This window comes from Hyaena hyaena, unplaced genomic scaffold, assembly GCF_003009895.1.
Source record: "Hyaena hyaena isolate Hyena2069 unplaced genomic scaffold, ASM300989v1 scaffold_4, whole genome shotgun sequence".
Lineage (NCBI taxonomy): Eukaryota > Metazoa > Chordata > Mammalia > Carnivora > Hyaenidae > Hyaena > Hyaena hyaena.
The window spans coordinates 3,226,237-3,296,553 of record NW_024080636.1 but is presented as its reverse complement, the minus strand read 5'-3'; the positions used below and the strand labels follow the sequence as shown (position 1 = coordinate 3,296,553).

Here is a 70,317-nt window from a genome sequence, read left to right as displayed (position 1 = left end):
TCTGCAGCCGACACGAAGGCTCCTGGGGCCATACTCACCCTACGAGTCCCAGCCGGCCTAGGGCACTAAAATCCCTAGAGGGCCCTCCCCCCTCCCTGGGGGGGCCTGACTTGAAAGAAGGCGAGAAAAGAGAGCTGTGAGGGCTGCCACAGCGCACACACCGACCCCTGGTAAGGCTCGCCCAGAAACGCGCCCCTTCTGGGCACCGGGCCCTCGGGGAGTCGGCAGAGCGAGGCCGGTGGCTGCCCCACTGCGGCTCTGCTCTGCCCGGCTCGGGGAGGCAGAGGCCAGTCCTTGTCATCCGCTGGGCCATGGGGCCCCTGCCCCCCCGGTGAGGAGTCGGAGTCCACCAGAGCCGCCCGCCGCCCGGGACAGACACCAGCTTCTGCCTCGCCGGCCCCGGCCGCCGCAGAGACCCGAGGGAGGACAGGGCGGAAGGAAGGGGGCGGAACAGGCTCCTGGTCCCCGCGGCCGGAGTCCTGGGCACACGGAGGGTTCACATCATGACGGCCACAGGGGAGGCTGGAGTCACCTCGCTTTGCAGAAGAGGACACGGAAGGTCTGGAACCTCAAGTTCTGCAACTGGCCTGAGGCCCCACGACAGAACTGCGGGCTTCTCGAGGGCAGGCCCCTCCCCGCTCCCCCCACTGGTGGATAAAGAGCAGGGGTGGGGGGTGGCGAGCCGGAGGAACCCTCAAAAGTCAGGATGAAACCCCCTCTGCTCCGTGAGGCCCTGCTCTCAAGCCTGTCATCTCGGCCCTCCCTGCCCACCTGTCCCCTCCCGTCCTGACCCTCAGGGGATCCCAACTCGCCCCTCAGTTTCCCCGGCAAGAGTGGCCCCCTGCCTTCCAGTCAGAGGGTTAGAGGCAGGCGTGCGAGGCCCCAGGAGACCCAGGAGGTGGTAACGGTTACCATGGCGATGAGCGACACCCCCTCCTCCCGGTCCCCAACCAGAACCTTCTGGCACCCTTGACTGCCCCTCCCACACCCTCCTTGCTGGGCCACCAAGCTCTCTTTGTCCCGCTGTCCTTCTCTCCAAGCCACGGCCTGGGTCCAAGCCGCCTCTTCTCCTCCGGGATCACTGCCCCGCGCGCGCCACCTTCACGGGCCCCTGCGGCCCTCTGCTGCCTGCCCCGTCCCAGCCCCCAGGGAATGCCCAGAGGGCCGGCAAGCTCTGGCTGAGTGACCCTGGCAGGGACCTGGCTCTGTAGCCGCTTGAGCTAAAGCACAGGTTGGCTGAGTTCCCAGACGGAGGACGGAGCAGGCCTCTGTCCTGGGCTTCGCTGCAGGACCCTCACCCCCTAAGCACGTGTCTGGCCTGGTGTTTGCTGGGTGACCTCGGGCACTGGGTGCGGGGGCAGACTTGGAGGGGCCTGCCTACCTTCAGACTAGGGATGGAGGAGGTTGGGAAGGACCCCTGTGGGCCACTTGACCAACCCCCTACTTGTTTATGGGCCAACTGGGGCCAAGTAAGGGGCAGGGGTGACTTGCCCATGGTCAGAAGTGAGTGGTTGGGGGACTGAGTGAGGCCTGACCCCGAGGAGCCCCTCCTGGCAGGGAATCAGCTGGCTCTGTGCCTGGGTCGTGTTCATTCACCAGGCATTTCTTGAGCACCTACTGTATGCAAGGCTAGGTGCTGCCGGGACAGAAATGAAGAAGGACCCAAGTTTGCCTTGGGGGATCCCCAGAAGCTCAGGGAGGGACCGAGTCATTCTGACACCGGAGAGGAGGGGGTGCCTGGTGGATTCTGGAGGCCACCCTAGGACTCTCAGGAAATTAGGACAAACAGGTCCCCCAACCCAGCTCCAAGGCTCTTGGGGGCACAGTACCTTGGGGTCCTCAGGCTGTTGCCCTCACTTCTGGTGGGAAGCACCCCTGCCTGGCAAGAGGTCAGGATGGACTGCGGACTGACCGGGGAGGACCCCCCACCATGTGACCAGAACCCCTAGCAAGTACCTGGACCTCTGAGCCTACTCTCCATGAAGTGGGGATGACCCTGGGCGTGTCCAGAAGCGGGACACCTTGCTGGGCCGGTGCCTTGCCCTCTGCATCCCTTCCCCCGACACCCGCAGGAGGCGTGTGCCCCTCTCTGGACGCTGTTTTCCCTGAGAAGGCCAGGCATCGACTTCCGGGCTGGACCTCTGTGGGGGGAACAGATCCGCCGGGCCCAGGCCACAGCACCCAGGGGACCTGTGGGCCACTGTGGCTGGGGTAACAGCGCTCCACTGCCCCGGGGGGGACAGACCCAGGCCAGACCGAATCTGGCAGGCTTCCTGTTGAGGCACAAAGTCATCCTGCACCAGGTGGAGCCACTGCCAAGCACAGAGGTAGAGGAGCCAGGCAGTTGCTCAGCCCCCTGTTTCCAACCAGCCTTGGACTTAACATTTATCAGCTACATGTCAGGTCCGGTCCTGAGCACCTTCCTCTGCAAAGGGTCATCCAAACCTCCTCATTATGGATGAGCACCATTTTGCAGATGAGGAAACAAACCAGAGAGGTTGAGTGACTTGCATGAGGCCACACAGCAAGTTAGGGGCAGAGCCTAACTCCAAAGAGCAGGTGCTGTTGAATCCCCCCATCCCCCCCAGCTTGCTGGGCCACATTCCAGAGTTTCTGAATCATGTTGGGGGTGAGATCCAGGGTTTGCATATCTAACAAGTCCCAGGTGATGCCGATCCACACTTTGAGAACTACTGGTCCAAACAGCAAATCAGAGCCACCAAGTGGCAGCTATTTCATGTACTCCTGGATTTGTTCATGTGACCAGCAGATGCTCCTAAGCCAGCTCTAGGGCATGGAAGTTGGGCCCTGGGGACCCAGACATTGATAGACCACAGTCTGGCCCAAGGAGGTGGGGAAAATATGTCCAAAGAGAGCCCACGGAGCAAGGGACACAGGCTAATGTGACATCCCACCCCTGGCTATTCCTATGATTCCCGTGCAAGGGGCGGGGAAGGTTAAGTGGCAGCCACCTGGCTGAGGGAGAGATGTCCCACCAGGGTCAGATGGGCACCTCTTGTCACCAAAGAGCTGCATGTCCTCAGGCGAGCTCCTCCCCCTCATCTGGAAAATGGGGAAATGGTTCCTACCTTCTCTTTTTCATAATCATACGAGGTCTAGAGCGTGAACGTGCCTGAAAAAACACAGATCTGGGGAACGTTGTTGTGGAGGTGGTCTAACCCCATGCGTCATCCCAGCTCAAGCCGATGGTGACCCAGGTAAGTGGATCTCAGATGCAGAGTCACATTCCTCCCCGACCAGTCCCTGGGCAGGAGTCTTTCCTCCAAGCCACCAATCACACATATGTAAAACCGCAGGCAACGAGGCTGGGTTTTCCGCACCAAACTCGGAGAAAAGATTTTTTTTTTCTTTTCTGAAACTTAACAACAGTCTCACAAAAGGCATAAAAATGAAGCCGGTGGTTAAAAGCATAGACTGTGAGGGGTGCCTGGTGGCTCAGTCGGTTAAGCGTCTGACTTCGACTCTGGTCCTGATCTCGCGGTTCATGAGTTTAAGCCCCGCGTCGGGCTCTGTGCTGACAGCTCAAAGCCTGGAGTCTGCTTCGGATTCTGTGTCTCCCTCTCTCTGCCCCTTCCCCACACACACACACACACACACACTCTATCTCTCTCACTCTCTCTCTCTCTCTCTCAAAAATTAATAAACGTTAAAATTCTTTTTAAAAAAGCATTGACTATGAGGTCATAGTCCCTGTACTCAGACTTGGCTCCAACCGTGCGTCCTTAATGAGCTACGTGCGCCTGATTGAAATACTTCACCTCTCTAAGCCTTGGTTTGCTCATTGATAAAATGGGAATCACAGTCTTTACCATCTGTATTTCACTCTGCACTAGACCCCGTCCTAAACTCTTCAACGTTTGTTAACTTACTGAATTCTTACAGCAGCCCCACGAACTAGGTGAATGAGATTATTCCTAGTCTTACAGGTAAGGAGCTGGAGGCACAGAGAGCTTAGGTAACTTGCCCAACGTGTCACAGCTGCCACCCAGCCGAACAAGCCTTCAGACTCGGGTGGTGCAGTACCGGCCATGCCCACTAGGCTGTGCTGTTGGGCTGCGAGGGTGAGGAGGGGCCGGTCCCCAGCGCGCTCAGCAAATGACACGTACCAGGACCCAGTTGGGCACTAGAGAGCTGCCAGACCGAAGGGCCCTCCCCTGTGCCCTGGAGCACCTCGTCACGGCCCTCGCCCTGCCTCACTGTCACTGCGGGGAGGCCAGTCTCTCCCACTGAACAGCAAGCTCCTTCGTGCGGGAACTGAGGCTTCATCTCTTCAGCCCACAGCTTCTTTCTAGCTCTTCGCTGCTTGTGGAGCTAACCTGAAAAGAGGAAATGAAATCTGTTCTGGACCATCCGATGAAATTCAGATTCCGTTGTTTTAGACCTCTTCAAATCCTTTGTGGAAAGGACTGGGAAATGAAGGAAGGAAGGAATGTGATTAGTGGGGGGGGAGCAAGCTAAGGGCAAAGTAGAGCTAACAGCACCCCCCACCCCCTGTGGAATATGTGTGATGTTCCTCGGACCCTCCTGGCCTCCCGAGAACAAAAGGAAGGGGTTTAAGTGCTCGCCGTGGTGATGTGGACAAGTCAGGCAAACGAAGCCTTAAATCCCCTTACTGCCTACGGCCCATTGCCAAGTCCTTGAAACCAGCAGAGTGCCCTCCCTCCGGGGGCTCAGCTGCCTCGATGATGACACTTTGCTGGGGGCACAAGGGAATGCTGGCTTAACATTATCCTGACCCCCAGGATCCTGTAAGTCTACCTCCTTTATCTCAGCTGCCCCAGGATACACGCTGGCACCGCTCCTCCAAGCTTATGGCCCCCGGGTCTGAAGGGTCTCATGACTGAGGTTTTACTAAATGGTAATAAGGGGTGTTTCCCTAGCAACAGCTGCCCCTCAAGGCCCTGGAAACCTTGCTTCCAAAATACCTTAGAGGGGCGCCTGGGTAGCTCAGTCGGTTCAGCATCCAACTTTGGCTCAGGTCATGATCTCACAGTTCGTGGGTTCGAGCCCCACGTCGGGCTCTGTGCTGACAGCTCAGAGCCTGGAGCCTGCTTCAGATTCTGTGTCTCCCTCTTCTCTGACCCTCCCCTGCCCATGCTGTCTCTCTCTCTCTTTCTCAGAAATAAATTTTTAAAAAATTAAAAACAAAACAAAACAAAACCCCAAAATACCTTAGAGACTTACTCTATCCCTGCCCCCCTCCCAAGCTGAAGGTACATAATCAGTTACCTGTCATCCTGCCCATGGGTCCTGTCCCAGATTTCTCCTGGGTCCTCTGTAGCCAACCTTTCCTTACGGCCTCAACCCTTGCAACTCCCTAATCTGCTTTCCCCTTGTACAGTCTTGCTTTTCCCAGAATGTCCTAGCAGCTCTTTCTGTCCACGGGTCCTGTTCTCGTGCTTTAATAAAACCACCTTTTTTGGACCAAAGACGTCTCAAGAATTCTTTGTTGGCTGACAGCCCTGACCCCCAACATTTCTACATCAATAGGTAGCCTTTGTCTTATCTTCTTTCACTTCACATAATTAATTTGAGATCCATCCATGTGGTGTCAACTATCAGTTTGTCCCTTCTTACTGTGGGTGGTCTCCATTGAATGGATTCACCATGCTTTGCTAATCCAGGTGAAGGATATTTCTGTTGTTTCCAGGTTTTTTTTGTTTTTTTTTTTTCTAAGAGGGAAAGAGAGCATGAGCAGGGGAGGGGGCAGAGGGAGAGAGAGAGAATCTTTTTTTTTTTAAGGTTTATTTTTGAGAGAGAGACAGAGTGCAAGCAGGGGAGGGGCAGAGAGAGAGGGAGACACAGACTCTGAAGCAGGCTCCATGCTCTGAGCTGTCAGCACTGGGCCCGATGCAGGGCTCAAACTCATGGACCTTGAGATCATGACCTGAGCCGAAGTCGGTTGCTTAACTGACTGAGCCACCCAGGTGCCCTTTGAGAGAGAGAGAATCTTTTTTTTTTTTAATGTTTATTTATTTCTAGGAGACAGAGAGAGAGACAGCGTGAGCAGGGGAGGGTCAGAGAGAGAGGGAGTCACAGACTGAAACAGGCTCCAGGCTCTGAGCTGGCAGTCAGCACAGAGCCCGACGCGGGGCTCGAACCCACGAACCGTGAGATCATGACCTAAGCGAAAGTCGGACGCTTAACCAACTAAGCCACCCAGGCACCCCAGAGAGAGAGAGAATCTTAAGCAAGCTCCACGCAAAGCGTGGAGCCCAATGTGGGATTCGACCCCACAACTCTGGGGTCATGACTTGAGATGAAGTCAATAGTAAGATGCTCAACCGACTGAGCCACCCGGACACCCCCTGCTTTTTGTTTTCGTTTCCAGTTTCGATGATTATAATTTGTTATAAACATTCCGGTACAGGTTTTATATAAACATAGTTTTCATTTCACTTTCCAATTATTTTTGCCAATGGTGCAAATATTACAGCCATGAGAATATTCCAAATCATTTATCCCATTAAAGGAGCTAATGGCATCAGCTTAAATTTCTTTTTAAAACTCAATCAGTGGGGCGCCTGAGTGGCTCAGTCGGTTAAGCATCCATCCAACTTTGGCTCAGGTCATGATCTCACCATGTTCAAGCCCCATGTCAGGCTCTGTGCTGACAGCTCAGAGCCTGGAGCTGCTTTAGATTCTGTGTCTCCCTCTCTCTCTGCCCCTGCCCCACTCACACTGTCTCTCTGTCTCTCTGTCTGTCTCTCTCTCTCAAAAATAAACAAGCATTAACAAAATAATAATAATAAATAAAAATCAATCGGTAACATCAACGCCATAACAAATATCATTATTTACATATTTTACCTTTAAAAGCGGGACATTTGTGGATGGCGTTCGTGGGAATCAGATGCTGCTGCTCGTGATTTCACAAGTTCATTTTCAGATCTATCTGACCTGTACAGAAAGGGTGTAAGAGATAGACAACATTCCTACGTTTTCTCTTCGGCACGAACCAAAGTTCACTGGTGTCCTCCAGTGGCAAGGGACAAGGTCTGTGCCTGTTCTCACTCTGTGACTCATCGTGTGACTGTCGAGGCAAGTCTAGTTCTTCCGGGGAGTGCCACTTGGCTTTCAGCAAGCTCCCATCTAACTGAAGGCACTAAATAAACTAAGTACTATTTCACTTGGCCACAGCCACACCAGGATGTCTGTAAAAGGTAAACATACCAAGGACAGTCGCCAGCAGGCCTTGCGGACCTGCCTGGGGGCTGGCTCCCTTCTGTAGTCTGTTATTCCTAAGCCTGTCGCAGTGAGTTCGTGCCCATCCTCTTGAGGGTTGAGAGGCTCTCTTATCTTCTTTTGGATTTGGTATTACTGAGTGTTGCTTCTATTCTTCTCAAGGCCATCCTGGATCTTATCTGAACCCTGGGGGAGAGGGCTTGTCTGCCGCTTGTTTTCCAGAAGGGATGTGGGTGGGGTCTGGTGCCCATCCCCCAACAGTGGGAAACCTGACTCACCTAAGGGTTTTTCTCAGTTCACTTTGCCTCCATCACCCTTATGGAAAAAGATTTCTGATGGGGGTTTATGGACAGGAGCTTGGGAATGATTGCAAACTCTTTATATCTGAGGCCTCTAGCTATTTCAAACTGACGCGCCAGCCCACACTTGGCCTTTAAGAGTTCATTACCATCGTAACTGATTTCCTCCTGCCCGCTTGTAGGGCGGCCACTTTCTCCTACGCTTTGCCAAAGGTGAAGGAGTTCTTGCCTTCCTTCGATCTTTGGGGACGCTCATTTCTCTTGGGAATTCAGTTCCTTGGTCGCTTTGCAACCTCAGCCACCCGATAGGCGTAAGAAGAGGTATGCTTTTCTTATTATCCAGTCTTTTCTCCTTATTATGTTGGGAGGGGCGCTCTTTGCAGCTTCCGACCACACATCGTTCTTGAATGTACACAAGGTGCCAGGCGTGTCCTAGGTGCTGGGGACAGAGGCAGAGACTAAACAGATCTGATCGCCACAAACTTATATTACGTTGAAGAGAGGCGACCTGTGGTATTACAGACTGTGGTACTAGGCGCTACTAAGTTCTATGACGAACACTTAAGCAGATGAGAAAGAAGACAACGGTGTTTTTCCTCCGGTTAGACCCCTGCCTGTCAGTGTAGACGCCACACTTCACTGCATGTGTTTTTCTTCTCCTCAGGTGTCTCTATGCTGTAGCATCGAGTCCATAATACCCGGGATCTGACATATAACTCGGGAAGATTTCAGCTCCAAAGAGTAAGCATCGTTCCCGTCAGAAAAGATACAATTGTTCCTCAAAAACGGGCCGGGGCTTGTGTAGGGCCAAACAGGTATTGAGACAGAGAAACTGAAGGGACTTTACTGAAAAGAAGAAAAAAAAAGTTTTTTTCCTGCTACTTTTCCCACGGAACCTGACCCCCGCCTCACTCCTGCCTTCACGTACGTCCTCCTCGTGAAGGTCAAGGAGTTAACGATTTCTTCAGAGTCTTCCAGCACGATAGAAACTTCCAGCGAGTGACCGGGCAGGATCGTCAGGTACTTTCTCCAAGACCAGACTCCAGACACCTTGATGCCAAGATCCCTGTGGCTCCAGGACTTCTGGAGGCCCCCGAGCTCGCACTTGACCTCTGAGTCTCCCACACACTCCGCCTGCTGTGTTCTATCACTATGCCACTTGATAAACCTTGCTCTCACTTCCTCTCACTAGCGGAAGTTTGATTCACTAGTTTGATTCCTGTCCTGTGCAAAGCCAAGGGCCCTCCAGGTCCTCTGAAGGGCCAGCCTGCATCAGTATCAAGGGACCCACAGCACAATACATACTTTGACTCAATAGAAGGAAGAACTTTCAAGCTGTCACAGCTCTCTGCAAAAGCAACTTACTCTTCTGGAAGGTACTGTTTTCCTGCCTTGGAAAAGTTCCAGCCCTGGGTGTATCTGAGCCCACGTCCCAGCAAGCTTCCAACTGCCCCTGAGGGCACCCAACCAGACAGCGCTGATCACTCCTCGCTTCTAAAAGTAGAAAGGCACTGCCAAGGGCCTTTCCAGGGATCGCAGCCCCCGCCGGGGTGCGCTGATTCTTCACCTCTAACCCCATTGTACAGGTGAGCAAGCCAGGCTGTAGAGAAATGACTTGGCCAAGGTCATAGAGCTAGGAAATGGCGGGCTGAATCGGGCTTGGAGCTAAGGTAAACCTGTTTTCCCTGCGAGTGTATGCGCCACCCAGCCTCCGGGGACATTTTTCCAGCGGCTCCACACCCCGGCAGCGAAAGAGGCACCTTTCTCCACGAGTTTATTTATATTCCTAAATTTTTTATTTATTTTGAGAGAGCGGGGGAGGGGCAGAGAGAGGGGGAGGGAGGGAGAGCATCCAAGCAGGCTCCCCGCTGTCCGTGCAGAGCCGGATCCGGGGCTCAATCCCATAAACCGTGACATCATGACCGGAGGCGAACCGGATGCTTAACCGGATGCGCCACCCAGGCGACCCTCTCCTCGAGCTTAAACCCTTCTGTGATGTCCGCCAAAGGGTGGGCTGCAGCCCGGGGTGCTGGGCAAAGTCGCGCTGCTTTTCTGGTCTATTCACAAGTTGGAGCTGAGCCTCAAGAGAACCGCCCTCTCTCGCTGACCCGGGACCCAAACAGATACTCTTAAGACCAATTTTAGGGCGATGAAAGCGTCCCCACCCAGGGGTCGGCTTCAGCTTAATGGAAAAAAAATTTTTTTAAAGGAAGGAAGGCGACTAGCGACAACGGGCGTCCGGAGGTGGCGGGTGGGCCCTTTGCCCTCACGTTTCCTCCTCTGCCACCTGGAGGGACTGGCTCTGCGCCCTCACGAGGACCAGGAGAGAAGGCTTCGGCCAAGCACGCAGTCGACCGTCGATGGCGAACCCCAAGGGCGAGCGCGCGGGAGCTGAACCTGCCCCCACCCCTCACCCCGCGCCCCGCTTGCCCTCGCGCAGCCGGGAGCGAACCGCAGCCGGCAGGAAGGCGCCCTTGGCTCCTGCGCACGCGCGGGCAGCGCCGGGGCGGGGCTCGAGTGGGCGGAGCCACGGCGCAGCTGAGCGAGGCCGCGAGAAGAGAGCGTAGCGGGAGCTCCGGTTGTGGGCGGGGCGGGGCCGTAGGGGCGGGGCCTGGCCGTCACGCTCAGCCCCGCCCCTCGGCCGCTGTCTATCTCCGGGAGGCGGCAACCGCCCCTGCTTGGCCCTTCCCGGTTGGCCGGGCCGGCGGCTCCTCGCTTCTGTGGTGACCATGGGGGACCCCAGCAAGCAGGACATCCTGACCATCTTCAAGCGCCTCCGCTCGGTGCCCACCAACAAGGTAACGGCCGCGGGGCGTGTTGAGGCTAGTCGGGCATCGGCGCTGAGCCCCGCGGGCTGCCCCTGCTGCGGCAGTGGCCGCGGCCGCGGGAGGAGGGGCCGGCCCGGCCTGTGACACGTCGCACTTGGGGCCGCGGCGCCTGGGCCTCCCGGCCGCGCGCCACCCCCAGCCTCAGCAGGGGAGGGGGAGGGGGCGCCCACCGGGGCCCCGGGCGGAGCGGGCACCTGGGGGTCCCGGGGCCGGGGACACACACCTGTGGTTCCTGACACCGGGCGGGGGAGCACACGCGGGGGCGGGGGCGGCGGAGTGGACGCCGTGAGTTCCGGAAAGAGCTGGGGGCGAGCTCGGAGCCCCCGAGAGGAGGCCGGGGAGCATACACCAGGGCTCCTGTGAGCCGGGCGGACGGCGCAGGCCACCTGTGACCCAGCTGGGGCGCAGGCACCGGCTCAGAAACTCCAGCTGGCAGCGCTGGACGCTGGGGAAAGCTCGTCTGATCCCCCCCATCCCTCCTCCCCCCCCCACCCCCGCACCCCGGAGCTGACCTCTGAAGCTCCTCTGGGGTGCCTCTTGGCGTCTGCCTGGTTGCCCGTGGTCTTTTGACAGCAGCCTCAGTTTCCCTGTCTGGTAAAGCGGCTTAAGTGGTCTCTGCAATGACTTCCTTTCTCTTGCTAAGAAGGCCTACCACACACCCTTTCTCTTTCTTCCCTTTGGGTCTCTCCAAAATCATTGGAGATTTGGCGATTGGGGTTTTCCTTTTTTTGTCCCCAGAGGTTGCTTTTTCCTCTGACTCTTACAACTTTTCGCAACCGGCAGGAGATGTTATGATGACACATCGGGCTAACGTGACACCCTCCACGGAGGGTCACAGGTCAGAGTGGAACCTGGAGAGTGCAAAGGGCTGTCAGTGTGTCAGCGTGGACTCTCCCCTCCTGTGGCAGCAGCCTGTCCAGTCCCCACTGTCACCTCCAAAGCGAACAGCTGTTACTGATCATGGTCATGAGCCGGGCGTCCCGGCATAGAAAGATCCCGAGTTTTGCAAAATTTAGATGTCTTTGTTTTAAATCTTGGAAGGGAGCCGGAATTTTTGAAGACTAAGAAGAGTGAGAAAGGAAACAGTTTATTGGAGGTGATGGCTGATGAATGTATGGAAGTCAGAGGAGAAAGGCTTCGGGAGTTCTCAAATGCCAATTTCTTGATTTTCAAATTTAGACTCATCTGTTTATATAGTTGCCCTATGGCTAAATCAGATTAGGACCCACAGCAGTGTAGAAGTTGTATTTTGGGTCTGCTTTATTTCTGCAACAGTGTGTATTCTCTTTGAATTCATCAAAGGAGAGGTGACTTCTTTTAAATAAGAACTCATTGTCTTTATGACACTTTTGAGGGATGTGTGTGGGCTTGCTGGTAACTATGTTACCTTGGGCAGGTTCCTCGACCACTTTGTACCTCATTTTCCTCATCTGGAAATGCAGACCTGAGCAGGACCTAACTCAGAGGGTCATTGCCAAGGATTAAATGAGAAAACCCAAGAAAAACACTTGAAATAGTACCTCCGTCTCCACTAGTGTCAGCTAGTGTTACTATTGTTACTGTTTTTGTTACAAGGTGGAAAATTTTATATTCTGTAATAGGATTAATAAAAACGTGGAGCAAAAACATTTTCTGGTAATGTTCTGCAGCATTGTGCTACCTTTCTTGATCAGGAAGTTTTTACTTGATCGTTAGGAAGAAACCATTAACTAAGCAAAGATGAAAATTAGTTTTAATGATGTGGAAGAGTTGGGGAACCGTAAGCATTTAAAAGAAAAAATTTTTAATGTTTATTTTTGAGAGAGAGAGAGAGAGAGAGAGAACATGAGCAAGGGAGGGGCAGAGAGAGAGGGAGAAACGGAATCTGAAACACACTCCAGGCTCTGAGCTGTCAGCACAGAGCTCGGCGCGGGGCTTGAACTCCCGAATTGCAAGATTGTGACCTGAGCCAACATCGGATGCTTAACCGACTGAGCCCCCCACGCTCCCCCCAGTAAGCATTTTTAAGAAGGGGCTGTAATAGAGAGAGCTGTAAGATACACAGATGGAAGAGGCACTTCAAAAGAAACCACTTGGTTTAAGAGTATGTTATCCGAGGTCTTCCTCTCATGTGTGATGAATATTTACTGTGGATCAAGGTTTTAACTCAGAAGGGTCAGTTTTCTAGTTTGAGAAATCCTTCCTGTCTCTGTGTTCCTTATTGCTCGATTGCTTTTTTGCTGGATTTATTGTTCGTTTTATTGCTCGATTGCTTGAGTTCTGTGATCAGCAAGTATCCGCTGAGCAGCTGCCATCCACAGAGTGGTGGACACACTGCTGGATCGACAGACAGGCTCCTGCCCTCAGAAAGCTGCCAGTCTGGCAGGCGGAAGACAGATAAAGGACAGGCTGGCCCGTGAGGAGCAGGGTGTTGAGGGGTGAGGAGCGAGCTCTGGGACAGACCACTGGGGGTATAGTCCCCACCATCCCGCTTCTCAGCTGCGATACTTTGCTTCATGCTTCCTTAGTTTTCTCCAAAATGGGGATGAAAACTGCACGGAGTAATTTGCAGACAAAACAAAATGTGCAAAATGAAAATGCAGGGCCTTTGTTTAAAAAGTGTTGAAAATTTCAGGGCGCCTGGGGTCTCAGTCGGTCGAGCGTCCTGCTCGCTTTCAGCTCGGTCATGATCCCAGGATTGTGAGATCGAGCCCCTGTATCAGGCTCTGTGCTGAATGTGGAGTCTGCTTAAGATTCTTTCTTTCTTTGTTTCTTCCTCCGCCCTCTTGGCTGCTCATGCGCTCTCCCTCTCTTTCTAAAATAAATTTAAAAAAATTTTTTTTAAGTGTTGAGAATTTCAAGATGAGACAGCAGAGCATTAAGCAGCCGTGGGGCCCTGGACAGCTGTATAGGTTGCACATGTCCCCAGAAACTGGCCTCGATGCGAGTAATATTAATGCTTTCTTCTAGGGTTGTTACGATGGTGCAGTTGACCAATAGCAGTGCCTGACATGGAATAAACACTCAGCGTTAGCTGTTACTTCTCTAGTACTTATTCTCATCCGTAGGCAAAGCCAACTGTTAGAGGTCTTGTTTTTCATCACCATGAGAAGTGATATTCTGCTTAGAAAACCGTATCTCAGGGCACCCGGGGGGCTCAGTCGGTTGAGCGTCCAACTCTTGATCTCCGCTCAGGTCATGATCTCACGGTTGGGGTTCGTGAGATCGAGCCCTGAGTTGGGCTCCGTGCTGACAGCGAGGGGCCTGCTTGAGATTCTCTCTCCCTCTCTCTCTCTGCCCTTCCCCCGCTCGTTCTCTCTTTCTCTCTCTCTCCCAAAATAAATAAGTAAACCGTACCTCAGCTGTGGTTTGGGACCGCATATGGAAACAAAGTGCCGTCGGGCTCTCAGAGCAGCTCCCGCCCGGGGATCTGGGAGAAGCCAGACTTGTATTGCTAACTGCCTGCCGCACTTGGACCTCTCAGCTCCCGACCTCAGCCGCCCCTACGGACTGTCCAGCCACCTGTGTTTGCATTTAGCACGTGCCTACTTGGCGCCAGGCTCCGCGCTCCGCTCAGGTGCACAAGATGTGACCCCCACCCTCCCGGGGCTAGTGTTCTGGCAATCCCTTGTCTCAGCGGCTGGGACAGGAGGGTGCTGCGGCCAGCCTGTTAGAAGGTGGTGTGCGCTCCTCGCCCACGTGACCAGACCATCTCAGGAGGGATTCTCCATCTTGCGTGTTTTCAGGGGTACGCACCTCTCCGCCACCACAGGGCCATCTCCTATGCAGGCTTGTGCCGCTTACTCTAAGATTCTGTCCTTGAGCTTCCTCCTGGACCCCGTCTGGAACACTGTTTCCATCCCGTCCTCGCTTACTAAGATTGCACCGTAACTACTGGTCTTGCCTGCTGGACTGTGTGCCCCGTCCTTGCTTGGTAGCAAGAGCACAGCTATTGGGTGAGAAAGTGGGGGACCACAGGCGGCCTCTGGCAGAGGGCCAGCACCGTTGGCAGAGCCGGTCACACCGTTTGGTGTCCTGTGGAAGGGGATTCCTTACTCTGCTGGCTGTGCCCACAGGGCATCTTAATTTCTGGATCCTACCCTCCCACTGCGCCGCGAGCTCCAGAAAGACCAGCACGTGGCCTGCAGGGGGCAGGGACCCAGCCAGGTGTTCATGGAGTCCGTGACACCCGCTATTTCTGAGGACACCTCTGTGCCCGCCACGGAGTCCGACACACAGCAGGCGCCCAGTAAACACCGATGGGAGTGGACGGGCGCCTTCCACGCTGGTTGTTGCTCTAGCCCCAGTGTTCACACATATGTCACGTGAGCCTGTCGTGCTGAAGGGCCTTGGGAAATCTACTCGTGTTTTTGCTCTCGTGTTACCTCCGCAAGGCCAAAAGCCAGATCTTTCTTTCTTTCTTTCTTTTTTTAAAAAAATTTTTAATGTTTATTTTTGAGAGAGAGACAGACAGAATGTGAATGGGGGAGGGATACAGAAAGGGGGAGACACAGAATCCAAAGCAGGCTCCAGGCTCTGCACTGTCAGCACAGAGCCCGACGCGGGGCTTCAACTCAGGAACCACGAGATCATGACCTGAGCCAAAGTCGGATGCTTAACCGACTGAGCCACCCAGGTGCCCCAAGCGCCCGATCTTTCTTGATGCCTCTAGTTGGGGCAAACTTCACATAGGTGTCTCTGTCTATCAAGTGTATTTAAAATATGGGGCTCTTTGCCTGGGGGAAAAAAAGTGTCCTCTTATGAGTGGAATTTTTTGCCATTCTGTTGTTCTGACTTTAATTATACATATTAATTTCCATGACAAACTCTGTATATTTTAAAGTCGTTTTTGTGCTCCTTTTGCCAGACGCTATCAGATGAAGACTATTTGGTCTCAGTCAGCATTGAGAGAGGCCCTGGGTCTCTCATGAGGGGCCGTCAGGCTGTCTGCGCTGGGGCTGTCATCTCTGCAGCCTGGGGTGCGGCCTTGCGCTCAGTCGTGGGGTGCTCAGCCTGCTGGAAGGCCACGAGGCCACGAGGCCACGAGCATCCCCAGCAGGGGACGTCCCTAGTTAGTGCTCATTCACGTGGCTGGTAGGAGCCCTGCTGATGCTTAATTAATATGTAATTATCTGCAATGTAATAATAATCAAAGAAGTTGAAAGTTGAGGTTTATTAATTTATTTTGAGAGAGACAGAGACGGCATGAGTGGGGGAGGGGCAGAGAGAGGGAGAGAGAGAATCCCAAGCAGATTCCTCGCTGCCAGCACAGAGCCCGACTCGAGGCTCGAACTCACGAAACCATGAGATCGTGACCTGAGCCGAAACCAAGAGTTGGACGCTTCACCGACTGAGCTACCCGGGTGCCCCGAGAGTTGAGGTTTTTAAAAAAATAATAAATAAGGTGAGCTGTTTTGTAGTAACCAGTTTCGAATTGTGAAGGTCAGGCCGCCGTCACGCTCAATTGCGTCCTGCTTCCTGTACGAGAGCTCATGCGGCTGCTGGGAAGTAACGATCACCTGGTTCTGAAATTGTCTTTCAGGTGTGTTTTGACTGCGGGGCCAAGAACCCCAGCTGGGCAAGTATCACCTACGGCGTGTTCCTTTGCATCGACTGCTCGGGGTCACACCGGTCACTGGGGGTCCACTTGAGCTTCATCAGGTGAGCAGATCGGTTTTCATCGCGGGCGAGCATGGTTCTTCTCCACCTTTCTGCTTCACGTTTGCTTTGCCGCCAGGTAGAATGAGAGGCTGGCGAGGAGCTGTGGAGGTCGAGATCTTTATAATTAGGTAAACTGGGAACATGACTTCTTTTCTGTTCCGTTACTGCTCCGTGGACTCTGCGTCAGACATCTGAGGCCAGGGTCTTGCAGGTGGAGTCCGAATGGAGGACTTGAGACTCCACTCCCTTCCCTTCATCACCTTCTAATAACCAGCAGCGCGGCGGAGCGCCACTGTGTCCCCACTCGCGGTGGCAGGGGACAAGTGCTGTGGGCCCGCTGGCAGGAGAGCTGACGGAAAGGGCGAGAAGCCTCGTGATGGCACAGGCTTTACAGCTCTGGCTCCCGGGGCTGCTGCCCGCACGACGCCCGAGTGAATGATCGCGGTGGGAATTTGAATGGTAATTTCAAATGCTTGTGAAGAAAAAGTCTTTTTTTTTTTACCTGCAGACTCGGGCTCCCTTCCAGGGTGGCGGGGCGAACGCATCTCCTGCCCCAGACAGTCTGGTTGTAGCGTGGGTGGGGCTTTCGTGTGTGGCCCCCCTTGGACACCGTGGCTCAGACCTCTGTCACTGCTGGCCCTCTCCAGCCAGTTCTCTGATTCCCCTGCCACCTCTTTTTTCCAGGGAAGGACCCAACTAGGCAGGCAGGCTATTTGGAATTGTGGCTAGTGCTTTTATTTTCTATTATGACTTGAGGAATATCGACATAATATGATTACTGGGAAGAGTATTCGTTCCTATAAGATAAAATCACTTATAATTTGTAACGAGACATTTCATATGATGACACAAAAGCTATACAGTAAAAATAATAACATAATTTTCTTTTAAAAATATGCTCACTTAAAAAAAACTTTCCTGGTGCACTTTCGTGAGTTCTTTTTTTCGGAAGTCGGTTTGTAGAGGCATGATGGGCTGGATGTTTATAGGCACGTAATTCCATAGGTGATGACTTAGAAAAGGGAGTTCTTTTGTGTTCTTCCTGGTTTCCGAGTATCTAGCCATCTCTTGTCTTTTTTTTTCCTAAACGCTGGTCCCAGAATATTTTGAACACACCATCCTGTTCTTGTCTCTTTCTTTAAATGTTGAGGGACTTGCTTGCCAAGGCCAAGTTTCTTTCTAATGTGCTTCCCTCCCCCCCACCCCCCGGACTGGTTGTTACCGGTTACCATAAGGTGACCGGCTCTGCCCACAGCCCATGGGCTCGAGGCAGTTTCCAATTGGTCGTCTTCCTTTCTGTCTTCACTGTGATCTGTCCCCCTTCCTCTGTGCCAAGTCCCGCCTGTTGTGACCTGGCCCCCCCTTCGCCTCTCCGGCAAAGCACCCTCCAGTTTAAACCATTCCAGGAAGTCGCGCGGTTTTCTGACGGGGCCCCGGGCGAGGGGAGGGCTGACTGGGTGAAGGGAGCACTCCCGGAGAGCATGATGAGGCTGGACAGCAGGTCCGTTTGGGCTGCTGCAGGTTTAATGACTAGCCTTTTAAAAGTCAGATAAATAGAACTCCGAATCATGATGTTTATCAATGATTCATAAGCAACTGCTAACAACTCCTGTGTAACCGGAGGGCAGCAGTCCAGGAACTGGGCAGGAAGAAGTAAGGACGATGAGCAGGCTCAGGAGGGATTTTGTTTTTAAGAGGCAGAGGCCTGCTCTTTAAACATGCTTTATTGGTGAAAAGAAACGACAAACACTAGGTCATTAGGAGGGAAAAAAAACCAAGCAGTTCCAAAGTTTATAAAGTAAGAAATGAGAAGCCCTTCCTCTAGAATCCCTTGCCCCTCTTCCCCCTCACCCCTGCCAGACACATACAGACACACACACACACACACACACACACACACACTCTCTCTCTCTCTCTCACTCACAGTCCCGCCTCCTGGGCATGAACAGATGAACAGCTTAGCATGGGTGGAATGTTTATTTAAAAGGAGGTTTTTGTGTTGTTGTTATTGTTGTTTTTTGAAAGTAGAATTTCAAGTCAACAATTTTACAAAGGAAAAAAATGTATGAACTTTTGCCAACCAAAAAGGGAAATGCGGGTTAGGCACCCACGGAAATGGCCTTGGAGCTGACTGCAGAGTGGACGTAACTGCACTGGCCCCCGCCTACCGCCTCCGGGGCTTGAACTCTGCGCCTCGGCTCCTGGGGCAGCTGCACCTCCCTGTGCTCCTCTCCCTCCGTCTCGGTTTCTTCTCAAGTTCACCGTTAAGTATGTCATGAGCTTCTGAAAGGTGGGTGGAATCTAGTAGGACGGTAGGGACACAGCATGAATAATAAGACAGACTGTAAAATGCCATGCGGGACACGGACACCTCACTGCGTCTACTTCCATGGGAAAATCAGTCCACGTTTAAAGGAGGCGGTAACATTTGCAATGCACTTCGGAGTTTTGGTGAGACTTTGGTCATGGTAACAAGGCAGGGGAGAGGAGGTCAGCACTCTGGCTTTGAGAAAAGGTACGGGGCGCCTGGGTGGCTCAGCTGGTTGAGCATCTGACTTTTGATTTCGGCTCAGGTCCTGATCTCAGGGTTATGAGATCGAGCCCAGTGTCCCTGCTTGGATTCTGTCTCTTCCTCTCTCTCTTTCTCTGCCCCTCCTCGGCTTACGCACATGTGCATTCTCTCTCTCCCTCAAAAGAAAGAAAGAAAATATAGAGGCTGGAAAAAGTGAAATGTTTAGTAGCTACTTTTTTTTTTTAAGTTTATTTATTTTGAGAGAGAGAGAGAGAGGGAGAGAGAGAATCCCAAGCAGGCTCAGAGCCTGTTGTCAGCCCAGAGCCTGATGCAGGGCTTGAACTCCCGAACCTGGAGATCATGACCTGAGCTGAAACCAAGAGTCGGACATTTGACGGAGCCCCCCCCCCGGCGCCCCGAGGAGCTAATCGGTACATGCATAGGAGAATGAAGGGAAAGAGGGTTCCCAGGGGAAGATCTGGGGGACACTGTGGAGGGTCTTGACTGCCAGGCCAGAGCCTGTACTTAACTGCTGAGGCCTTGAGGGGCGAACCCTGGCAGGCCGACCTGGGCCCGGGGGGCAGAAGGCACCCACAGACATCGGCCAGGCGGGGCAGGGGTGCGAGGAGAATGGGCATGGCGTCTGGCTGCTGGGGGCTGAGGCCCAGCGCCACCCTGACCACCTCTGGGTGTGCTCCCTCCCTCTCTGTGTCTCTGTTTCCTTCCCTTGACCTTGGGGATGAGAAGCCAGGTAGTCACTGAAGCGGCTTCGGGAGGAGAAAGCGGTGAACCCACAGAGAGCCTGGCACATCCTGGGTCCCCGGCAGATGCTGCCCGCGCTCGGGGCTGAGTCATCCGGGGCCCTGCCAGCGGATGCCAGAGGAGGACCGTTTGTGATGTTGGTGCAGGGAGGCAACGCCTTGCGCGGTCTTGTGTTAAGCAGCCGAGCCAGTTACGGACGGGCGGCTCCCTGGAAGCTATTCCCGGGCTTGTCTGTGAACAAAAGCCTAGATTACCGGCGCCAGTGGAGGAGATGCCATTTCAGATTTTTGATGACAAGCTAACTTTGTCATATTTATTTGGGAGATTCCTTCTGATTTCTAAAATCTATCTAAATGTGCTGCTTGTGAACCCTGGCAGCCACTAGTGAGGCTAATTCATGCATTTTTTTAAAAATACTTATTGGGGTGCCTAGGTGGCTCAGTCGGTTAAGCGTCCGACTTTGGCTCATGATCTCGCAGTCCGTGGGTTTGAGCCCCACATCAGGCTCTGTGCTGACAGCTCAGAGCCTGGAGCCTGTTTCAGATTCTGTGTCTCCCTCTCTCTCTGCCGCTCCCCACTTCATGCTCTCTCTCTCTCTCTCTCTCTCTCTCTATTTCAAAAATAAATAAGCGTTAAAAAAATTAAAAAATATATATTTATTTCTGAGACAGACACAGAGTGTGAGTGGGGGAGGGGTGGAGAGAGAGAAAGAGAGAGGGAAACACAGAATCTGAGGCAGGCTCCAGGCTCCAAGCTGTCAGCACAAAGTCCAACGCAGGGCTCGAACCCACGAACAGTGAGATCATGACCTGAGCCGAAGTCGGATGCTTAACCGACTGAGTCCCCCAGGCGCCCCTTCATGCAGTTTTTAGGGAGATTATTCCTGGACTCACGTAAGGATCACAGGGGTTCCTGGAAGCCTGTGTTCTCCTTGACGTGGTTGTTAACAGGAGCCGCTTTGTTAAAGTGACACTAATTCTTCACCTTTGCTTACTGCCTCTGCTTCACTTGCTTCTCAGCTCTGTCCCAAACAATCCCCTTTCACATCTCCCCATCTACATTAGAGGGAAGAAATCACCAACAGTGAGTCACCTCCTCCTGTGGGAATGGGCACTTAATGAGCAATTAGGTTTCCTCTGAAGGTTGATTCGTTTCAGAGTCCACTATCATTAAAACGCTTTATTTCAAAATTCCAGTGTTATGAGAGAGAGTCCCCGGTAACCCAGTTCAGGAACAATTTGTTTTAATCTCCGTTTCTAAGGAATATATGGAGTAATATTTGGAATTTTTTTTCTTCCATAATTTATTGTCAGGTTGGTTTCCCTATAACACCCAGTGCTCATCCCCACAAGTGCCCTCCTCCATGCCCATCTCCCCCTTCCCTTCCCCCCCACCCCCCGTCAGTCTTTAGTTTGTTCTTAACATTCAAGAGTCTCTCATGGTTTGCCTCCCTCCCTCTCCCCAACTATTTTTCTCCTTCTTCTCCTCCATGGTCTTCTGTTAAGTTCCTCCTAATCCACCTATACGTGCAAACATATGGTATCTGTCCTTCTCTGGAATTTTTTTAAATGTCTATTTTTGAGAGAGAGTGAGCACGAGCATGAGCCAGGGAGAGGCCGAGAGAGAGGGAGACAGAGGATCTGAAGTGGGCTCTATGCTGTCAGCACAGAGCCTAATGTGGGGCTCGAACTCATGAACCAAACCATGAGATCATGACCTGAGCAGAAGTTGGACACTTAAAGAACTGAACCATCCAGGCGCCCCTAGCTTTTTTTTTTTTTTTTTTTTTTTTAAGATAGTTTAAGACCAAAAGTTGAGGCTGGTTAGCAGATCCGAGTACTTGCAGCCTCAGTTTTAGGACATAATTAAGTCAGCCCAAATTCAGGTGCCTGTTATGTGCCGATGGTAGGAGTGTGGCAGAAAAATGTGGGACATTCCTGTCCTCGGGAGCTTGTGCTTCTGACCTGACATAGTGTGACAGGGTTTGACGTGGTCATGGTCATGGTCATGGTGAGGATTTTAACCATATGGGATTTACCGTGAGCCAGGCACTTTCCAGATATTAGCTTGTTTGATTTCTACAAGAATGAAATCGGTAATGCTGTAATTATCACTGCTTTGCACATGAGGAAAGTAGGCACAGAGAAGTTAAGTAACTTCTCCGAAGTCACCCAGTAAGCCATGGCAGAGTTGAGGTTTGTCCTGTCTCGGTCTGTCTCCAGAGGCTGTGCTGTTAACAGCCACCCTCTGACAGCGTGGGATGGGAATGGTACCTGACTCCCTCTGACCGAGAGTCCTGGACATGTGACTAAGATCTATCAGAAGAAGGATTTTGGAATAAGATATATAATTTAGTCACATCGCTTGGTCATCAGATTCTAGAAGTTTTATTTTTCTCCTTGGGAAATCTGTTGCTTATAAAGGATAGATTATATTTTACTTTTTACGTATTGCCATCAAGTAGATTTGTCACATGTGCAAGTAATACTAGGTATTCGTATGATTATTAATTTTAAGGTAGCCATTGGCTTCGAAATAACACTAACATTTACAAAGGCTAATAAGCAATGCAAATGGGCATAGTAATTCGCGAGTGGAAGGGCAGTATAAAAGCAAAAGAAGTGTCTTTTCTTTTTACCTTCCTATTTTTACAGGTGCTCTACCTGCACCCATTTAAATATGTCCACATTCCTTTCCAGTTAGTGGGGGACAAGCTGTCCTTGCACGTGCGACAGCCTTGCTTGCTGCTCATACCTGTGGATTTAACGTGAAGACTTCTAACGTTGCTGGACTATCATATCTTGCTTCACAGTGATCACTTGGCGAATTTTTACTGCTGGGAAATATGCTTACTGCCTTTTCCCTGCCTGGATGTGGTCTCAGGTTGCAGAGAGTAGAGCGTGAGGTGTGGTAGGGGAGAGGGCCCTTCCAGCCTCCGGGTCAGGAGCACGGAGTCCTGAGTTTTCTCTCCTCCCTGATGGCGGTGACGTTGCTCGGCTCCCTTCCGCCTGATGATGAGACCGTGAGCCTCCCCGAGGCCCCTGTGAGAGGTCGAACTGGACAAATGGGTAGTCGATCTGAGGCCATCGGAAGAGTACATCTGTTCTGAGCAGGGACGCGTTACGAGTTTTTGGATCACAAGCCGCTGAGAGTGAGAGGCAACCAGCCTCGATTGTTCCGACAGCCCAGGAAGCTCGTCTTGTCCCCGCATCCCAGAAGGGGGGCTGGCTGGAGTCAGTGCGGCTGGCTGAGTGCTGCTGGCCCAGGCGGCCTGCGGGGTGGGGGGTGGGGGTGGGGGGGCAGGAGCTGTTTGCATAACTGTCACACGCTTTGCAGGCCCAGCATCCCCCCGGTCACCGTTTACCCAGACCTGCAGGTCTTCAGGGTCCAGAAAATCAAGGGGACTCTTGTTTCCAGAAGCTTGGCGGCTTCCTTCTGGGGGCAGACCGTGTTCACATTTGAGAACATTCTTTCCGTTTAGATCCACCGAGCTGGATTCGAACTGGTCTTGGTTTCAGCTGCGGTGCATGCAGGTTGGAGGAAACGCTAATGCGGTAAGTTCGTCTCACACTCGCTGTCTTCCTTCTTGCTGTAAGTGCGCGTTACACCGGGAAGGCAGTTGGTACCTGCATGGGAGAGTTTGGGGCCCCAGTGACGGGCGTGGGAGGGGATGGCCCGGGGGACGTGTTTATCCCCAAATCTGTCAGCTGCCTAGTAAACACACAGCTCTGGCCCAGGTACTGGGATACAGAGATGCACAAGACACATGAGATCCCCTTTCTTAGTAGCTTCTGAGTAAAACATAACTTTGTAAGTGTCCGATCAACTTATAGTTTTAAAAGAGCAGGTCTCGGGGTGCCTGGGTGGCTCCATTGGTTAAGCATCTGACTTTGGATCAGGTCATGATCTCATATCCGTGAGTTTGAGCCCCGCGTCGGGCTCTGTGCTGACAGCTCAGAGCCTGGAGCCTGCTTTGGATTCTGTGTTTCCCTCTCTCTCTGCCCCTCCCCTGCTCGCTCTCTGTCTCTCAAAATAAAATAAAGAAATAAAAAAATTTAAAAATAAAATAAAAGAGCAGGTCTCTTCAACCCTCCCCCTTATAAACCTAAATGAGGATCCTTAAATATGTTAAACTTCATTTAAACAATCAGTATATCTGATTAATCCACTTGGGTCAATATGAGGATGGCTCATACAGGTTTTTAGAATACCTACTTTAATTAGATGTGAATTCTGACCCGTACAAGGAGGTTGAAAACAGTTCCCTCGAACTGTTGAAACATCTGTTTTATCTCTGTGCTTATGCTGTGGATTCTGTTCATGAAGAAATAGAGCTGGACAAGGTGGTGGTGAGCATGGCCTCTAACCAATTTGTCAGGAACTCCAAGTTAGTGGAATTCAAACGGAAATGAATTTCTCATGAGCTAAAAGTAGTCCGGAGTGGAAAGTGTCCCCCAAAATAACAGAATAATTCAAAATGACCAAAGGGGTTCGATGGAGAAATGAAGGGCCAGCCATTTCATTTTGTAATGTGAGTCTCCTGTCCATTTAAACCAAAATACTAATGTTGAATGTGTGCAAAGCATTCCCTTTTACAAGGAAAAGTTTACTTCAAATTATGTAGTTCAAATTGTTTTTGTGAATTACATGGTTTCATTACTTTTGTTTTCACTAGTATTTTCCAAAAAATCCTTCGTAACATGAAGCACTGTTTTCGGTCGCAGGTGGGATTTAATGCCGCATTGCCATTAATTCATGCGTTTTCCTCTGTAGTCTTCCTTTTTCCATCAACATGGCTGTACCACCAATGACACCAATGCCAAGTACAACAGTCGCGCGGCTCAGCTCTATCGGGAGAGAATCAAGTCGCTGGCCTCCCAGGCGACACGGAAGCACGGCACTGATGTAAGTCATGGCGGGTTGGACTACCTCCAGCAGGTGAACATCCATTTCGGTAGAAAAAGTGATTTTGGGGGCGCCTGGGGGCTCAGTCAGTTGAGCGTCCGACTTCGGCTTAGGTCATGATCTCACGGTGCGTGGGCTCGAGCCCCGTGTCGGGCTCTGTGCTGACAGCTCAGAGCCTGGAGAGCCTGCTTCAGATTCTGTCTCCTTCTCTCTCTGCCCCTCCCCCATTCATACACTGTCTCTCTCTCTCTCTCCCTCTCTCGTAAATAAATAAAAACAGTAAAAAAAAAATTTTTTTTAAGTGGTGTTAACTGTCCCAAACAGTAAAGCCTTCTAGCTGGATTCTCTTGCAAGGAAACCTTGTATGGTTGATTTTTGAGGTTCATGGAAGTGATGCACAGAATTAGCAAATGCAGAAACATCACTCCTTGGGGAGACAGAGGGCTAGGTTCGTACGTGCTTCTGGTCATAACATTCCCATCAGCTGATCAATACATAACCTTATTTTACATGTGCTTCTATTTAAGGCCACCTTATTGAATATATTATTAACTTTTTAAATTTCAAAAATTTTAACTTTACTTATTTTGAGAGAGAGAGAGAGAGAGTGGGAGGGGCAGAGGGAGAGAGTATCCGAAGCAGTTTCTGTGCTATTAGCCCAAGCTTGACATGGGGCTCGAACCCACGAACCATGAGATCATGACCTGAACCAAAGTCAAGAGTAAGACACTTAAGCGACTGAGCCAGCCAGACTGAATATATTATTAATATGCACTTAAATATATAAGACTTAATAGTATGTTGATATAGTAATAGTTAATATATAACTTATATCATTGATAGGTAATTATTGACTCATTAACATTGAACTCACTGTCCGCTGCACTGTAACCCCTGCCCGAGTGAAGCTTACCTAACACTGGGTTTTCTCTGTAAGGCCCATCACAGCCTTCCTGTGCTTAGGGACACGAGGCAGGACTTCAGCACTAGGCCTGCGGACCAATGAAATCACCAACAAAGCACAATATGAAAAGTGTGTCACTAAATAGACCACAAAAAAAGGACACTTAGTTACAGCTTGAGAGCTGAAACGAGGAGATAGAGTGTCACCTTGTTCGACCTCAACTGGGAACACACACCTTGGGGTCATTCTTTACTGATCCGCACATGTCCGTGAGGGACGTCTCAAGTGCTGATTTGGGGTTGCAAGTAAGTTGTGGCAGGTGTGAATTTGCAAGTCCGGAATGCACTAATAGTGAGGACGGACTGTACTCTGGAGCCTGCACTAAGATAGTAAGGCCTCCATCTTTCCTTTTCAGAAATAGCTTGTGAATCTGGTACTCGACATCCTCAAGGCTTGGAAGCAGAAGTTAGTGGATTAATCCATAACTAAAATGCGCTCCGGGGCCCTGTGTCGGCCTGTTACTGATTGTATAGTAACAGAAAGCACCAAGCTTTGGCAAACAGGCCTCTAGAAAGGGAGCGAGAGTAGTAAAAAAAACCTTTAAAGCAGGAGAAGGGCTCAGCACGCACTTTATGTTTCCGTTCTAGCTGTGGCTTGATAGCTGTGCGGCTCCGCCTTTGTCCTCTCCACCAAAAGAGGAAGATTTCTTTGCCTCTCATGCTTCTCCCGAGGTACGTATTATGCTTTATATAATTTTATTTTATTTTATTTATTTATTTTTAATGTTTATTTCTGAGAGAGAGAGAAAGAGAGAGAGAAAGACAGGGTGAGCAGGGAAGGGTCAGAGAGAGAGGGAGACACAGAATCTGAAACAGGCTCCAGATTCTTGGGGTTCGAACCCACGACCTGCGAGGTCATGACCTGAGCTGAAGTCGGACACCTAACCGACTGAGCCACCCAGGCGCCCCTGCTTTATATAATTTTAAAGTGTGCTTCCTCTGACAGTTATAAAGGGCATATATTTAAATGTTTCAGTCAGGATCCAGGCTAAGCTGCCGTATTAACAACCCTGAAATAAGTCACCTACACAAGGTAGAGTGAATTCCCAGCAGCAGCCTGGAAGTCAGCTGTCCAGGGCTGACCGAGGGAGGTATTTTGCTCTTCCCCACATACTGGCTTCCATCTCACAGTCAGAAATGTCCATGCAGCTCACGACCTTCCGCAGCCATGGGAAGGGGGTGGACATCTGGGAAAGCGTGGGCCCCATCCTTTTACTAGAGCAATCTAGAGGGAGCGCGCATTACCTCTGCTCACATCTTTGTGGCCAGCATTTAGTCACCGGTCCGTACGCAGCCGCCACGGAGGCCGAGCCATGGTTACTGGTAGTGGTCACGGCTATGGAACCGACCAAGAATGAAAACAGTTTTCTTTTTTTTAACCCAGATTTTATAGGAGTTTGAATCTCATTGCCCCTGATTAGTTGCGTCCAGAGAGCACATCTCAAGGCTACTGTAAGAATGAAGTCAGTACAGACTCAAGAAGTCGGAAGCTGCCTCCCTCCAGAGAGAGCCTTCAGGCAGTGCTGTCGGAATCATGCCCTGATTATTATGGTCCGATCAGGGAAGCAGTAACAACCCCCAGATCTCTCCAGGCAGGGATCGTGAGGGCTCCAACGCCTAACATATTTCCTGAGCGCTCTTTTAAGGAAACGTGTGTGGCCCCTGGCTTACAGCTCAGAGGTCTGTTCGCCACCCTGCCTCTGCCCAGTCCCATGGGGGGGGGGGGGGAACATTCTTTGCTTAATTCTGCTTAACCCGTTCTGTAACCAACTTTCAAGTGAAAGTGGGGAAAGCTTTATAAATTGCTAAGCCTTGATTTGTTTTGTTTTTACAATGTGCACATACGCTTCCATTCACATGGTGAACAGTTCATTGACATAGTCAATAGTTACCAGAAATAGTTATCAAAAAAGAAGAGAACAGAAAACAAAGGAAAAGGCCTTCTGTCATGATCGGCGCCTCTCGTTTAGTGTAGAACAAGATCTAGAACATCCGTGACTAGTAGTCGAGACGTGTGAGGGACAGAAACCACAGGCTAGGAGGAGGGGACAGAGGAACAGTTTGGTGACTAGTGTAGGAATTAGGGTGGGACTCGGATTCACGTGAACTCACTATTTCAGCATGTGTCTGTGCACACTCACACACACGCACACACGGGAGAGCGCGACGACAGATGCATGTGTACACAGGGGTCACACACACACTTATGTTGCCCGCCTCTGTCCTCCAAGAGGCCCAGAGACAGGGACGCTTCGGTACCCAGGCACACCCAGCACCCCCCATCTTGGCTTCTGAATGCCAAGGGGAGCCAGTGCTATCTTCGGAAAAGCGGCAGATTCGAGGCCTGGGGTGCTGGGGCCGCTAAGCCTGGAGCGTCCTGTGGTGTCAGAAAGTAAGCAAGTGCTGGGAGGAACGGGGCGGGGCGGGGGGTGGGGGGGAGGCCGTGTCTAAAGGACTCAGGAACCAACCGGAAAGAGCTCCCAATGGTCAAAGCTGGAATAATTCGAGCAGCAAAATAAATAATGACAGTTTGGATTATAATCCGAAGAAAAAAATAAACATCCATGAGTCCACACTAATGTGAAGAGATGATTGGATAAATAAATGGAGCGAAGGGATGATTTTCCTTCAAGAAAAATTCAGTCATGTCTATAGATAGTCTGCCCTTGAGGAGATGGCCCTTCCCCCCTCCCCCCTTGAGTGCAGGCCAGACTTGGTGACTTGCTCCCAAAGCTATGGAATGGAAGGGGAAAACAGTGACTTTATCAGAGGAAAGCCTGGCAGTCAGCACCTTAACCAAGGGATCAAGGTCAGCATCGCCCGTATTCAGTGAAGCCAACGTGCGGCAGTGACAAGGGTACCTCACCTCTGCAGCATCCTTCCCCAAAACTGAGGCTAAACATGAGACAACACTACCCTGGAACAGAGTAGATGCAGGCTGGAACAGAGTCTGGAACAGAAGGGACAGGAGTGGACAAGCAGTGAATCTGAATAAAGTCTGGAGTTTAGCACATAATGGCGGCTAAATCAGTGATACATCGATGATAATTCTTGGTTTTGACAGATGTGCCGTGGCTGGTTTACCATCAGAGGAAGGTGGGTGAAGCGTATCTTTGCAACTTTTTTGCAAGTCTGAAGTTATTGCAAAATAAAAATTTTATGGGGAGAAAAGAAGGAATTTGAGCATTAAAACAGAGATTTAAGAATATACATGTTTCCAACACCATTTTTCAAGGAACTGAAACAAATAATTCTGAAATCTGTGTGGACCCACAAAAGACCCTGAATAGCCAAAGTAATTTGACAAAGAAAAACAGAGCTGGAGGCATCACAATCTGAGATTTCGAGATATACTACAAAGCTGTAGTAATCAAAACAGTATGATACTGGCACAAAAAGAGACACACAGTTCAATGGAAAGAATAGAGCCCAGAAATAGCCCCACACTTACATGGCCAATTAATCTACAACAAAGGAGGTAAGAATATACAATGAGGAAAAAGTCTCTTCAACAAATGGTGTTGGTAAAACTGGACAGCGTCATGCAAAAGAATGAAACTGGGCTACTTTGTTACATCCTACACAAAGAGAAACAACTCAAAATAGATTAAAGACCTAAATGTAAGACCTGAAACTATTAAATTCCAAAAGAAAACATAGGCAGTCATTTCTGTGACATCAGCCCTGGAAATCTTTCTCTAGCTATGCCTCCTCAGGCGAGGGAAGCAGAAGGAAAATTAAACTATTGGGATCACACCAAAATTAAAACTTTTGCACAGTGAAGGAAACCATCAACAAAACGACAAGGCAACCTACCAAATGGGAGAACATATTTGCAAATGATACGTCTGATAATGGGCTAATATCCAAACTACGTAAAGAACGTATACAACTCAACACCAAATCAGTAAATAATCTGATTTAAAAATGAGCAGAGGACCTGAATAGACATTTTCCCAAAGAAGACATCCAGATGGCAAACAGACACATGAAAAGATGCTCAACCTCACTCGTCATCAGGGAGATGCAAACCAAAACCACAGTGAGCAATCACCTTACACCTGTCGGAATGGCTAAAATCAAATCACAAGAAATAACAAGTGTCGGACAGGATGTGAAGAAGAAGGAACCCTCGTGTACTGTGGGTGGGAACGCAAATTGGTGCAGCCACTGTGGGAAACAGAATGGAAGTTCCTCAAAAAATTCAAAATAGAATTACCATATGATCCAGTAATTCCACTGCTGGGTATTTACCCAAGAAAACGAAAACACTCATCCAAAGCGGTACATGCCCTTGTTTATTGCAGCTTTATTTATAACAGCCAAATTGTGGACGCCAAATGTCCATCAGAGATGAATAGATAAAGAAGACACACACACACACACACACACACACACACACACACACACACTGGAATATTACTCAGCCACGAGAAAGAATGAGATCTTGACATTCACAACAACATGGATGGACCTAACGGCTGTAATGCTAAGTGAAATAAATCAGAGAAAGACAAATACCATATAATTTCACTCATATGTGGAATTTAAGAAACCAACCAAAGAGGCACAAAGAAATAGACTCTTAAATAGAACAGACTGGTGTTGTCAGAAGGGAGGGGGCTGGTGGAAGGCTTAAACTAGGTAAAGGGGATAAAGAGCACACTCACCTTGATGAGCTCTGAGTAAGGTGTAGAGTTATTGAACCTTTATATTGTACACCTGAAACTAATAGAATACTGTATGTTAACTATACTTCAAGAAAACAAAGAAAAAGAATAGACATGTTTTAATATTATCTTCCCTTGCCGCTAATCCAGTGACTCAGAAGGTGACCATTAAATTAGTGGCTTTGATTTTTTTTTACTTTTCTCGCTTTGCTTACTGATGAATGTTCTCACCTTCAGGGGAGTGCCCCGGGGTGGACCTCAGCACCACCAGAACCATCTGCTTTGCCATCAAGGAATGTGGAGGCCACTACAGCTAATAATGAAGGTAGAATTTTCAGAACTGTCACGTAATGCTGTCCCCTGGTTCAATGGCATGCTACGAGATTGTCAGAAAATAAGATCCTTAGGGGTCACCCGGCCGGCTCAGTCAGTGGAGCATGTGACTCTTGATCTCAGAGTTGTGAGTTCAAGCCCCACGTTGGGTGTAGAGATTAGTTAAAAATAAAATCTTTAGAGGCGTCTGGGTGGCTCAGCCAACTGAGCGTCTGACTCTGGCTCAGGTCATGATCTCACAGTTTGTGAGTTTGAGTTCCACATCGGGCTCTGTGCTAAACAGTTCAGAGCCTGGAGCCTGCTTCAGATTCTGTGTCTCCCTCTTTCTCTGCCCCTCCCCTGCTTGCTCTCTGTCTTACTCTCAAAAATAAATAAACATTTTTAAAAATTTTAAAAATAAAATAAAATAAAATCTTAAAACAAAAGGAAAGAGAAAATAAGATCCTTGTATTTAATGAAGGAAAGATACCCATGGTAGATTATATAGTGGAGGAAAAATTACCGAACAGGAATTATCTCATTTTTGTAAAAAACTGAAACAACATATACACACAGAAAACATTCTAGAAGGTACATATTAAATTGTTAACCGGAGAATGAAATTACGGAATGAATTACTTTCAACTTAATACAGATGTGAAGTGACTGCGCTTTTGTAATGTATATGTGTTACTTCTACAATTAGAAAACAAGATTTCAGTTTTAAAACCGATTCTACAAATAGTTGATATCTAATGATTTACAATTGATTATAGGATTATATTTGTTGGAAATATACTTATGTCAGTTGCTTACATTTTAAAAAATCACTTATGTGATAGGAATAACAAGGATCAAGACATCAACTTTTCTGTTCTAAGATTGAGCATCGTGGGAGTGGCTGGGCGGCTCCATCAGTTAAGCGTCCGACTTCAGCTCAGGTCATGATCTCATGGTTCGTGGGTTTGAGCCCCGTGTCGGGCTCTGTGCTGACAGCTCAGAGCCTGGAGCCCACTTCGGATTCTATCCCTCTCTCTGCCCCTTCCCTGCTGGCTCTTTCTTTTTTTCTCTCTCTCCCTCTCTCTCTCTCTCTCAAAAATGAATAAACATTTTTAAAAATTTTTAATTAAAAAAAAAAGATTGAGCATCATTTGTTAGCCAGAAAGCAGAAAGTTTGAGCAAATTAACAAGGTGACATTTGACAGCTATGCGGGAACCCTGGAGTGTGGCCAGAGGTGCTGGCTTGTATATACTGAGCCGGCAGCCACTTTGGGGGAACTTCAGGGAACTTGGTGAAATAGGAAAGACCAAACACTTCACCAGCTTTATGACTGAGATTCTTACTGGAGAAGCTTTCTGGCGAGGGTTTTGCTGGAGGTTTGGAGCGAGTAACTGGTATTAATTGAGAAGAGAGTCCTGGAAGAGTGGCCAGTCGGGTCTCTGAGTGGAGTCGGGAGTGTGCTCTGAGGAAAAGTCACTTCATTTGTATTGAATTGTAGGTGCAAGGCTGGGAGTGTCTGAGATTGCATCAAACGACAGATTTTAGGACGCCTGTTTGTCTTTATGGGTCTTAGATGTAGACCCGTCAGCGAACCAGGATGGGAGCCCTTTGCATTCTGGGGGACAGTGAAGACAAGTGTCTAGCATTTTGGAAAAAAAATTAATGTTTATTTGTTATTTTGAGAGAGAGAGAGAGAGAGAGGGCGAGGTTAGGAGCAGAGAGAGAGGGAGACACAGAATCGGAAGCAGGCTCCAGGCTCCAAGCTGTCAACACAGAGCCTGATGCGAGGCTTGAACCCACAAATCATGAGATCATGACCTGAGCCGAAGCGAGACGCTTAACTGATTGAGCCACCCAGGCACCCCAAGCATTTTGGAAAAAATACTAAAATAAAGCAGAATTCCTTCTTTACTCTTTACACCAAACGAAATTCCGGTGGGTCAAAGATTTAAATATAAATCATGAAAATATGAAGGCGCTACAAGAAAATGGGTGAAGCTTTTTTATCCTCCTGGACCAGGGAAGCCCTTCTATGCATATTCATGAATCGCGAAAGGAAGGGATTCATGAATCTTACAAATAGAACATTTCCGTTCTGAAGAGATGCTTTAAAGACAGGTGACAAACATTTGCAATTCATACAAAGACAAAAAGCTTGTTCCCTTAATATGCAAAGGACACTGGCGTGGCTGGGTCTTGTAGGATTTGCAGCCTGTGATCTTTTGGCACGGCTCATTTTTTGTGCCTGTGACCCTAAGTGCCTGGTAAGAAGACACAGACACCCTTCTCAGCGGCGCTTAGCTTTTTGACTTCTTAGACCAAGACCGCGGCTCTTCCCTATCTTTGCTCTGTTTCACTGGCAGTGGGACTCTGTCCTGTGGTTGCCATGTTGCCGCCTTCTTCCTAGAGATTCTACCCGAGGGCCTGTCCCCAGAGAGGCCGTGTCCACCCCACGGACACTCCCAGTCACGACCACGTTTCTGTGTGTGGTCTCTCTTAGCGCAGCACGGCCTCGTGCTGGGAGTTACTGTGTCCACGTGTGTCCTTCACCAGGCCGTGAGCTCCTCCGTGGGGGAGACTGTTTTTTAAGAGAAAGAATCTACCTGAGCCATTGATGGGTGTGTCATTATCCAAAGGGACAGAAGAGACAAAATCATCCCGATGCTCTCCTGACTAACAGACACAAGGCCAGCGTGGTAGCTTCTGCAAGTACCGATGATGATTTGAATATTGTTACTATGACAACCAGTTAGCATAAGAGGCCTTTGGAAGTTGAAGCTTATGGGCACGGGAGGTGTGACCTTTGGAGTCCAGGTGTCTCCGTCTGATTTGCCAGCAGGAAACTAAGATAACTAGATGCCGAACAAGATTTTGTTCTTGTAAATATCGTACACCCTACTCTTAGCTGAAGAGTGTGTCCTAAAGATTTTGTTGCTTAGAATCCCACCTCCCCTTGGGGGTGCCCGGGGGGCTCCATCAGTTAAGCGTCATCTGACCCTTGATTTCCGCTCAGGTCATGATCTCGGGGTTCATGAGCTCGAGCCCTGCGTCAGGCTCTGTGCTGACAGCGTGGAGCCTGCTTGGGATTCTCTCTCTCCCCCTCCCCCCATAAATAAATTTAAAAACTTAGAAAAAGAAAAGAATTCCACCTCCCCTTGCAGCAACACGTCATCCTGCCTCCTGCACCCAGAATCTTCCCTTCCCCTGTTCTCACCCGCTCTTGGCCCTCCTTCGCCTGTCTGCACGGGCTGGCGGCGTGCACCTTGAGTCAAGTTCAGGATTACACAACAGAAGGGGAGAACAAAACAATTCTGACCAATGGAATGTGGGTCCCGAGACCCTCTGCCTAAGTGTCCCTGTCCCCTGCGTCCCTCCAGTGCTGGGCAGCCCCTGCCCCTGGGAGGTCATCAGGAAGTGTGTGGTCAGTTCTTTTTTCCACTAAACACCCTGTCCCCTTCCTCCTCCTGCTTTGCCTGTTTAAATGCCATGACCAGAGTTTACCTTTTAAATATTTATAAAAATAAGACAGACAAGTTTCATTTAAACCTCTGTCGGGCCTGCCATGTTTTAAATAACAGCTTTATTGACTTAAAATGCACACGTCACAAGCTTCGCCCTTTTTTAAACTGTTCAATTCCGTGGTTTTTGTATATTCACGAGGTTGTGCTGCCGTCACCACTGTTTACGTCAGAACATTTCCTGCAGCCCCCGAGATGCCCTGTACCCACTAACGGTCCCCGTTCCGGCATCCCCGATGCCCGGCCCTGGCCACCACGAGTCTGCTTCTGGCTCCGTGGGGCTGCCTGTTCTAGACATTTCGAATCGGGGGAATCACATGACGTGTAGTCTTGTGTGACCAGCTTGTGCTCAGCATAATGTTTTCACGGTTCATCCGTGTTGGACAGATGTCAGTTCCTCATTCCTTTTTATGGCCGAGTAATATTCCATTGCCTGGATATATAGCATTTTGTTTATCCACTAAAACATTTATTTATTTATTTAATTTATTTATTTATTTTTGAGAGATAGAGAAACCAAGCAGGAGAGGGGCAGAGACAGAGGGAGACAGAATCCCAGGCAGGCTCCGTGCTGTCAGCACAGAGTTAGACTCAGGGCTCGATCCCATGAACAGTGAGATCATGACCTGAACCAAAATCCAGAGTCAGACGCTTACCCAAGGGAGCCAGCCAGGGACCCCAGAGCAGTTTATTTTAAAACAGTAGACAGTAAGGTAGGGGCACCTGGGTGGCTCAGTCGGCTAAGCATCCGATTTTGGCTCAGGTCATGATCTCACGGTTCGTGGGTTCAAGCCCCGCATCGGGCTCTGTACTGACAGCTAGCTCAGAGCCTAGAGCCTGTATTGGATTCTGTATCTCCTTCTCTCTCTGACCCTCCCCTGCTCGTACTCTCCCTCAGAAATAAATAAAAACATTTAAAAAAAAATTTAAAACACTAGACAGTAAGGTATAATGTTGAATGATATTAATCAGGGAGGCCACTAACATTTTTATCCTCTAAAGCAACTGGATAAAACATACACTTCTATTTCAGGGTGCCCGGCTAGTTCAGTCAGTAGAGCACGTAGCTCTTGATCTCGGGGTTGTGAGTTCGAACCTCATGTTGGGGGTAAAGATTACTTAAAAACAAAATCTTTTTAAAAATACGCTTCTATTTCAATGGACTTTTAACTTAAAATTCTTGTAATGCGACACTTGGGTCGCTCAGTGGGTTAAGCGTCGACTCTTGGTTTCAGCTCAGGTCACAATCTCACGGATCGTGAGTTCAAGCCCCAAGTCAGGCTCTGCACTGAAAGTGTGGAGTCTGCTTGGGACTCTCTCTCTCTCCAGCTCTTTCGGCCCCTCTCCCACTTTCTTGCGTGCATGCTCTTATTCTCTCTAAATAAACAAATATATTTTTTTAATATTTTTTATTTATTTCTAGGAGAGAGAGAGAGAAACAGCGTGAGCAGGGGAGGGTCAGAGAGAGAGGGAGTCACAGACTGAAACAGGCTCCAGGCTCTGAGCTGGCAGTCAGCACAGAGCCCGACACGGGGCCCGAACCCACGAACCGCGAGATCATGACATAAGTGAAAGTCGGACGCTTAACCGACTAAGCCACCCAGGCGCCCCTAAATAAACAAATATTTTTAAAAATTCTTGTTATGATAGAATAGAATACAGAGCTAAAAAGAAAAACAGTAATTGACAAAATTGGGTCACATACGTGGTACTGAGCAAGTTGAATGTATCGTATATTCAAAAGCACATTTGATGAATATATTTGCTGCATTAATATCAATATATTTACCTTTCAGGTGGACCAGAGCAAGGACCAAGTGTGGAAGGTCAAGGGCCAAGTGTGGAAGGCCTTAACGCACCCACAAAGCCTGCTTTAGGTAATATGCCTATAACTCCATATTCTGGTTCAGAGAGTGAGATTCATTAAAACAAAAACAATGAGTCCTGTCTTTCCATTCTGCCTAGAATGTGTAGAGTAAACTGTCATCGTGACTATTAATCTGTTAATAAGATTTTATTGAGCAAAGAACACTGTCCCCTTCAGCACTGGCCTGAGGCCGTGAGTGGCAGCAGCCCGTGCGCCGTGCCTGGCTGTACTTGCTGCCGAAGCCACTGATTTTTTTTTTTTTTATGTTTTATTTATTTCTGAGAAAGAGAGAGAGAGAGAGAGAGCGTGATCAGGGGAGGGTCAGAGAGAGAGAGAGGGAGACACAGAATCTGAAACAGGCTCCAGGCTCTGAGCTGTCAGCACAGAGCCCAACGCAGGGCTCAAACTCACGAACCATGAGATCATGACCTGAGCCGAAGTCAGACGCTTAACCGACTAAGCCACCCAGGTGCCCCTGAAGCCGCTGGTTTGCCTGTTTGTGTTGAAGCAGCTTATGTTCCCAGCATGAGAGAGGCCAGAGTGGCCCCGTCGTCCATTCCCCTCAACCCGAGAACTCCTAATGTGTTCCCTCTGATTGGACAATGATCTTTAATTTTTCATTATCAGGGAATTATACTCTGAAATGAGTGCCTATTACATGGCATTAATTGGCAAGCAAGTACTTTGGTGGAAAAATAGCTGAACTATTAGAAATGTTATGGATATTTTCATCCTGAGCTAATGGCCTCGTAGGAGGTTGGGAGCAGATTGTGTGACTGCTTTAGCACGGATCCAAGAGAAAGTGATGGAAAGAAAAACTCCCATAGATTTCTTTTTGACACTTGAAACATAATGATGTTCTGCTCTTGTTAGGGCTAAATTTGAGTCTTTAGTTGTTTGCGGGTTTATGCTGTCTTTTCTTATTAAAGCACATTCTCACCTTTGTAAGGAAACGGTTAACATTTTATTCTCACTGGGTCTCTTAAACATAATTTTAGAAACAGGATGTATAATCTATGATTAAAGTTTACCCAGAAAACAATTTTTAAGAAACTTTACCTTAAAGCCTCATCTGTCTTTGTGCAGTTTAGTAAGTACTGCTACTAAAATAATGGAATGCTTTATAATTCCCATTGATTAATGTGATAAATCTGTATATAAGTCAAGGTAAAAAAAAAAAAAGTACATCACAGCTTTCGTTGTGTACATAATGCCTGGCTAACTTTGCATTTTAAAATAATTCTAAAAGTTTCTGAAGAGCAGAGCTTAAAAGAAGAGTTTGTTCTAATATATATATATAACAAACACCCCTAAAGATAGCAATGAATGGGGTGGGGTGGGGTGGGGTGGGCAAGGCCAGGCTTTTATTTCTCTTTAGATGTAGAAAATGTTTTCTGTGAGTTCAGAGACTACGTGAAAATACCGAGAAACTCCATTTTAACAAAACTCTCTTAATCTACAGTACGCTCGTGTGCTTGAGTCTTCTGGGTGAGCAACTAATGTAGAAAATGTTATAGTCTCTTAAATAATACATACAATATCTTAGAACTTTTTTCAAGATACACTAAAATTAGAAAAATTATGTATTTCTATTGGTCTGACTTTCTACTTTTTACTTTTTGACAGAAGTGTCCTCTATCATAAAAAAGAAACCAAATCAAGCTAAACGAGGAGTGAGTATTGCATATAAATATCTGGTAGTTTGGCTATAAAATAGCTTATGTTTTCAAGAAAGCCACCTTTGTCGTTTAAAAAATTTTGTTTAATGTTTATCCATTTTTGAGAGAGAGAGTAAGAGCAGGGGAGGGACAGAGAGAGAGTGAGACACAGAATCCGAAGCAGGCTCCAGGCTCTGAGCTATCAGCACAGAGCCCGACATGGAGCTCCATCCAACTCTTGAACCATGAGATCATGATCTGAAGTTGGACACTTAACCGACTGAGCCACCAGGGCCCCCTGTCATTTTTTAAAAATACATTTTGAGCCATATTGTATATAATAAATGTGGCTTTTTTTTTAAGAGAGAGAGAGTGCATGCACACGAGCTAGGGAGGGGCAGAGGGAAAAGAAGAGAGAGAATCCCAAGCAGGCTCACAGAGCCCAACGAGGGGCTCGATCTCAGGCCTGTGAGATCATGACCTGAGATGAAGTCAAGAATCAGATCCTTAACTGACAGAGCCACCCAGGTGCCCCATAACTGCGGCTTTGATAAAGAACCTATGCTTTGTTTAAGGAGGCGAATGTTATGAGCTTTCGACAGTATTTCTTTTGCTACTGACAGAATTCTAAACAAATCAGGGGAGGCTCCGTGGGGGTCTCTGTCACGTTTGCATTTCTATAAGGGGTGCTGTCACCAGGGTCTGAATCGATGGCCGTCATCACTTACTGGTTATGTGACCTCGCTCAAATCAGTCAACCTGCACCAGCTTGAGTTCCTCAGCTGTGACGTGGGGATGACAGTGGTGCCAAATCCACAGGGTGGCGAGGACTGAGCGAGAGAGCGAATGTGAAGTGCAGGTTGTAGAGCCTGGCGGGTAATAGACCTCAGTAAGCATTAGCCGTTGGCCGGGGCTTTCAAACAGCGTGGGTCGAATCTAATCTTCTGTATCTTCTAGCTTGGGGCCAAAAAAGGAGGCTTGGGAGCCCAGAAACTGACGAATACGTGCTTTAATGAAATTGAGAAACAAGCCCAAGCTGTAGATAAAATGAAGGAACAAGAAGACCTTCTGGCCAGGGCGGCACCTAAGGAAGAATCAATGTAAGTTTAATTTGGTTGTAATAGTGTATTTTTAGTGAACAAAACTATTAAACAACTCTTGAGATTCGCCTTCAAAATGCCATTTCATTTTTTTTTTGGTGCTGAGGCGAGGCATTGCCTGGATTGGTGAAATTGGAATGATAACGTGGGGTACCTGGAAGTCAGGCCCTTCGTTTGGATGAAGGGGATGTATTTTGGAAAGTGAGTTTGGTGGGGAGATCAGGACAGACACACAGACTGTGGCGGAAACTGGAAACCAGGACGCCAGTTGTAAGTAGGCTTGAGAGGTTTTTGTTTGTGTTGGAAACAGAGGAGCAGAATGGCCCTCTGGAAGGTGCATGTGCTGGGTATAAAAAAATCATAAGGAGAGAAGAAAGCGGAGTGAGCACAACATCAGAAGGAAAGGCAGGTTCCTAGTTCTTATGTGTGTTTATTTTATTTACGTGGTGTTTTACTTTCACGTGCATTTCCTCATGGCTTGAGTTACTCTGGACTGAATGATGAAGAAAATAATAATGCTTATTGTATGAGGCTTAATGCTTTGAGGGTTAACTTAGTTGACATCAAAGGGCATCACACAGTGCCTGGTGTGGAGTAAGTGCTCAGTCAGTATGATTTCTTATTATTCCTGCCAAAAGTTTGCCAACGGGCTTTCTAGTTGGTAAGCCCAGAGAACTGAAGCTGTTGTTTCTCGTTGCCATCTAACTCCTAGAACATAGGGGGCAGCACTAAACTGTAGTTAGACCAAATACGATGTGAAATGCTCTATGTAAAATGGACTTCGAGCTGTCATCACAGACTCCAGTGTAATTTCTCTAAGCTAGGCCCTTGACCTTGGAAATGGGGAGGGGAGGAGTTCCGATCTGGAAGGTTTAGACTGCTTCCCTTGGTGTTCGGGAGCAGGCTCTGTGCCTGTCAGCCACGTGTGGCTTTCCTGGAGCAGGTGCGCGCTAGGGCCTGATCAGAACAGAAGATAGGAAACACGAGGCACCAGCTCCGTGTCTGCAGGGGTGGATGGAGACGAGCGTATCAATGTTAGAGGCAACACCAGCCTTACCTTGCATCCTTCATCAGGACGGCTCAGTCCAGCACTTACGCACAGACGCGGGCCCTGGGGTGTTTATGAACTTGATTTGGGAACCTGCTTCGACAGCCTCCTCGGCCAAGTTCAGGGCATCCCCGCCCCTGTGCCCAAGACGCCGTCCTCCCTCTGAGCCCCGTCGCGGCCCCGTCCCGCCAAACCAGGGCTGCGCCAGCTCCGGGAAAACACACAGGTCTCATCCTAAAGACGGAACAAAGTTATTTTTCTGCAAGTTAATTTTTGAATGGCTGTAAGTAGAGTTATTTTCCGTGGAGTTAACTCAAGAAGCAGTATTTTCCTCTGTTGTCAGCCTGTGAGCCCCGGGCTGTCCGTGCAGCGGCCTGGCCCTCCCCTCCTGGCTGTGCCTGCGCCCCCACCCCCCAGGGGGGTCTGCGCACGGTGCGTGGGAAGATAAGGAAGAGACAGAGCCTTCCCCCGAACCCCTTCCCTTGCTTGGTCTGAGCGGCTGGGGAGCCCTCCCCCTGAGCGGGCCTGGGAAGGGCTCCTGGGAAGGGCTCCTGCACTTCCGAGAAGCACGGAGCCCTGACTCCTCAGTTCCATCAGTTCCATGAGCCCCCATTACAGGGAGCCACGCAGGAAAGCGTGTGGTTCCAGCGGTCACAGCCTGGTCCCCAGCGCGGGTCCCAAGGAGGAACCTTCTCCCACCTCACGTCTTTCTACTAGAACTTTCTTCCCAGCCATCCATCTTCTCCAGAAGACTCTGTTGCTCCGCTTTTATCTGTTCATGATTTTCAGCAGATCTGTTGTCCCCCAGAAAGTATACTCCAGCGTCATATTTATTTTCTGAGCGATAAAACTGGGGACCTTGTCAGAACCTGTGCTGTGGGAATAATGGTAAAGAAAACAAAACTACCAGATTAAAACAAAACAAATCCTGACTAAGGAAGGAAACAGGAGCAGCGTCCCCCACCCCCCATATTCTATTTACTCTTTTTTTCTAGTAAGAAATTCAGTTGTCATTCCCTGTTACTGCAGGAAAATATATTTGTATTGTTATGGAATATACACGGTGCCTTTCTTATGAGAAATTCATGACATTTTACACAATTTTATGAAATGGATGGTAGCTTAGAATTCCTGGTAACATGGGTACATCACCTTTCAGGCCCCGAAGTTTTGTCGCTGTCTTACTAATCTAAAATACCCTCGTTATTGCATAGTTTTCTTTGTGAAAAATTAAGTATTTATAACATTTTTAGGGATCTGAGAGTAAGGGACAATGTCGTGTACCTCTTTTTACCCCTTTGGTACATCATTTGTAACAGGCACTTGATTAGCAGATGATGAGTGTCTGACCAGTAGCACAGAGGGAAAATTGGCTGAGGAATGAGTGTTCTGGAAGCCTGATTGTATAGCGATCTTTTGAAGGATCTTTTTGCAATTAAGTAACTCCTTCTTAATTTATCCATTTGTGGTTTTTTTTAAATGGTTATTTATATTTGAGAGAGAGAGAGAGAGAGAGAGACAGAACACAAGCAGGGGAGGGGCAGAGAAAGAGAGAGACAGAATCTGAAGCAGGCTTCAGGCTCCAGACTGTCAGCTCAGAGCCCGATGAGGGGTTTGAACCCAGGAGCCACGAGATCATGACCTGAGCTGAAATTGGACACTTAACCCACTAAGCCACCCAGGCACCCCTTAATTTATCTATTTGTAAAATCAAATATATGTGCAAACCAATGAGACTAACCTCATCCCTCTGCTATGCGATGTGGAAGTATAAATGGAATATTAGTCCAACTAAGAAATTCTGCTTTTTACTATCTTATTTAGACGTAATTTTGGGATATGTTACATTATTACGTAGCAGGTAGCATAAACCATTATTATATGATGATAGGCGATATGAACTAGAACAGTAAGGTAGGGTCAGCGGCACCAAAAAGCGGATGTAAACTCATTTAAATTGTCTTGAGCATCTAGTCAAAAAAGACCTTTGGGGGAAAAAAAAGCCAATTTGCCTTCATAACTGTTAATTATGGAAAGAAGCACAAAGCTCAAATCATCAGTGACGTGTTTAATTTTGCTTAGTGTTTAACTTGAGAGCACAGCATTAAAGCTAAATTAAGGAGCATTTGGTTTTCTGACAGCGTTTCATCCCTGCGATTAGCCTATAAGGATCTTGAAATTCAGATGAAGAAGAACGAGAAGGCGACCATGAGTGGCCAAAAAAAGATAGAGTCAGAGAGACTCGGCATGGGGTTTGGAAACTGCAGGAGGTATGTGGCTTCCAGAATTTAAACGTCACTTGTCGCAAATGAATTTTCCTTACTAATGTCAGCTGGAAAAGTATCTTCTCATGATTCCTTCCTTTCTTCCGTTGTTTTACTCTACTCTAGTATGGAGCCTAGCATGAAAAATTCCAAGTTGAGTCAAAGCAAAAGGAAATAGGCCTGACTCGTTGTCAAGTTACACACAGAACTGATACGTGTGACTGTATTTTGTGTAATTAGCTCCAGTTCTCACAAAGGCCCAGTATTCTTCAGTGCTTATGCCAAAAACTATACATGCTGTGTTTATTGCTCATGTTTTAACCCCACTAATGGCTGTTTTTGTTGAGAGTATAAAATCTTTGTTCCATGGTGAACACAAACACAAGTGTCTTCATGAACTGATAGACTTTCTCTCCGTTTTATTCTGTTTTCCCCCAGTGGTATTTCACATTCCGTGACTTCCGATATGCAAACCATTGAACAAGAGACGCCAATCATAGCAAAGTCAAGAAAGAAGTACAGTGAAGACAGTGAGGACTCATACTTTACTTCCAGCTCCAGGTACCCCGCCCTAAAGCAGCCTCAACGCGTCCTTTTGAAAGGTGGTCATGAATGGGGAATTACTCGCTTATTTGCATTAGGAGCAAATACGAACCTGTTTATTTCGTTGCTCTTACAAGCTTTGGCTGGAGTGTCCTTTGGAAAATAATTGGGGACACATTCATAAGTGGGACAATGCTTGCAAGGTGTTTATAATAAAATCAGTGACCAAGAGTTGAAAATCGAAGTAGGAACTTGGGGGAGCCTGCGTGGCTTCGTTCGTTGAGTGTCTGACCCTTGACTTGGGCTCAGGTCACGACCTCATGGTTCTTGAATCCGAGCCCTGCGTCGGTTAGCACGGAGCCCGCTTGGGATTGCCTCTCCCTCTCTTATTTGCCCTTCCCCTGCTTGCGTGTGCTCTCGCACTCTCTTAAAAATAAACAAACTTAAAAAAAACAGCAGTAGGAATTGTGTGTATCTGAGTGTGAAATTGAAGAACAATGTGAGATCCCAAAGGCCCATTTCCTTTTGTTTCAGAACAAATAGTAAACACTATTTGTGTGTGCATATCAATTCAGGGAAAACACTAGCACACTCCGAGGGCTCTCAGGGTCAGCCGGGTGCCGGTCCTCCAGCCTGCACCGTCACATTGGGCCAAGTTGCCTAACTTGGGGTGAAGCCGACCGTGGCAAGTACCATGGTTCAGGTTCAGGGGCCTGAAAAGGCAGGGTGAACAAGTTCAAACTTGAACTGACTCACTTTGTGAGGTTCTTCCGAGAACCTGACCAACACAAGGAGCGTCCTGCAAGGCTGGGCTGTGAGCTACAGGCGGGCACCAGCTGAGAGCCCAGGGCTAAGAGTGCAGACAGACCCCGGTTCAGACGGCCTGGATCTGAATCCCGGCTGGGCCACTTACTGACTGTGTGACCTTGACCAAGTCACTCAACCTCTCTGTGCTGCAGCTGCCTCGTCTGTATGTTAGGGACGCCGGGGTCTACCTCACCGTGTTGTGTGAGGGGTAAATGAATTAATGCAAACGGAGCACTTAGAATAGTGCTTGACCATTATTTATGTGATGTTTAGCTGATTTTATGACATAAGAATTCAGTTTAAGAGATGTGACTCAGTCTAAATGTTTAATTACTACTGTTAGATACTTTGTTATGCTGAGGGCCGCCTTCAGGTTTAGAGTTCGGGAAAATCGAGCGTGTGCCTATGAGTAATGGGCAGTGCGTTGAAGGAGGCTCCGTGGCTCACGTCTGGAAGGTTACTTACGCAGGCTTGAAGCGTTTTCATATACATTGGATATATATTTCATATACAGTTACAGATACACGTTAACTATTAACCAGAAGCTGATGTGACATATATTCTCTCAAAGTTCATAGCTTAGTACTATACTTAAAGAATTCTTCTCACACCGCTTCCCATTCTTTCAAGTTCTGATATTTTACCAAAAAAGAGTTAGTAGGTTAGTGGTGTTCCCTGTCGGGGTTGCCAGAGGCAGGGACGGTTTTACACCTGCCTGTCGTGAGTAACCTGTGTGACACACCAGGTGTGGTTTCCACAGAGGCAACTCCCAAATCATGCCATTTAGAAGTATTTAGAGGTGCCTGGGTGGCTCAGTCGGTTGAGCGTCCAACTTTGTCCCAGGTCGGGATCTCACGGTTTGTGGGGTCAAGCTCCGCATCGGGCTCTGCGCTGTCAGTGCGGAGCCGGCTTGGGATTCTCCCTCTCTCCTCTCTTCCTCCACTCATGCTTTCTCTCTCTCTCAAAATAAATAAACTTAAAAAATTTTTGAATGTATTTTCTACAGGATAAAATTAAATTTCTACAGGATAAAGTTAAATTTCTAACTTGATTTAAAGGCTCCATGCATGTCAGATCATTTCAGATTTCCTCTTTATCTTTTTTATTAATCTTTTTTAATGTTTATTTTTGAGAGAGAAGAGAGAGAGACAGAGCTTGAGCAAGGAAGGGAGGGGCAGAGAGAGAGAGGGAGACACAGAATTGGAAGCAGGCTCCAGGCTCTGAGCTGCCAGCACAGAGCCCGATGCGGGGCTTGAACTCATGAACCACAAACCACGAGATCATGACCTGAGCTGAAGTCAGACGCTCAACCAACTGAGCCACCCAGACGCCTCTCTAATTTGCTCTCTAAATGAGGAGTGGATCTTAGTCAGAGGAAACTATAGTTGGTACAGGTTCTATGCTGGCCCATCTGGTGTCTCTGCACCTTTTTGATGATGTCACTGCACATTAGCGACTCCCGCCCATGAAAGCATGGAAGAGGAAAGACAAGACATTTCAATCAATTTTATTTATTTATTTATTTTTGAGAGAGACACACACACACAGAGTGAGGGCAGTGGAGGGACAGAGCAAGAGGAAAGAAGACACAGAACCTGAAACAGGCTCCAGGCAGCACAGAGCTCAACGCGGGGCTCGAACTCACAAACGTGAGACTATGACCTGAGCCAAAGTCAGAGGCTCAACCCACTGAGCCACCCAGGTGCCCCAAGACGTTTCAATTTAAATCAGCACCGCTGTGTGGTGGCCGAGTTGAAAAGAAATGGCGACAGGTGAAGTTACCCATGGAACGGGCCCTGAGAAACTTCTGGAGAACATCACTGGCCCCAGGTCACTCACAGGATCCCAGGGGGCTTTATCTGCCTTGTCAGGAGCCTCATGAATCCTGGAGGTTTCTCCTTCTCCAGAAGCTTAGTTAAAAGAATTAGTCCTAAAGGACCTCATTGCTATGAAACAATTATTTATGGTTGGAAACCCTGGAGCAGGTGTTTTTTTTGTAGGTGACACTTAGTGCCCCCCCCCCCCCCGAGAGACCTGGGTGTCATTGTCACCTTCATGTTGTCTACCAGGACCATGAGTGCCCTTTTTTTTTTTAACTTTTTTTTTTAATGTTTTATTTATTTCTAGGAGAGAGAGAGAGAGACAGCGTGAGCAGGGGAGGGTCAGAGAGAGAGGGAGTCACAGACTGAAACTGGCTCCAGGCTCTGAGCTGGCAGTCAGCACAGAGCCCGACGTGGGGCTCGAACCCACAAACCGCGAGATCATGACCTAAGCAAAAGTCGGACGCTTAACTGACTAAGCCACCCAGGCACCCCTAACTTTTTAATGTTTATTTTTGAGAGAGAGAGAGAGAGAGAGAGAGAGAGAGAGAGAGCACAAGTGGGGGAGGGGCAGAGAGGGAGGGAGACACAGAATCTGAAGCAGCTCTAGGCTCCGAGCTGTCAGCACAGAGCCCGACGCGGGGCTTGAACTCACAAACCACGAGATCGTGACCTGAGCCGAGATCAGACACTAACCGACCGAGCCACCCACGCACCCCATGAGTGCCTTATCCAGCCTCCTTGGTTGTGACCACTGCTGATAGGGAACAAGGGTGCTCTTAGTACTCAGGCGATGGACGGATCGTAAACACAGCCTCCGGGAGAGCCGGCATATTAGCTCCATGAGGAGCCTGCACTGCTTCCAAATTATTCATTAGCCCATTAAGACTTGAACATTATAAATTATGGAAGAGTGCTATTTCTATGAAAAATAAGATCTACCATATCTTTGGGATTTTTCAAATTGAGTTCCATTATATTCAGGATGTACACAGTGTAATTATATACAGTGTACAAAATAATGAAGCAGTTCGCTCAGCCTCATGCAGTCAGCGTGGCCTTCACTGGAAAAGATGGTTGTCTCCAGCTGCAAATCAGATACGTGCTATCAGGGTATCAAGGGATTGCAAGGAATGTCTTCAGGCTTGGATGAAGACAGAGTGAAAGAGCAAAAAATACAAGTGAAAAGCACTGAGAACCAGGATCTAGAAATCAGAACATTAGGAAGTCAGTATAGGGGCGCCTGGGTGGCTCAGTCGGCTAGGCGTCCAGCTTGAGCTCAGGTCACTCTGTCTCTCAAAAATAAGCATTAAAAAAAAAAAGTCAGTAAAGATTGGAAATCGGGACTGCCAGTGTGTTTCTAAGGTCAAGCAGGTGCCCTGCGGCCATCGGTGGTCAGTCAGCCCATCCTTCCAACTGGTGGGGCAGCTGTCTGCGGCCACAGGGCTGCTGTATGCTTCCCACGTCTGTCACAGAGCCCCCCCATGCCCACCGCCCCGGCACCTAGCACTGCCCAGTGCTCCCTGCTGATGAGTAGGACCCGAGCACAATGGCTGTCTCACTCCTGACTTGTGAATAATGCAGTCATTGAAAAACTCTGACAGGTTTATATTCCAAGATAAGCACTTGGACTTCTACAAATGAAGAACATTTCCTTGGAGCGAAATCTGCAAAATCCTAAGTCCCAGCAGCTCAGAGTTGTGAAGAGCCTGGACGTTCCAACCACCTCCTGTCCAGTCCTTAGCGCCCTCCCGCCCCCAGCATCCTCCAGGGGACCGTGCGGCCCCCCACCCCCCACCCCACTCCCCGAGCAGGCATTCAGTCCCAGGGCGGCTCTGTGAGGAATGATGCCTTTACTTACCTAGCTCGCTGGGTTTCTGAGCTCAAACCAGCCAGCCCCATGAGGGCAGGGACCGAGTATGTGTCCTTGCCCCGTGTCCCCGTCTAGCAGAGCACCAGCTCCTCCTCTTAGATAGATGCTTGTTAAGTATTTTTCAAATTCCTCATTGACTTGGTCCTGATTCTTTCGCTAAATAACTGCAGGTAACTTTTGGGCCAGTGTGCCTCCTGCGTCTTGCAAGCCCTCTTTCTCTGAGCCACTTAAAGTCTCCTTGTCCAGGTCCCTCCTCAACAGGGACCGGCAGTCACTGCTCCTCTGGGCAGAGCCCGGGCCTTGGGGCCCACCCACCCATCAGCCCCCAAGAGGGCCTGGCCCGGTTCTCCCTGAAACGCGGGTCTACTCTGAGCCTGCGACTTCCTTACAGGGGAGAGAAGGCTAGTGGATGCAGATTTGTTCTTAAGGACCCCCTCGCCAGAGAAGGCGGAGCCCCCTCTGGAAATTCTGTTTCTCTTTATTATCCACGTAGAGCCCCACCATCTGCTTCAAATAGCAAGTTTATCCCTTCGCTTTTTTTTTTTTTTTTAACCCGGAAAATGTATGTTTGTCCTTAACATTTCCAACCCCTCAAATCTTAGCTCATCTGGGCCCTTGGCCTGTTTTTTCCTACAGGCTCTTGCCCCCCTCTTATATTCATCTTTGATTACTGGCCCCTCTGACTGCCCAGGCTTTCCGTCCTGGTACGGCTCCTCGTGACCCCTGAGCTCGATGTTCACCACGTATCTCATGCGTTTCTTTTCTTACTCTGCAGAAAGCTGGTGACATTTTTGACAGAAAGCCTCTGCATTCTCTTCCATCATCTTCCTCTCTCTAGACCTAAGCCTTGGAATCTGTCTCTCCTGAGCTTCTGGAACTCCATGTTTAAGGAGTTGGGGGCGCATGGGCGGCTCGATCTGTTACGCATCCACTTCTTGATTTTGGCTCAGGTCATGATCTCTCCATTTGTTAGATCGAGCCCTGTGTGGGGCTCTGTGCCTGGGATTCTCTCTCTCCTCCCGCCCTCTCTCTGCCCCTTCTCCATTCTCTCGCTTTCAAAATAAATAAATAGACATTAAAAAATATAAGTAAATAAAAGGAGCGTATCTGGCAGGGCTGTCTTCCATCCTCAGCTGTTGTGAATTCTGAGAAGGCGCGGTCACTTCCTAAGGCTCTGGCACATCCCCCTCACCTACCGCTCTCTGCCCTGGAACCACGCAGGCCTGAAAGCTCCCAGGGAGTTCTGCCCTCTGAGCAAGGCCTTGCCCAGTGATCCTCAGCTAGTGAAAGTGTAAACCCAGCCAGATGCTGCCAGATCACGCCCGCATCAAGCTCCAGGCTGAAGGAGCAGCCGCACAGCGGTCCAGCGATCAGGCATCCGTCGCTGTGTATCTGACTCTGCGAAGAGGCTCATTAGCATCGTTCACGTTAGGCGGCAGCTACTGTTAGGACCTGCCGCCGGCCACTGGGGCTTACCTGGCAGGGGCTGCCGACAACGAACTCCTCGAGTGGGGTTTGTGTTGTGACCACCCGATTAGGCAGAACTAGACCCAAAGAAAGCAGAACATGTAACGGCTAGTGAGGAAGGACACTCAGAGGCATCCGGTGCCATCCAGATGGGCCGGCTTAGGCTGCACTGACAAGCATCCCCCTGCCACCGACCCCTGTCTTAAAGGCTTAACACAACAGTGGTTTGTTGCTTGTTTGGCTGCGGGTACAGGTGATTATCCCTTGGGTAGCACCTTGATCTTCCAGGTGGATGGAGGCTTCTCCTGCCTGAGGCTGGAGCACCTGGAAAACCACCTCATCTTTCAGGTGACACAGGAAGAGGGGACTGGGCGAGGAGCACAGGTGCTTTAAAGGCCTTGGAAACGACCCTCCCCACACCTGCTCCTGTTCCGTTGGTCAGCTGTAGTCACATGACCACCCCACCCGCAAGGCCCAGGAAGCGTGGCCGCCACGCCACCCCCTGTGGCGTAAGGTCTCCCTTGTCACCATGTCCTTCTTTCTCATACAGGTACTTTGACGAGCCGATGGAGCTGAGGAGCAGTTCTTTTTCCAGCTGGGATGACAGCTCAGATTCCTTCTGGAAAAAAGAAACCATCAAAGATACCGACGCTGTCCTGAAATCCACGGGCTATTCAGACAGGTGTGCACAGAGAGCAGCGGGATTGTAAACAGGGAGGCCGTGCATCTCCAGGGAAACTCTCTAAGACTAGCAAATGATTTTATTCTACTATTTCAGGAGTATTCTTTGCATCCTGGTCTGTTTTCTGGATTCACAATCTTGCCCTTCTCTGAATGTCCTATAAGTAGAATCCTACAGTAGTACCTGGCCTCCTTAGACTGCCTTCTTTGACTTTTCATGGTGTGTGTGGGACGCTTGTCATGATGCGCCTTCCTCTTTGTGGTTGAGGTGTTTGTCCATTTGCCTGCCGAAAAACTATCTCCAGTCGTTGGTGACTGCGAATGACAGACTTTACAACCTCCTGTCCAAACCAGGGAGCTGCCGAGAGTGCAGGGAGACCCTGGTAGTATGTTGGGATGCAGGCACAGCCCGGGACTAAGCTGGGTGACCACAGGGTACAGCCCGTCTACTGGTTCTGTGTCCTACATGACGCAGAGCAGTGTCTTCCCTGCGTCACAAGCAGTGTGCTCAGTATTCACCAATTCCCCTCCATAGGGAGCTGAAGATCGAAATGGCTGCTCTGTTTCAGTGGGAAAATTCCTTCAAATGTTGGGTGCCTTGGATATTTATCCATGTTTTGTTCGAATTTTCAGGCCTTTTAAAGTGGGCTGAAATCCTTTTACAAAATTACTTCTGTCAGCTTTTTAAAAAGCAAAATGGCAGGGTGCCTAGGTGGCTCAGTCGGCTAAGCATCCGACTTCAGCTCAGGTCATGATCTTGTGGTTTGTGGGTTCAAGCCCCGCGTCAGGCTCTGTGCTGACAGCTCAGAGCCTGGAGCCTGTTTTGGATTTTGTGTGTGTGTCTCTCTCTGCCCCCTCCCCTGCTCACGCTGTGTGTGTGTGTGTGTGTGTGTGTGTGTGTGTGTGTCTCTCAGAAATTCAGAAATAAATAAAACATTAATAAATAAATAAATAAATAAATAAATAAAAAGCAAAGTGGCATTAGTATACATTATAAATGAGAAATGCATTTGCCTCACCTCAAGTCAGTTTAACCTGTTTGGGCTGGGGTTTTTTCGTTTGTTTCCATTTTGTGTGCTGACAGCACGTAAGATGTGTACTCCTAGCGAGTTTCACGTACACAGGACGGTGTCACTTACTAGAGTCCCCGTGCCATACTTCCCACCCCCAGGACTTACTCATCCCCTGAGTGGAAGTGTGCACCCTCTGAACATCTGCTAACTTCCCCTCCCTGGAAGCCTGTGGGAAACACCAGTCTACTCTATGAGTTTGACTTTTTTTTTTTAACTTTAGATTCCACATCTCAACAAAATCATGCTGTATTTTTCTTGCTTTATTTCACTTGGCATGATGGCCTGCAGGCTCCTCCCTGTTGTCACAGATGGCAGGATTTCCTTTTTTAAATGGCTGAATAACGTTCCACTGTATATATATTCTCTTTATCCATTCATCCATCCACAGACATGAATCATGGCTGCTGTGAAGGATGCTGTGGTGAACGTGGCAGTGCGCACATCTGTCCGAGATACTGGTTTTGTTTGCGTCAGATACATATCCAGAAGTGGGATTGCGAGACCAACTAGTAGTTCTGTTTTTAAGTGAAAAAAAATTTTTTAATGTTTATTTACTTTTGAGAGAGAGACAGAGTGTAAGAGAGGGAGGGACAGACACAGAGGGAGACAGAACCAGAAGCAGGCTCCAGGCTCTGAGTTGTCAGCACAGAGCCCAAAGTGGGACTGGAACTCGGGAACCGCGAGATCATGACCGTAAGATCATGACCAAAGTCAGATGCTTAACCAACTGAGCCACCTAGGCGCCCCTCTGTTTTTTATTTTTTGAGGGACCGACCTTCGTACTGTTTTCCATATGGCTGTGCTAATTTGCGTTCTCACCAGCAGCATACAGAGCTTCCCTTTTCCCCAGTTCTCATTAATGCTTCTCTCTTTTGGTAATTACCACCCAAACAGGTGTGAGGTGACATCTCAGTGTGGTTTTGATTTGCATCTCCCTGATGATGAGTGATGTTGAGCATCTTTTCAGATAACCTGGTGGCCATAAACTTCCTTTTTAGAACTGCTTTTGCTGTGTTTCATGAGTCTTGGTATGTTGAGTTTCCATTTTCATTTGTTTCAAGATATGTTTTTATTTCCCTTTCAATCTCTTCTTTGACCCACTGGTCACTCAGAAGTGTGTTGTTTAATTTCCATATATTTGTGAATTTTCCAGTTCTCCTCTCTCCCATCACTGATTTCCACTTTCAACCACTGTGGTTGGAGAGGATGCTTTATATGATTTCAGCCTTCTTAAACCTAACATATGATTTAAATTTGTTTTGTGACCTAATATATTTGTCCTGGAGAATGTTCTATGTGTGCTTGAGAATGTGTGTTCTGCTGCTCTTGTATGGAATGTCTTGAATGTATCTGTTTGTGTCTTTGGTCTAAAATACTGTTTGCAGTCCAGTTTTTCTTGGTTTTCTTTCTGGATGATCTGTCCATTATTGAAAGTGGGGTACTGAAGTCTCCTATTGTGATTACTATTTTCCCTTCATATCTGTTAATATTTGTGTCATATATTCGGGTGCTCTAATGTTGGTGCATATATATTTACAATTGATATTATAGATGGATATAGTTATATAATGACTTTTGTCCCTTGTTACAGCTTTTGGCTTGAAGTCCACTTCATCTGATATAAGTGTGGCTCTCCCTGTTCTCTCTTGGTTACATTTGCTTGAAATATCTTTCAGTCTCTTTACTTTCTGCCTATGTGCATTCTTCAGGCTGAAGGGAGTCTCCTGTAGGCAGCATGCCGTTGGACCTTGTTTTTTAATCCATCTGGCCACTCAGTGTCTTTTGATTAGTGAATTTAACCCATTTATATTTAATGTAACTATTGATAGGTAAGGATTTACTAATGCCATCTCAGTAATTGTTCATTGGCTGTTTGGTGATTCCCTTATTCCTTTCTTCCTCTCTTACTGTCTTCCTTTGTGAATTGATTTTCCAGAGTGATATGTTTTGGTTTCTTTATCTTTATCTTTTGTGTGTATACTGTAGATTTTTTGCCTTGTGATTACCATGAAGCTTACATAAAACATCTTATAGTTATAGCAGTCTGTATACATTCTATAGCTGTCAGCACAGAGCCTGACGCGGGGCTCAAACTCACGAACTGGGAGATCATGACCTGAGCCAAAGTTGGAATCTCAACCAACTGAGCCACCCAGGCGCCCCTATAACAGTCTATTTTAAGTGGATAACAACTTAACTTAGATTACATACAAAAATTCTACCCTTTTACTCTACCCCCCTTTACATCTTATGTTTTTGATGTCGCAAATCACTCCTTTTTATATTTTGTATCCACTAACAAATTATTGTAGCTATAGTTATTTTTAACAGTTTTGTTTTTTAAGTTTTATATAGAGGTAAGTAATTTATACACCACCATTGCTGCATTCAAGTATTCTGAATTTGACTGTACACTTAACCTCTACCAGTGAGTTTTATACTTTCATGTTTTTATGTTACTAATTACCATTCATCAGGTCAGCTTCCAGAACCCCTCTTAGCATTTCTGTGACACAAGTCACACAAGTCTTGTGGTTGGCAGCGTTTTGTTTTTTTCACTTTGAATATCCTGCCCCCCCACCCTCATCCCCACCACCTCACCTCCTGGCCCTGCTGGGTTTCTGCTGAGAAATCTGCTAATGGTCTCCCAGGGATTCCATTGTACATGATGAGTTTCTTTTCTCTTGTTGCTTTAAAAATTCTTTTTTTGGGGGGCGTCTGAGTGGCTTAGTCAGGTAAGCATCTGACTTTTCCTTTTACTTAGGTCATGATCTCACAGTTTGTGGGTTCGAGTCCCCCATGACAATGTGGCGTCTACTTGAGGTTCTCTCTCTCTCCCTCTCTCTGCCTCTTCTCTCTCTCTCTCTCAACCCCCCCCGAAAAAAAAAAAAAAAAACCCAAGAAACTAAAAATTCTTTCTTTTCCCCCTTATGCTCTACTTTTTATTCCCATGACTTACTCATTTCATAGCTGGCAGCCTGTATCGCCCTCTCCCCTTCGCCCATTTTGCCTGTCCTCTCACCCCCCTTCTGTTTGGCAACCATCGTCTGTCCTGTGTATTTATAGTTCTGACTCTGCCCTTTTTTTTGTTTATTCATGTTTCTTTTAAAGGTTTATTTTATAAGTTGAATCATATGGTATTTATCTTTCTCTCTTTTTGTCTTTGACTTTTAACAATTTTATTATAATGTGTCTTGGTAAAGATCTCTTTGGGTTAAATCTCTTTGGGGACTTTTGAGCTTCATGTACCTGAATGTCCGTATCTCTCTCCAGATTTGGGAGGTTTTTAGCCATTATTTCTTGCAATAAGCTTTTTGCCCCTTTCTCCTCTTCAGATGGGACTCCCATAATGCATACATTATTTTCTTACGGTGTCCCATAATTCATGTAGGCTTTCTTCACTCTTTTTCCTTCTTTTTTCTCCTCCGACAGGATAATTTGAAATGACCTGTCTTCGAGTTTACAAATCCTTCTGCTTGACTAAGTCTGGGTCTCCCCTGCTGTATTCTTCAGCTCCAGAGGTTCTGTTCTGTTCCTTTCTATAAGTTCCGTCTCTGTGCTGAACTCCTTATTCTGTTTGCGTGTTATTTTCCCGGTTTCACTGAGTTGTGTGTATTCTTATAGGTTCCTGAGCTTCCTTAAAACAATTATTTTGAAATCGTTGCCAGGCAATTCTTTGGGATCAGTCATTGGAAAATTACTGTGTTCCCTTTGTGGTGTCATGTTTCCTCGATTCATCCTGCTGCTTTGTGTCTTGTGTTGTCTTTTTATTTGAAGAGCCAGTCCCCTCCTCCTGTCTCTACCGGCTCTGGGTGAGAAATGCCTTCGCCAGCAGCCCTGCTAGGGATCCTGATGCTTCCTCAGAGCTTGTCTATGGAAATGCCACTCCACACTTCTCATTCCCTTTTGGCAGTGAATTCTTAAGATGATAGGCCGTCTCTCAATCCCACAAGGCCAGGCCAGGTGCTCGAGCCTCCTGTTTACTTTCCCTCAGTGCCCTGAAATGCTCCCTGCCTCCCAGTCTCAGAGTGGGGCTGGCTTTCTGCACATGCTCACAGGCATCTGTGGGGCACTTGTGCCCGGAGCCGACTATGAAGGGCGGGAGGTACGTGGGTGAGGTGCACAGAGCGTTGGAAGGCATCCCACGCCCCCACAGAGGCATTCTTACCTGTGGACACTGGTCACGGCCGGTGTTCCCTAGGGGACACAGCAGAAAACCCCCTATTTCACCATCTCGCTGACGTCACTCCTATTTTGGCTGTTTTTAATTACAGACCTACTGCCCGCCGTAAACCAGACTATGAGCCAGCTGAGAATACAGATGAGGCCCAGAAGAAGTTTGGCAACGTCAAAGCCATCTCATCAGATATGTACTTTGGAAGACAAGCCCAAGCTGATGTAAGTGTCCAGAGAGTTTGTGCGGGAGCCCCACCAGGCAGGAAGCGAGCAGGGACATGGGAACCGGGAGAGGAGGTGAGAGGCACAGAGTGGGATGGACTCGGGCTGTGCGAGGCCCCTGGCCCCAGGGTGATGGATGGAGTCAGGACTCAAACCCAGGCCTTCCTGACTACTCCCCCTCGCTGTTCCCGCTGGAGAAGAGGCTAGAAAGTAGGGACCATGTCTCACGTTTCTCTAATTCCTTTCTCAGTGTTTGGAACACACGTCTATTTAGTATCTTTGGGGAAATTTTCAGGCAATTTTTGATACAGCTGTGATTTACCTAATTTTTGAATTATTATTAATGAAGTTAAATGAAGTACATAGATACGTTTGGGGAAGGTGTATATATTTTCAGGTTATTGCCTCTTGCCTTAGAGAAGTCTTGCTATGCAGGCAGATCATACGGTAATGGAGAGGCCCAAGCTTTTTTTCTAACTTTGGGGTGCTGGCGTGCTTGCCTAAAGCTCTCAGAGATGCGCGTCACTGCCAGGTTTCTTGGGTGGCACAGGGAGCTGCATCCTAAAGGCACTGAGTCTATTCTGTAGCAACAGAACTTTGACCAGCACTTCAGGAGCTTAGAGTTACCACTTGCTCCTACCTTATGTCCTAAAAGCTGCCTTATTTTAAAGCTGGCCACATTTAAGTCTACTTTGAAAGTCATGGAGCCGATGTGGCCAGCTGCGCAGTGGCCTCTGCTGGCCGCTGGTCACTGTGACAGAGGTGCTCTACTGCTCTCTGGTCCCCAACCCCTCACTGAGCACCTGTCAAATGACTGCTCCTCGCTGATTTGTTCTACAGATTTGCTCACAGCCTTTGGAGCCTAATGTTTCCTATTCCTTGTCTTCTCTAGTATGAAACCAGGGCCCGGCTGGAGAGGCTTTCCGCCAGTTCCTCCATCAGCTCGGCAGACCTGTTTGATGAGCAGAGGAAGCAGACGGCAGGTAATGGGGGGAGGGGCCGCTGACAAGGTCGGTGTCCATCGTGTCTACGGCATGAGTATGTTTCCTCTGCGTAGAAGTTTTTACTTTTCTTTTTTTTTTTAATCTTTTTTAATGTTTTTTTTCTTTCTTTTTTTTTTTTTTAATGTTTTATTTATTTCTAGGAGAGAGAGAGAGACAACGTGAGCAGGGGAGGGTCAGAGAGAGAGGGAGTCACAGACTGAAACAGGCTCCAGGCTCTGAGCTGGCAGTCAGCACAGAGCCCGATGCGGGGCTCAAACCCACGAACCGCGAGATCATGACCCAAGCGAAAGTCGGACGCTTAACCGACTAAGCCACCCAGGCGCCCCTGTTTTATTTATTTCTGAGAGAGAGACAGCACAAGCAGGGGAGAGTTAGAGAGAGAGGGAGATACAGAATCTGAAGCAGCTCCAGGCTCTGAGCTGTCAGCACAGAGCCCAACGCGGGGCTCGAACCCATGAACTGTGAGACCATGACCTGAGCTGAAGTCGGATGCTTAACCGACTGAGCCTCCCAGGCACCCCGAACTTTTTACTTTTCTAAGATCACCAGTGACCGTTATGCGATACTAACCCCCTCTGTGAGTCAGGGCAGAAGTTACCGTTTCGCACTTTGCATGTGAGGAGACCAGGTCGGGACATTTAAGCAACGGCCCCAGGTTCCCCAAGAAGTCATGTTCCTGGAACAGTGTTTCCTAGCCCAGTGCTGAGGTGGTATCTGATGTGTGTGGCGTCACAGCCTTGCAGGGGGACAGCCCTGGGCTCCTAGCTGTCACCGACCACTCCCTGCCTGAGACCTTGAGTGTCTCCTGTCATTTTTAGCCCCAGACTCCCCGCTGTGACATGGGCAGATAATACATCCCGCACAAGGTGGCCCTGAGGCTTACGTGAAGTACGGTGTGTAAAGTGCCCCCTGGGTGTCTGGCAGCCAGAAGCAGCTAGAACCGGGGACTTCACCAGGCTCGGTCCTCCAGGGAAGGCAGAATGTGGCTTTGGAAACGGGCAGGTGCAGGGGAATTTCCTGTCTCCCTGTCCCTCTGAGGGTCCAGACCCCACTGACGAGAGATGTCTGGGAGCCCCACTCTCTGCTTGTACCTCTGGCCCCTGAGCCGTGACTGAGTCCCGCCCAGGCCACAGCCCGGCCAAGGGCGAGGGGAAGGCTGCGTGTTGCCCCTTCATCACAGCTCACGTTAAAGGAGCAGTGTCCTCTGAAGTCATTTCAGGAACCCACTCAGCAGGGGGGCCCAGGGGGAGGGGGGTCTCCAGAGCCAAGTGCTCCGGGCCCAGGGCCACCTGCACTCGTCCCCAAACCCAAGGAGCCAGGCATGGGCACAGCTGACCAGCACGGGCAGCTGCAGAGAACAACTGTTTTCTGAGTCCGGCGAGAAACAGCCTCAGGAGAGGAGGTGGGGACAGACTGAGTGCCTGGAACCTTCAGTGTTGGGGTCTGGGGAAGATCCACCTCAGCCCTCGGGTGCCGTAAGCACACCAGGCTGCTTGCTGCTCCCGGCCCAGAGGATACATCGGCCCAGAAGGAGGGGTGGGGGACGGGGAACCCTCCAGGGTCGGCGCTGGACCCCAGCCTCACACTGCGGCTCTCAGGCCAGGTGGGGCAGGGTGGCCTCTGGACTTGTATTCTTCTCTCTTGTCGGGGACTTCCTCCTGTGCCTTCCCAGGTGGAGGGGTGCTGGCCCTGCGCCCTTCGGAGGGGAGCAGCCCCACCTCCATCCCCCAGGGCATCAGGTCAGCCCCCTAGAACCTCAGGTGTTGAAAGTCGCCTCCCCCAACCAGCTGTGTGTGGTTTTGTAATTCAAGTATCGCAAGTTTCACTCTGAAACACTGTTTTTAAAAAAAAGCAAAACATTTGGAGATCAAATGAAAACAGCCTTCCCAGTTGTTGAAGGAAACTTGTGGCCAGCCCATGTTTACTTTCCTGTCCCCTTTCAGAGAACAAAGGTTCTTTAATTGTTTGGGCCCCGTGTGGGTCCCAAACTCAGGGTCACAGCAAGGGTGCCACCGCCCGCCCCCCTCCCTGGCCTCCCGCGCTCCCTCCTCCATCCAAGGCCACGGCTCCGACCGCGGTCACCCTCGTTCCGCATCTTCCATCAAGCACGTCATAAGAGTTGCCTTCGGTAACGGCCATAAATGTAAATGCATTGAACAACTCTTATTAAATATTTACTTTTTGTCGAGAGGGCATTTCAGCGAACAGCAAAAGCTGGTTTAATAGACTATTCTGTGTTTTCTCACCTTAGAAGCTTTCCCGTCCGTGAGGTCTTGGGCGTTGAGGAGCTCACAGTGTCCTTTACAGTTTCATCGTGGGGGGGGAGGGTGCGGGGGGGGAATCATCCCAGATTCGAGGTGCCTCCCCGGGATGTTAATCCAGGAGCCTGGACGCTGCTCAAGGGCGCTTCCCTTTCAGGATACCAGAAGGACCCAGTCAAAGACACAATAAGCACTGCCACCAGCCTGGCATCGCGGCGGTCCCTGGGGCCCCCTCCCAGAGCAGGGTCCGCAGGGGGAGCTGGGACTCCCACCCCCTGGGCCCTGCCTGGGGACGCAGCCACTCAGGGCACTGAATGACGGAGCGAGGCAGCTTGGGAGAGCCGGCCCTGGAGCAGAGGCAACCCCGCACCCAGCCTGCCCCCTCGGGTGCTTCTCTCAGGAACGGGATTCCGATTACTTGAGTCTGAGCGAGGCCGCCTCCAAGGCCAGAGACGCTGAGACCCTTCCCTCCCCCGCTCTCGTCTGTTCCAGGCGCCATTTGGGTTCTTGTCCCCTCAGCCGCTCTCTTCTTTCCCCCTGACTCAGGCTGGCAGCCCACGCCTGTGACCTCCTCGGGGCCCGTAGATCTCAAAGCGCGGGCCTCAGTCCGCACCCAGGTGATTTTGTTTGGTCCGTCGGTGGACGTTTGTCACGCGTCACAGCTGTGCCATGGTGTTGTCGCCCGGAGTCTCATCACCCCGGCGCGGGGCACAGAGGTCACTGCCGTGCTCTGTGCGTTTCTAAACCTGTCACTCAGGTCACCTTGGAAACCCTTCTTTTCTCGCCGTTCATCCCCATTTCAGGGAAACGGGTACATGATCGGCTGCTGAAAACTGACTGACTGAGGAGCCTGGGCACTGTCCCCGGCTCCCCCGGCTCCCACAGCATCACCCTCCCACCGCCTGCGGCCACCCCTTCCTTCTTCCCCTTTCCCCCTTCGCCTTCCCCCTTCCCCAGGCTGATTCTGCACAGAACCCTCTGGTCCCCCTGGTTTCAAATCCTGCCGTGGCTGGCCTGCAGCTCCGGCCCCCAGCTGCCCACCGCTTGCTTCTCGGCTCCCGGTGCCCTTTCCAGGCTCGGTTCTCAGCATTTTCGCGCTCCAGCCCTGGGCGCATGCTCTCAGCACCCTGTGCTGTCACCAGGGGCGAGGCCACCCCCCTGCCTGGACCGTGAGCCCTTCAGGGATGGGACCTGCCAGTTCTCACTTCTGCCCCTGGCAGCTGGCAGGCCTGGCACAGACAAAGCCCTTAGGAAGCATCTTTTGAGTGACTGAGTGGACGGGTAACTAAGGAGCTCTGGAAGCCGGGGCGCCGGTCCGTGGGCCCCTCTGACAGCCGGGCGCAGGAGCGTGGTCCCCACTGTGCTCGCGCCCCTTCCAGTGCCACCAGGGCCACCCCTTGCAACAAGTGTGTTGCTGCAAGGCCAGCAGTAGGTGCTGCGAGCCATTGCCATGGCTCCTTCTCTGCGGAGGTGGCCGCGGCGGCTTCCACTGCGGGACAGCCCCGTGGGCCTGCATCTCGAGCCACTGTGCAAAGCAGACCCCCTGCCGAGTCGTGGCGGACGCCGTGAGGCGTTAGCACAGTGTCACTGGGCCTTCCTGCCTGATACAGAGCCTCCATGCCAACCGCTTACCATGACGTGGCTCTGCTGGCCCCCAGCCCCCACTTAAACACTCCAGGGCCTCTGGCTCTGTCAGTCCATCTTCCCGGTGCTGGAGCCAGAAACCTGGGAATCAGCCTTAAGTTTTCTCTTTCCCAGCTCCCCCACTGCCCGTCGGTCCGTGAGCCTCCTCAGGACACTCAGACTCACCTACTCCACTGCCACGGGCTAAGGCTCGGCCACGGCCACATGCACCTGGGCTGCCACGTGGCCTCTAACTGCTGGCCATGCTCGCCCAGTGCTCTCATTGGTTGATTGCCTGCCTTCCCCAGGAGGCAGTACATTCTGGTAAAGCAGGTTTGTGTGGATGCTCTCAGCACCAAGCCCCATGGGGGTATTATGGGAACAGATAGGTAGCAGGGAGACCAGGCACCTGACCTGGACAGGACATAGGTCCCTACACATAGGTCAGGGAGCCTCTTCCTGAGGAAGCAGCTTGAGCCTTCGTTTCTTGGAGCCCTTGTGTAGTCTGAGCGCACTGGGGCTCTGCTGCCCTGGGCAACCCTCAGACAGGATCTGGCACCCAGATACGAGAGGAGGAGGGAGACCTCATGGACACAGGAGGCCGTCAGGCAGCTTTCAGATGCTTGCAGGCAGCAGACCTGCGGGCGGAGGGTGGGAAGGCACCTCCTTGCCAGAGACCTGAGGCCCGTTCAGGAGCTACCGGCTACTTACACTCCCAGGAGCTTAGATCCTTAGGGAGGATTAAGAAAGGAGTAAAGGTGCACAATAACGGAGACTAAATCAGATCTGAGTTTGTTTCTCTCCGACATAGGACTCCGGGGAGGCAGTTCAGGATATGAGCTGTGTTCCCAGATGCCAAGGACCTAGGCCCTTTTCCTCTTGTTACTCATGACCTCCACTCTGCACCTCACCTCATGCCCAATATGGCTGCCCCAGCCCTAGCCATCACATCTGCATCCCAGCTAGCAGGAAGGAGGAAGAGGGAGGAAAAAGGGCAGGCCCCAGCTCTGGAAGGCACTTCAGCTTCCATCCCATTGGCCAGAACTCTGTCACCTGAACACACCTTGTTGCAAGGGTTAGAATCTGGGAGCTCTGTATAGAGAAGGGGAGGAGAGGAAATGAATCACTCTAGGGGAGGGGCTGCCATCTCAGGGCACCTGGGGACTGAACCTAGTCAGTGAGGGCTCATGGTCCCAGAGCTGTCCCGCCTCAGCTGTGCGGTCTTCTTTAAAATTTTCTCAAGTTGGAAACTCATACATGGAACGGCCTCTGCGAATGTCACCCCCACTGACCTCTGGTCCAGACCCACCCAGACACTGGGCCTCTCCAGGTAATGGCACAGCTGTGGCCGTGGCTCTGCACACTCAGGATCTCACACTAGCTTCCTGTTTTCTGTAAAGACCCATCTTTAGCCCAATAGCAACAGGGGTGAGCAGCTGTCCTAGGATTTGAACCCAGATCCAATGACCAGGCTGGGCCTCCACTCTGTTACTGGCAAAGGCCTACAAAACTTTAAAAGGTCAGCTGGAGGGGCGCCTGGGTTGGTTGGTTGAGTGTCCAACTTCAGCTCAGGTCATGATCTCACACAGTTTGTGGGCTTAGGCCCCACGTCGGGCTCTGTGCTGATAGCTCAGAGCCTGGAGCCTGTTTTGGATTCTGTGTCTCCCTCTTCTCTGCTCCTTTCCTGCTCGTACTCTGTCTCTCTTTGTCTCTCAAAGATAAATACAATGTTTAAAAGAAATTAAAAAAAATAGGGGCACTTGGGTGGCTTAGTCGGTTAAGCATCTGACTTTCAACTTTCGCTTAGGTCATGATCTCGTAGTTTATGGGTTCGAGCCCCGCGTCGGGCTCTGTGCTGACTGCCAGCTCAGACCCTGGAGCCTATTTCAGAGTCTGTGACTCCCTCTCTCTCTGACCCTCCCCTGCTCACGCTGTCTCTCTCTCCTAGAAATAAATAAAAATATTAAAAAAAAAAAAATTAAAAAAATAAAAAATAAATAAAAAGTCAGCTGGAGGCAGAGAGGGGAGGAACCTGCGGCTGTGGCCCCTCCCTGCATGGTGGGCATGGGGGCGGTGCCGTGGGTCAACACTGTCCCTTTCGGGCGGCATCTGTGCAGAAGGACAAGCATACCCATTCTGTTTGTCCTTGGAAAGGGAACTGGCTTCTGTGGCTCAAGGGGCAGGTGGGCGCAGCTGGGTCGTGCGGGGGAACCGGGCCTGGCCCTCCGAGGACCTGCAGGGTTTGGGCTCACAGTCACGGAGCCCCTCCAGCTTGTCACCCCTCTGTGACAGAGCCTCACCCCGAAACCCCGGTGGTCCGTTCTGGAGCCGCCGCCGCTTAGGTGCCATCCCACCGATGACCTCACCTGCGCCTGGGAGATAGGCCGGTGTTTCCGGCGGCAACTAAACCAAAGCAAAGAAAGCCAACTGATGGTGGCATCAGGAAGGGGGGGTCTGGTTCTGCCCAGTGAGCTTGGCTCCGGCTCAGAGTCAGAGAAGCATCAGAGAGAAACGTATGCATTTGGCTCCCCGCCCTACTGGACCTCATTCTCTTGTCCTGCGGCGGGCTTCCTCTGCGCTGAGTGGCGGTGACAGAGGCAGCCGCCGTGGCACTGCCTTGTCACCACCAGCAGCCCCAGAGCAAGCAAATGGCTCCTCTCCTCTCCCAGGAAGATTCAGGAGTCCCGGGAAGGCGTTGATTGGCCAGGCTGAGTCACACGCCCACCCCTCTGGATGGAGCCCAGGGAGCTCGCCAGGGGAAGGGAGGAGGGCTTGTACCAAAAGCGGGGGCGGGGGGGGGGTCAGATGTGGAACACTCAAAACTAGAGCTGTCCGCCCATCTGCCATTTCCTGAGTATTTACCTGTGAGATCTTGTGTTCAGCACCTGGAGGATCCAGGAGCCCAGAGAGTGTGAGAAAGCTCTCCAAAGACACACAGCTTGGAAGTGGCGGTGCCAGTATTTGAACCCCTGATGGTCGCACGACCCAACATGACATCTTCTCTCATGTGGGTTCTTGCAGCTGGTTCATGGGCAGGGGCGTGGGGGTTGGCTGGCACTGAAACTGAGCCCTGAGCACCCCCCCCTTCCCCACAGCTGCTGCCTCAGAAAGCAGGAAGGGAGGGGATTCCGTGCCCCCTAAGGTCACGGAGCGCCCTAGGCACTGGTCGGGCTGCCTGTCGCCAGGGTGCAGTGACCAACGGCATCTGTTCTGTGTGCAGGAAGCTACAACCTCACGAGCGTGCTGCCCACTGCGCCCGACATGGCCCAGTTTAAGCAGGGAGTGAGATCCGTTGCCGGAAAGCTCTCGGTCTTTGCTAACGGAGTCATGACTTCCATTCAGGTCAGTGCCATGGGCTGACGGGAGCGGAGTGGTGTGGCCGGGGGGGGGGGGCCTCCGGCTTTGAAACCGCGACTTGGACCGCTTCTCACCTGCTGGCAAACTAGATTTCCTGTTACTGATTCATACGTTTGCAGCAGTGTGAGCCAGGTCGTCATGAAAACCAGACCCTGGACTTTTATTTTCACTTAAATTTCCTAGTTGGTGACTCTAGGGAATTATTCCAGGAACCGATCAGGCTCTGCGTCTTTCCTGTATTGGAACAGAGAAATAGTAAGACAAAAAAAATCACCCATATCCCTCCTCACAAGGACACCTTCTGTTGCTACACATTTTATTTTAGTCCTAGATTTCTACGCACATCTTCTTAGAATTGAAAAAGTGCGGTGTTGTGTAGACGAGTTGACAATCCCATGGTGCTGTGCCATGAGTGTTTTTGTGTAATCCTTCAGAAGCTACATTCCGTTCCTCAAAAACACAGAACATTTATCTAACTGCTCCCTGACGTGGGGACTCACGTCGTATTTCCCTCTCCGGAGTAAAGCAGGAAGCCGGTCCTCACTGTAACAGCGGAAGGCCGTCTCTTGAGGCTTATTTCAGGAAACTCCTGCTCTCCTCTGTCATGTTGCTCTAGGGTGCGGTCACCAATGTGAAGGCGTGGCCACGGGCGGTAGGCCCTGATCCAGGTGGCCTCTGGCGCCTCCGAAGGGGCTTCCCGGGTGGGGGAGAATCCCCTCCATGCAGGTTCCTGCCGGTTTCACCCCTGTTGAGAACAACCTCTGGTTAGAATTCACGGGGCTCTTTCATGTCCCCGAGGTCAGCTGAGCCCACATCAGGCCTTCCAAGCAGGTGACAGCCATATTTTATGGAAGGTCATTTATAGGTGACCTTTTATGGAAGGCCATCCGCATTTTATAGGTTACCCCTCTTTTATATCTTTATTTGATAGACGCAGAATCGGAGGTACAGAGGTAAGGTTGCTTCTGCAGGGTGGCTCCGCCGAGCGGGGCTCAGACTCCACGTGTGTTACACCTGCCGCCCAGAGGCTCAGCCCTTACCCCGCCCCCCAGATGCTTTGCGCCCCGCCCCGCAGCGCGGAGCGGAGCCACAGCCGCCCCAGAGGTCCGGGGCAGGATGTCCTTGGTCCAAGGCCGACCTCGGCATCGGGAAGCCCTGTGGCCACGCCCCTTCCAGTTCCCGGCTCCTTGCGGGGCGGTCGGTCCAGAGGCCAGACAGGTGGATGTTCCCCACGATGTCAGTTTGGAGGCCGCCGAGCGTTCGGTGCGCCTGAGAACGGGAAGCCGGCGCCGAGCGCCAGTAAACGCGCGTCTTGGTTCTCTCTCGCCAGGATCGCTACGGTTCCTAACACCGACCCGGTGTCCAGTGTTGCCAGGGGAAGGGCCTCTCGACGCGAACCAGCGAGCACGTCGCAGGCCGCAGTGAAGACCTGGCAGTTCTGCAGAATGTTCTGCTGCTTTTTCACATGGTATAACATACCCTCCTGATTTTTAATGTTTCCCTTGAGAAATTCTCATTTTTTATGTAGTCGAAGCTTTATCGTAATTTCTGTTTTGCGCTCCTTCCTGCACACATCCCTCCTTTTGGCATATCCGCGTGTAGCTCGCTTCGCTTCTGCGGGGGCTGGTTCAGCAGCTGGGGGTCTGGAGAAAAGGGCTTCTCCCACCTCTGAGAGCTGAGAGCCTTCATTCCAGGACGGGGGTCCCAGTGCTGTGTGACCCAGGGCTCCGGGCTCCCTGAAGCAGCCGACGCCCCAGAGGCCCGGAGAACCCAACTCACAGCACGCGTTTCATTAAAAGGGAGCAAAGAATAAAAGCGAAAGACCAAAAATGTCGAATTTGGCAGATTGCTTCATTTCTCCTCCCACATGTTACGGTGATTTCGAAATAATGTTTAAAGTCGTCTGTCCCTGTGTATGATCTGTACATTCAAAAATAATTTACAGCAAGGACTTTTAACAGACCTAAGCTTCTGCATTGCCAAGGGAATTAATCTTCTGACACGGTGTTGCTGTTTGAATTTATGGGAGATGTAAGCTGAGAGACTCTCCCGAGTGTGTTAACAATCCACATGGTGGACAGAATTTCAGATGCATAAGGTAAGAAGACAGACCCACGGATGGATCAATATCTCAGTACTCGGGAGAACGGTAGTTGTAACTGGGTAGTTTTGTTAATATTTTTTGTCTTAATCTTGGTTTTCAAAAAATTACAGGATGTGTATACATGAATAAAGAAAACTAATTTGGCTGTGTTTTAGACAGCGTTAGAATATACTGTTCAGCACAGTAAAATATATTTGAAATCTGATGAACCAGAAATGTGGTTTCAACTGAATATTTTGTGACTTTTTCGTAAAAGATCAAATTTGTAGACCTCTAAATATAATAAACCCTTGCAGCAGATCGCATTGCCTATTTCTCTTTTTTCCTTTTTCCTTTTTTTTTTTTTTACAAAAGCTTTTGTAATGAATCCTGTAAATCAGGGCTCGCGGAATGGCATTGGCGTGCCTCTGAGTTATGATATAATTAGAGATGGATCTGTTTTCTGTGTGTGTTCAGGGCCTGATGTGCAGCTGTCATTAGCTGGGGTGGTGTCCCCAGGGCGGTGGCAGTGGGGTGTCCTTGTTGAAAGTGAGGATGTGCACAGTGGCATCTTCCAAGGCCAACGTGCTGCTGTAACAAGATACCACCGTCCGGGGGGGCTTAACTATGTCGTTTCTGAGGTTCTGCAGACTGGAAGTCCAAAATCAAGGTGCCATCAGGGGTAGTTTCTGGAGAGGACTCTCCCCCTGGCTCGAGGAAGGCCACCTAGTCTTTGCCATCACACGGAGGCTGGGGTCTGTTCCTCTCCTTCAACCAATGAATTTGAGGACACAATTCCGGTCCATAACAGCATCTGTCAGAAATTTCCACACTGCGTTAGCCGTGCTCCAGGCTGGGCTCATTCCACCTGCAGAAACCCTCCCGGTGAGGTTACACTCCCGCTTTACAGAGGGGACCCTGCCTAGGGCTCTTCGCTTGCCCTCACTCTGAAAGTGGCCGCATATTTCCTGGACTTCCTCCCCAGGAAGGGCCTCGGCAGCCCCACCCCCAGCCTGGCTTGGGTACCTTTTCAGGGCTTTCCTGGACGGAAGCTTGGCTTGACGGGGCCCTGTCCGAGGTAGCCAGAGAAAGCATCTCAGTGCCTAAGGGTGCGGGGCTCACCCCCCACCTTCCCCAGCACGTGCGAGTGAGTGTGCAATGTGCACGTGCACGTGTGTGTGCCTGTGGGCGTGCGTGTGCACGTGGGTGATTTTGGTTTGTGTTCCTGGGACGTTTGTCCTTGGGCCTTGGTGTTTGTTTTGTTTTATTATCAATGTGAGTGCTTCGTATATAGTAAGGGTATTAGTTAATAATTGTTCTGACAAAACATGTTTTGGACCTATGGGTTAAAAAAGAAAATGGAAATAGAATGATCCAAGGGTCTGGTGGAAACCGGCCCAGACTGGGCCTGAGGGTGAGCTGTGGTGCTTATAGTGCTTTCCTTCTTGGGACCAAAGCCAGTAAGGACCCGGTGATATTTCTGAGAAATTGAGAAAGCAGGGGGGCGGGGCCAGCTTTACAAAGCGTTTACCAGAACAAATGCTCCTTGGAAATGCAGAATTATTTAATCACCCTGGAGAACGGCTGGGAACGGAGGGAACTAGACGTGAACCGAGCTGTGGGCGAGGCCCTCCCCCCCAGAGGTTTACCCGCCCCCCAACCGCCCCGCCCCGGGCGGAGGCCGAGGGGCTCCCGGGAGGGCTCGCAGAGCTCCACCTGCTGGGCCCCGGGAGCCAGACCTTGGGGGCTTGGCTTCCGCCCATGCCCCCCACACCCCCACTCGCAAGAGTAAGCTTGGCACCCCTGCCCTGCCCTCCGTGCCCTTCTCACCCGTCTAGGCGCTCAGCCTGAAGACACAGCGGTCGAGGTGACCTGACGCCCAGAATTCCGCCGCTCCATCCCCAGGCACACCCAGAACTTGACACGCCCGGGGGGAGGGGGGGGTCGCGGGGGGCGGGGGGGCAGGCAGTCCTCCCCTGGCCCCTCCCTGCGCTCCCCCTGCTAACCCACTGTGCCCCTTTCTCCTGCCCCAGGACCTAACCCTCAGGTCTCCTACTACCACAAGTGCAATCTTTGCTCAAAAGTCACCTTTTCCATGCCCCACCCTCCCATCTCCCATTTAAAAACTAGAGCCCAGGGGCGCCTGGGTGGCTTAGTTGGTTAAGCGTCCGACTTTCGCTTAGGTCACGATCTCGCGGTTCGTGGGTTCGGGCCCGCGTCGGGCTCTGTGCTGACTGCCAGCTCAGAGCCTGGAGCCTGTTTCAGTCTGTGACTCCCTCTCTCTCTGACCCTCCCCTGCTCACGCTGTCTCTCTCTCTCTCCTAGAAATAAATAAAAATAAATAAATAAAATAAAAACTAGAGCTCAACCCCAGGGCCCTTCTTAGCCCATCCTGCTCTTTCTGCTTCTTCCCAGGACGTTTGCCTTCTCACTGCACCCTCCTCTCCTGTGTCTCCTCCCGAGGTAGAAACATCAGTGTCATCAGCGTCCTGAGGACCATTTGCAGCTCCCCCCCCCCCCCCCCCCCCCCCCCCCCCCCCCCCCCCCCCCCCCCCCCGTCACTGATTCCCCGCTGCCTAGAACGGTGCCTGGCACATAATTTGAAGGGGAGAATTTTGTCCTGCCAGAGCCAGGAGGGTGACAGGCTACCCTTGTTAACCTCTGGCCCTACTGTATTAGGCCACCTCTTCCCCCATCACCCATTCTGGTTTGTTCCCAGCCCTTTCCCGGCCCACACTTGGCTCCCCAGGCCGGCAGAGAGGGCCGTGGGGCCACCTGCTAAGGTGAGGAGGGGGCTACACCCCCTGGGATGCGTGGTGGCCAGTGGCCTTGAGGCAAGATGAGGAATCAGGTCTGGGACCCTAGGTGACTGTGACCTCCAGGGTGGGACACTGAGGGCCCGCCCACCCCCCAGCTACCCCAGCACTTGGGATGTGGGGTCCCGGGCCTCACTCCCCCCCTCCCCCTGCAAACTTCTGCTCTCTGTGGCTACGAGGCTCGAGGCTCGGTCCCCGTGTTTGCTCTCTGTCCTGTGATCCACTTACAAAGGCACACACAGGCCTCCTCCCTTCCCTTCCGCTCCGGCTCCACTTTCCTGTTTGCGGTTCTTACCTCTGCTGTCCAGGTCATTTGTCTCACCTAAAACGAGGGCGCAGTGGCAGGAACACCAGCCGTAGGTCTGGCACAGACCCATGGATGGACAGACAGACGGACGGAGACAGGGATGGTGAGGGAGCAGACGTCAGGGCCCTCTCGGGCCACCCAGGACGGCTTTGCAAACAGGCTTCCAGCGCCTGCTGTCCTTCCCACTCTCTGTGCTGCTCCCTCGCCTGGGCCGGTCCACCCCCCGCCCCCAAAAAACCTGGGTTTCAGTGGGAGCTGAGTGTTGCTGAGTTTCCCAGCCATGTCCCGAGGCCCTGATTCTCCCTCCTCCCCACCCCCACCGCTTGCGCGGGACACAGCCTGAGTCTCCGATGCACCCAGTGCCCCCCTGGCACCCTCTGACTTTACTGTCGCCCAGTCAGCTGCACCCTCGTCTGCGCCACACTGAACCAGAGACTAACCCGTCCCGGGAGAGGCGGCTGGACAAAGGAAGAGGGAGCTAGGCGCCAAGGGCAGCAAACCGAGGAAAGGCAAATGCACGGGGTCAGCCCTGGGGGGAGGCTGTGCCGGTCCAGGATGGCGCAGACTTTCTGTCTCCTTCGTGGCCATAAAACTCCCCTCTCCCACCCCCGGAGAGGGGATTCACCGCAGCCCCCACTTCTCAGAAGTTTCTACTTTGAGGCAGAGAAGGGGGAAGCACCGGAAGGCATCTTTCTGCATCGGTTGATTCTTTTACCTCCAGCCCAAAATAATCCTCAGGCCAAAGTGGCCTCCTCTGGGCCCCCGCGGACGTCGGGAGGAAGTGGGTGCCGGCCTGGGCCTGCTGCCCTGGGCTGCGTTCCTTTCCACCGGCATCCCCTCCCCCGCGTCCCTGCCCTCCTGCGGGCTCACAGCCGGGTCCTCTCCGCCCCGGCACCGGACTCCTCTGCCTCAGAGCCACCAGGGTCCTGCTCACGCTTGGGATGTCCCTGACTTCAACGGTGTCCGCCTCCCGCCTACTAGATGGAGCCCGTCTGGATAACATAGGAAAATCGCCCTCCCTATTTTAAGGTTCATAACCCTGATCACATCTGCAGAGCTCCTTATGCCTTATAACATAGTCACCAATTCCAGGGATCAGGGCATGGACATCTGTGGGCACCATCTTACCTCCCGTAAAACCCCTGGCCCTCCCCCTCTCTGAGCCAGCCCCGGGGAAAGACCCCAAAATAGTGGCATTAATGGTTCTCCCAATGTAACGGCCCACCCGGCCCAGCCCATGGTGACTCCCACAGCTTGATAAGCCCCAGGCGTGGGCCCAGAGTAAGTACTGAAGCAACTTCTGGGTGCCCCTCCCTTAAATAGGTGACAGCTAAGGGTCACCAGATGGTTAAGGAGACTAACATGAAGATTAAATCCCAGTCATAAACAGGGCAGTTTGAAGGGAGGCGATCATGTAGGAGATAAGAACAATTTTCTTTTTTTCAATTTATTTGAGAGAGAGCGAGCAGGGGAAAGGAGTAGAGGGAGAGAGAGACAGAGACAGAGACAAGGAGACAGCGCAAGCAGGGGAGGGACAGAGAGAGAGGGAGACACAGAACCTGAGGCAGGCTCCAGGCTCCGAGCCAGAGCTCGGATGAGGGGGCTCGAACTCACGAACCGCAAGATCATGACCTGAGTCAAAGTCAGACCCCTAACCGACTGAGCCCCCCAGGCGCCCCAGAGAGAGAGGGAGACTCTAAAGTAAGCTCCACACTCAGCTTGGAGCCCTATGTAGGGCTCGATCCCACAACCACAGGATCATGACCTGAGCCGAAATCAAGAGTTGGACGATTAACCGACTGAGATTCCCAGGCGCCCACAGATATTATCTCTCTTAAGCAAGCATTGGATTCTATCAAACAAAACAATTGGAGAACAAGAAAGAGTCCTTGGAAATAAAAACGTTAGCAGTCCTAAATAAAGTCAAGCTCAAGACAAGCGTAGAAGAAGAAAACCAAATCTCCCAGAAAGCAGAGCAGAGTCTGAGACACACACAGGAGGAGATAAGCAGCTCAGGACATCAGGGAACCTGACCTCCGAACAAGCGGGTTCAGAGAGAACAGAGGGAAGGAAATCATCAGAGAAACGATCAAGGGCATTTCCAAGAAGAAAAGGACACGAACAGGGACCCAACATAGCTCTGCCCCAGGGTCAAGAGCTCTGCGCACAGAATCAGGATGTTTCACCTCAATCGTTGGAAGAGGCGGGGTTGACGTTTCCATCTAGGGCCTTGCTCAGCCACGCGTGCCCGGACCGCCTCCCTGCCCTTCCCGGTCACCCGCCAGGCACTGGGCTCTGCGTCGCCGGGCTCTGCTCCTAGCCAGGAGCCTCCTCCCACAGCCGGGCCGACCCCACGCTGTGGGTGACGCAGCCACGCCTGAAACAAGCCGGCTGGGGCCTCGAAGCCTCCCACCTTGTCCGGGCTCGCCCTCCCGCCACCCATCAGGACCCAGGAGGACCATGTGTGTTTCCAGCACCCCCCCCATCAGACCACAGGCCTGGAGGGGGGTGTGAACTGCAAGATTGGAACTTGGACTCTTTGTATGTGACTGTAGCAGGGCCCCTGGGGGCTTGAGCCACTGGGTGGGGGTGGGGGGGAGGGGCAGGAGCAGCCTTAAAGGGGACAGATGAGCAAGGAGGTGAGCGACGGT

The 70,317-nt window shown here is 50.3% G+C and overlaps 1 protein-coding gene across 1 annotated transcript; it reads left to right on the top strand.

Annotated features, from left to right (window-relative positions):
• The first annotated feature begins 10,128 nt into the window (after nt 1-10,128).
• ARFGAP3 (ADP ribosylation factor GTPase activating protein 3) lies at nt 10,129-64,869 on the top strand. The gene is made up of 16 exons (XM_039235864.1): nt 10,129-10,303; nt 15,855-15,973; nt 22,729-22,801; nt 24,021-24,152; nt 25,704-25,787; nt 30,023-30,110; nt 35,413-35,493; nt 37,110-37,156; nt 38,099-38,241; nt 41,431-41,559; nt 41,992-42,114; nt 48,614-48,745; nt 54,092-54,215; nt 55,108-55,198; nt 62,324-62,445; nt 63,791-64,869. Exons 1-16 carry the CDS (start codon nt 10,235-10,237, stop codon nt 63,806-63,808), a joined length of 1,575 nt encoding a protein of 524 aa, XP_039091795.1. The 5' UTR covers nt 10,129-10,234; the 3' UTR covers nt 63,809-64,869.
• Nucleotides 64,870-70,317: the final 5,448 nt, after the last annotated feature.

What these genes read in the sequence shown, in the direction of transcription:
- ARFGAP3 (XM_039235864.1), top strand. Translation starts at nt 10,235, where the DNA reads ATGGGGGACCCCAGCAAGCAGGACATCCTGACCATCTTCAAGCGCCTC. An exon ending in GGGTTTGGAAACTGCAGGAG is followed by an intron (nt 41,560 to 41,991) that starts GTATGTGGCTTC and finishes GTTTTCCCCCAG; the next exon opens with TGGTATTTCACATTCCGTGA. An exon ending in GCAGAGGAAGCAGACGGCAG is followed by an intron (nt 55,199 to 62,323) that starts GTAATGGGGGGA and finishes TTCTGTGTGCAG; the next exon opens with GAAGCTACAACCTCACGAGC.